The sequence below is a fragment of the Brassica napus genome, chromosome C9 (genome assembly GCF_020379485.1).
Source record: "Brassica napus cultivar Da-Ae chromosome C9, Da-Ae, whole genome shotgun sequence".
Lineage (NCBI taxonomy): Eukaryota > Viridiplantae > Streptophyta > Magnoliopsida > Brassicales > Brassicaceae > Brassica > Brassica napus.
In genome coordinates, this window is record NC_063452.1 from 52,496,747 (window position 1) to 52,567,810 (window position 71,064).

Genomic DNA, 71,064 nt, shown 5'->3' on the forward strand with positions numbered 1-71,064 from the left:
CGAATTCTTTTATTGGAATCTTTATGAATCAAGCCTAAATGGTTTTAGCCACCAAGTTCTGTTCAGATTCCTCCTAACTAAATCCTAAGTCTTAATTAAGTAATAAATTTCGGATTTTTTTTTTAGATAACTAACTAACTACTCTAGGGTCGAAATAGAGATGAAATGTGATAAATAAATCTACACAAGGTGTTACCTTCCAGACTTGTCTGAAAAATCTGATTCCATGTGTACCAAGCCCCAAGACAAGCGATTATGTCATATTTAGTATTGGAGGTCAGCTTTGGTTCCTTCAAACAATCAAGGCAATTGTGTATAGTTGACAGTTTGATCTACTTTAGCATCTTTAGTACTATCTGCAATCAGTAAATCTAGAATGGTGCTAAAGAGTGGTTAGACATTCAAGTATAAATCAATCATAAGATCATAGTCCCTTTCACATAACTAAGCATAATTTATTAAAAATCCTTTTATAAGAATTAGAATAAATTATATCAGTGAACCTCCCCTCAGAGTTAAATTACACTGTCCCAGTGTAACACAGTCAGAGTTATGGTGGAAACTAAATCATAAGTACTCAATGTAACAAGTTAGGAAGATAGACTTGACCGGAGTGGGAATCGATCGATGTGCATCGGTATGCATCGATCGTCGTATGTGATTGTAGGTCAATCGATGTCGACGTCTCGTCCACGGTCGATATGGTGATCATCCTACTTGGGTCTTGCAATAAATCTGAAAGAATGAAAACGAAAGTAAATACTAGTAACTAAGAAAACCAATTAAAATTACCTAATAGTGGGTTGCCTCCCACTCAGCGCTTTGTTATAGTCATTTAGCTTGACTGTGGAGGTGTGTGGCTAGTTGGTGGAAAGACAGCTACTTGTTAGGAAACAAGCATCCACCTCATCTCTGCACATTCTGGACCAAGCTGCAATGAAACTTCTTGTGTCCTCATCATTTCTGGTCCATCTCTCATCCATCTTATGTATTGCATTTGAGATGTTCTGTAGCCTTTCTTAGGTGTTTTCAATGCTGAACTGATGCCATCCTATCTTGTCGTAGGCGTATGCTGATAGCTCGTTCAGTTCCTCATGCATTGACTCCATTTTGTTTTGTATCAGCTGCTCGGCGTCTGGTGTAGACGTGGTATCGATCGATGCGACCAAGTGTTTATCGGTCGATGCTGGTGCCTTACTGTCGATCGATTTAGAGCATTCTCTGTCGATCGATGCTGATATCTGGTGTTGAGATGCGAATTGCCTCTGATTGGCTTTGACTTCCTTCTGTAACCACTTTGCATGGCTATCCAGTCCACTGAGTCTGACGTCGAAGGGAAAGTAGATGTCATCACACCGCTTCTCAAACCGGTCCTCCATGGTGTTTATATCTGTGTAAAGCTTTGATGTGATCTGATCAACTTCTGCTGCTGTGTAGGGAAGATGTTATGTAGGTTTCTTGACGTCGAGCGATGCCCTACAGTACCTATCGATCGATGTTGAACATTCTTCCTGAAAATCATGTTGATCATTAAGCGTGCCAATGTCCCTCTGGACATTCATCATCTGTGTAGACAAGGTGTCCAAGTATCACATGATAGGTGAGGTGAAATGGTCGTGCATATCCTCGTATGTTTGTAACCTATCTTCCATGGCTGCGAACTTGCTGTCGATCGATGTGATGGTGCAGATATCGATCGATGTGACTGGTTGTTGGTCCTTCTTGCGAATGGTGTCCAAATCTTGCTGTAGCAGATCAATTCTCGTGCTTAACCAGTCCACGTTGTTGTTGAGAGGGTTGTATACGTCGTTAATCTTCGTGTTGATGTATGCGATCTCCCATTCATCCTTCTTCTCTGCCAAAGTTTCCGGTTCTGCAGGAATCTGGGATGTCTGTGGCTTTACGTCGATCGATGTTGCTTTGTTGGCGTCGATCGATGGTGATGTCGTAGCTTATTTCTCAACAATGTGCTGCATACTCTCAATCTCTGCCGTCATCTCTGCCATACTTCTGAAAAGCTCATTGTAACCTCTGTCCAAAGGTTGATAAGTGTCATCTACCAATGTCTTGAGTTCATCTCCTAGTGTCTGAGCTCCACAAATACCAGTCACGATCTCATTAATGTCATCCTTGGTGTATATCTCTGGTGCCAGTTTTATGGGTGTGAAAGAAATGGCATGTTCTGGAAGACATATGTGACTCTCCTCAAATAGGGATGCTCTCTCCAGAATTTTTCTGATGTTGTCCTTGGTAACAGGGATCATCTCACCAGCTACGCTCCTTGCATATCCAGACTCATCTCTGTAGACACCATATTCGTCCTTCTGTTCCCATCTGAACTTTTTGGCTCCATAGATGTCATAAGCGCGACGTCCACATTCGTGAAGGTACCTCGTCAAACGATGTAAGAGCATCCTTGTCGATCGATGTTTGGCCTACTGGTTGGCACGATTGGTGTGAACCAATTTCTGTTGTGTCGGCCCTTGGATGTTCGTCTAGAACAGCTGGGATGTTGTCTGGAATGCTGCGTTGCTGCATAAACAAGTTGTCTGGTCCATTGGCCAACTGAAGAATATCTACTATGTCCTCTCTGGATACTTGTAGAATTCTCCCATCCATAGCTCTTGCATGGCCATCTGGGTCCCTAAAAATACCAAATTCACCAGGAGTTAGAAAACTGTAATCAATACTCATATTCTTCTTAGTAAATAAAGAAAGTTTAGGTTTAGAATGAGAATCGATCGATGTTGATACTGGAGTATCGATCGATGGTAGACGTTTGTCTGCTGAATTAGGGTTTTTGGATCAAATGCTCTTCCTTGATGTTCCTTCTGATTTGTTTTTGGGAGCAATCATCTTTTCTGCTATGGTGTCGTGAGAAGTAATCTGGGGTGCAAAACTCCTAATATAGGTATTGCTAAACCTACTTGGAATTGGAATATTCCCTTTTTCCTTTTCAAAGGCGGCGGCTTTAATATCGATCGATGTACCTGGTGTGGTATCGATTGATGCATAAGATCGTTTTGCTGGATGAGGGGGGGGGGGTATCGACCGATGCTGAATACAATCTGTCGATCAATGGTAGAGACGTGTTGTTGAAGGAATGACTTGAATATTTTTCATCCTGCATAACAATCTCTATAGCTCTTTCCTTCCAGTAATCCTCATCATACTCCTCAGTAGGATCCTCATTGGATGAAGGAATTACAGTCTCTACTGCAAAACTTTCATGAAATCCACTGTCTGCCCAACTGTCTATTGAATAGTCATCACATCCTCTTTTTTTGGGTTGTTGAAAGGCAAAATCTGTATAACACTGATCTGGTAATGTGAAGTGGTCTACCGGTTGATTCCCGTCGATCGACGTGGGATAGTATTCATCGGTCGTCGGTGACTCATTGGAATCGATCGATGATGCAATGTGAGTGTCGATCGATTCCGAGTACTCTGTTTCGTACTCTGCTCCATAATGGCATGCTGCAATGTAGACAATATCATTTCCAAGCTCCACGAGGTTGACCTGTTGTCTCACAACTCGAACTAGGTCATAGTGGACGTCTGGATTTATCAGTGTCAGACACAATCTGTTGGTGTTCATGTCACATACAGCTCCTAGTGTAGCCAGGAAAGCTCTTCCAAGCAGAAGTGAAGAGTTCCAGTTAAGCTTGATGTCCATGACATGAAAATCTACTGGGACAAGGGCATTACCAATCTGTACCTCAAGGTCTCTTATGATGCCTCCTGAGCTTCTTTCTGAAAGGTCCACGAAGGTGAAAGATTCTAATGAAGGCTCTATTTTCAGACCCAGCTGGTCTGCCATAACCTTAGGTAGTATGCTGACTGATGCTCCTGTGTCACAAAATGCATGGGGAAATTCAATACCCTTCACCACACATGGTATTGCGAACTTCCCGGATCACTCTTCTTCTTCTTCAATGTGATCCTTAGTTTCATCCTTTCCCTGACATGATGAAACATTCTCCTAATGTCCTCCTCAGTCTCCTTAGTCTCTCTGAAGAACATCCACAACCGGTGTGTGTAATAAACTTCATCAAAAGGTTTCTCCACTGGGATTCTGATGACTCTCTTAGTGAAACCATCCATCTCCTTCTCATTAGCTTCCCTCTTAAGGTTCTTAGGAATCTTCTCCTTTCTTTTCCTTAACCTTCTTCCTTCAGTTGCCTCATCAACTTTCATAGGCTCTGGTGTAGTGTCTGAAGGGTTGGTAATAGGTTCTGGTGGGTTTGCTAAAAGTTTAGGTGGTGGTCAGAGTGCGTTGATTCGGTCACTATCAATAGATGGTAATCGCACTCGGTAGGTGAGAGGTGCCCGTCGATCGATGGGTGGTGAGGGGGATCAATCAATATTAGTCTCTCTCTGTCGGTCGACTGCTGTCTCATGCCGTCGATCGATTTTGACGTAGAAAGGGGAGGGTGGGTGAGGATGTTTTTCTGCGAATTCCTCATGAGTCATGATCCGAACTGCACTACACTCCGCAGTCGATTTAGCAGATGACGTCGATCGATGGTTAGAGTAATCAGTCGATCGATCTTCGTCATGGTCAATCGAGCGATGTGCATCCATTGACATCGGTCGACACCAATGTGATCTGCCGAAACTCATGGAGCTTTCAACTTTGAAGTCTCCTTCTCCAAGCTTCTCATGCTTCACCACTTGCTAGAAATCATCATCTATGATGGCATTTACGTGGGTTTTTGCTTTCTCAACTCCTGTCTCTCTAGCCAAGGCTTCTTGCCTCTTTACAGTGTCTCCAGTCTGAACCACTAGCATTTCAAGCTTCCTCACCTGAGTCCCTAAGGTCTCAATTCTTGTGTTCAGACTGTTGTTGGCGGAATCTATCTTCCCATTGAAGTTCACAGTGAGTTGTTGTTGTCCTTCCAGAACTCTGTCAAGCATTGCTTCAATCTTGCTTTCCTGAGTCTGTGGTGGTGGATTCTGGTAAAATGAGTTTCCATAGCCTCTGCTGTTGTTGCTGAAAGGTTTCTGGAACTATGAACTCTGGTTACTCCTCTGACCATTGCCATAGAAGTTTCTGTTTCCACCCTGGTTTCCAGACCTCTGAAATCCAGTACCTCCAATGTAGTTTACATCTTCTTCTCCTTCCATCTCTACAGCTACTTCTCCTTCAGCTGAGCAGGCCTGCTTCTTAAGAAGCTCATGAACCACATCTAACTTTGCTCTAACTTCGTCCATCTGCTCTTTCCCTCGGGATGCAACATACTTCTTCCTCTTAAAGTCAGTGTTCTTGGTGCTGCTGCTGTTTGCTAGATTTTCTATCAGTCTCAAAGCTTCCACCGGATTCCTGCTGTTGAAGTTTCCCTTGCTAGCTGTATCAAGAGCCATCTGATACCTCAAGGCGATACCTCTGAAGAAAGTGCACAGTAGTTGCACTTCGTTGAATCCGTGGTGTGGACAGTCTCGCTGGAAGAACTTAAATTTGATCCACGCATCTTTGAAAGACTCTCCAGTCTTCTGCGCGAATGTAGCAATTTTGCTCCTCAAGTCTTCAGCGCGTGCCTCATCGGAGAAGTTCCGCAAGAAAGCATTCTTGATGTCGGCCCAGGATGTTGGAGATCCTGTGGGTAGCTGCTTAAGCCAGTGCATCGCTTCTCCAGTCAGAGAATACTTGAAGAGCTTGCACAATAGGTAGTCCTCGGGGACTCCATCCATACGAATATCAGCGATAAGATCCTCGAACCTCTCTAGATGGTCCATAGGATGCTCGTGCGGTTGAATAGTTGATCTGTTGGCGTAGTACTCATCTGGGCGATTGTAGTCAGCCAGTGGCCTTGGTCGAGCAGCCTCTTCTACAGGTTGAGCAGCTCCTGTAGCATCAGTATCAAGGATTACATTCCCCTGAGCGTCTAGTTTCTGACCTGTTGCATTATGCGGATGACCATCCTGGTCATACAAGTTTTCATTCTCGTTCTATCTGAGAATAACAATCGCAACCATGTTTCGCGACTGATGATCGATCGATGTACGCGGTGTAGTATCGATCGATGTCAAACGATGTAGATCGGTCGACGATGAAGGTAGGTTATCGGTCGACGGTTGGGTGTGAGAATCGGTCGACGCGAAAGCTGCTGCGTCGAGCGATGTGGAACGTTGGTCTTTGTGGATCGTTCGTTCCAAGTAAGCAGGATCTTCTGAGAATAGCAGGTGTTTGTCCTTGTTGCTTCTTGTACTGTTGGGCATGCACCTGAAAAGACAAGAAAAAAAATTTGTGTCAGAATGGGGGTAGAGAAAAGAATAAGAATTGCTGGATGTGCATCGAACGATTGCTTCTTCTTCGTATCGACTTCTAATGGTCAGCTCGGATGAAATCTCTTTCAAGCTCATAAATGCTCCATAATCATCACTTTACTCCAAGATACTCCTGAACCCGAAAACATACCTAATAGGATAGAATATATAATATATAGATAGTAAAACACTTATATACCACAGATGAAAATGAGTCAAATCCATGGTATATCAAAGTCGAAGGTTATGCAGGTTTAAAGAAGATCATGAAGGAACTTCAAGCTTGGCTCAAGGTGGAGCTGAGAGAAGTGAGAAGAGATAAGAGAAGACAAGTAGATGCAGAAGATGAGCAGACTTGCTCAAGCATCAAGAAGTGTCGGCACAAAGTAAAGGTTATGGACTTGGACCAAACATGTGGAGTTTTGTGAGGTTTGGTCAAAGTCCATCAGACATGTTCAATGTTGGGCCGGCTTGCACAAGTTACGCGCGGACAACATATGGGCCTAATCGTTGAAGCCCATTAGGTCAAGTGCTGATACAAAGAAAGAAAGATCACAACATGGATCTAAAAGCTCAAGCTGAGCCTCTAGGAGGCGGGGGCTTCCATGGCGTCTCTTGGAGAGATAGAGTAAGCTAGTGATAATTATGTAATCTTGGGCTTAGCTCTTAGCCATGTACTTCCCTTGTATTCTCTTTATACTCTCTAGGGTTTGTAGAGTAATAATCTTGTAAACCACATCGGAGGTGTTTTCCGATACTTCATAGTGGATATTGTGGATCCTGGATCCACCCCAGATGTAGCGCGCTGCGGCTGTGAACTGGGTGAACAATTCTTGAATCATGAACAAGGATGAATCGAATGAATAGTGGAAGGAACATGGGTATTATAGCTTGTATTATGTAACAAGTGGGTATCATAACCCCCACAAATATGCTCAGGGAATATGATGAGCAGCAAGTGTGGGTAAAGGATATTTAGTTCTTAAATACAACACCAAAATACACTTTTCTCACTTGGCTAGCAATGAAGAATAGACTCTTCACTGGTAATCGTATTTAAAGTTGGCAACAGGACAGAAAGTGGACTATGTACTCTGTGGACATCATCAGGCATACATCATTCTCTAATGTTTGTTTTCTTGGGCCGTAACTGCTAACTACACAAATATTATGGGATGAGCTTCTCCCGCTTCTGCATCTCAGGGTGTTTAATCCTTTGCAACTCTTTTTGCTTGGCTATACTTTCCAAGCGACTATATATCAACACTGCCGGGAACGCAACAACATGCGGCATGGAGATAAAGCAATGCCATGGGCTCGCCTAGCTCTTCTTGTAGATAAGACAATTAGAAGCAGATTAACTTTTCTGTGTGAGCAAGGGCAGGTGAAGTATGAAGGTGGTCTCAGGTTGTGGTTTGCCACTCGACGAGATTAAACAAGTTATATGACCAAGGTTCCATAAAATGATTAGCTTTATTTTGATCTTCCGATAGAGAAGTTTATGTTGTAAAAGAAGTATTCTGGTTTTGAATTAATTTAACATTTATTCAAAGAAAAAATAAGAAATTTTGTTAACATCCTAATCTAAGAAGTAAGAAGATAAACGTAAACACCTGAAGGCTCAAATTTACATGAAACCCATTAATCAACAAAGCCCAAAAAGAACATAAACTTGTTATCACTAGGAACACCGGAATATGCATTGCATCACTTTTGGGTTCTGCCAGTGGTTCACTTATTTTAGGATTCTTTCATGTTTTTTTAAAACTACGTACTTAACCTTTAGTCCAAAATACTTTCGAAGGTTCTTTAAGGAAGATATGGGCGAAAAATGGTCCGAAAAGAAGAAGAGAGAAAGTCTCAAGGTCAATATATCTAAGAACTGGTCCATTTTAGTGAAATAGATGTAATATCAAGAGATTACCTAGTACGGACTAGATTACTAGGTAAAACGGGAAGTGATCAGGTTGGGTATTGTTTGGGGTCGAAAACGGTTGCGACGAAGTTAACGTCCAAATCCCCGCAAAACACAAGTATGTCTTTTCGCAACAAATCATGCTCGGTCAAGAGAACGTCACAACGTATGTTCCCGTGATAAAGCTTCGTTCGAATTCTATTTAGATCAAACATAAGCCATCAGAAACATGTCCAGACCGGTTACAGATAGGTCCGAGTATGACGATCGGAATACGGACGAACCAAGCTCGGTCATTACGCTACTACCGCACATGCACGCTGTCCAATCTCTACGTAGCGACCGAGCTCGAGCTGAAGCTCGGTCGCTACGTAGCGACCTAGCGTCCGTTCCTCTCGGTCGCTACGTAGCGGCCGAGCGTTTGTTCCACTCGGTCGTAAACGCTCGGTCACTACGTAGCGACCGAGCCCAAGCCGAAGCTCGGTCGCTACGCAGCGATCGAGCAGAAGGTCGCTACGCAGCGACCGAGCGTCCGTTCTGCTCGATCGCTACGTAGCGACCGAGCTCTTTCGAAACGTCGGTACGACATTAGTCCATGCATTCTCGTCTACCCTTCGATGCTATCTCCCGAAGACCATAGCGAACCCATTTTGTGTTTCCCGCCATTTTAAGTCATCGATCAAACTTTACGGTAAAAACCGCGGAAAGTTCGTTCTTTATCGAAAGAAGCCGTAATAAAAGCTTCGAGTCAGAAGACGGTCCAAAGGGACCTAAGACATGACTCGAGGCCCAACTTACGATTTCATAACCAACAGCCCGTAAGCTGCATGACGGTTTACGCTTGGTTCGCAAGGAAAGATAAATGTCAAGTTTTCGCGGATAAATACGAAATTTTGAAGATAATTACGAAGATCGGAAAAAATGGAATATCTCCATTTTTATGCTATGGCGGCTTAAGGGCAGAAGAGTAAAAGCGTAAACCGACCTAGGAGCCAGTATATAAGGAGTCCTAGGCGAGAGGCATGGAGAGGACTTTTCTCAGAAGCATGGAGAGGACAGCTCTCGTAGCCCAGGCTCTTACCTTGTTGTAACGCTCAAACTCGAATTCAGAATAAGATCTATTTTGTTCACTTTTCGATTTCTTATACTTTATCATTGTTATTCTTGTGTTCTGATTGCTTGGTGTGTGGTATTAGCAGATATCCGGGACCTCTGAGAAATTAGGGCTTTCCTAGTTTTCTTATTTAAACGGAAATCGACAGTGCGAATTTCGGTTCCCACAGGTATGGACTATGGATCCTGCATGGTTATCATGTATATGATATATATTTTCTTTGTTCTACTCATCAGCTACGCAACAAATTTATCTCGAGACGCAGATGGACACATACTAGATTCACGGGGTTGCCAAAGCTCTTATCATACTTTTGTTTGCTTTTTTTTTTGAGCAACTCTTTTGTTTGCCTTATGCATAGTAAACAATCTTTTTATATATCAGATGTTCAAAATAATTTGTTTATTGGTTGGTCAGTCTTTTATATGTAAGTTTGAATAAATTTGAGAGATTTTTGAATGATATGTGATAGACCATAGATTTTACCCACTTTTAGCCATGGTCTATAAGTGTTTTAATATATATTTACTACTATATAGAGTATATTTAAAGTATTTTCAGGTTCAGGTACGTTCTGGAGAAATATGGTGATTTTGGAGTCTTTTGAGGTGCAGAACTACACAGACGTGTCAGATGTCTAGCTATGTATGGAGAACTTCCCACCGTTAGATTGAGCCCAGCTTCTGACACAAAATAGATATTTGAGTTAGCTTTCCAATTCCACCGGTTTGAGGTCAATCAGCATCCTGTAGCAGAAGTTATGCCCGTTTTACTGAAGAGTGGTCAGTCTGCCTCGCAAGAAGAAGCTGTCGAGAAGAGGAACGTATGTCGATCGATGCAGAAATCATGATATCGATCGATATGGATGCCAGAATGCGGGCCGAGAATATTTTATGACCGACTGAAGCCCAGAAGCAACCCCAAATTACCATAATACCCTTTGACGACCAGAAACCCTATTTATGTGTTTTCTATGCCATTGTTGACAGCTAAGCTTTCTTTAATTCTTGTTCTTAGTGAGGAGAGAAAGGAGGAAATCCTTTAGAGTCCTCCTGGAACTCCATTGGTTTTGGTTTTATATTATTTATGCTTTCATCTATTCATCTATGATTTCTGTGACAAACTTCATGTCTGAATAGATCCACCTGTTAGGTTTAGGATTCAGATAGGATGAGGGATTAGCCTAAAATATAGAACTGCTAAGTTGTGATATTCATCATAGGATTGTTCTTACTGCTTGTGTTCTAGAGTCGTGAACTAGAACCCTGATTTTAGAATCATTAGACACAATGCTATCGCTTGGTCTTTTCTCTGAACTGAATTCTATTGAGCTAGGATTGCTAGAAACATACGAAAGTTGATTTATGAACCCTAGTGAACACATAATCAACCCGCACATAAAGTTTGACTAGAGCGCGTCGATCGATATCACAGTTGAATAATCGATCGACGGTGCAAAAGGTGTATCGATTAATATGCCCATTGGAATATCGATCGACACTTTCTTGTGATCAACGAAACGAGAGTTGAGATCCAAGATCTAGATATTAGACAGTCTATACAACGAAAGTTGTTAGATTTGTACTCCTAGTTGAGTTCTATAATATCTTGCAAGCAACAATTAGCCTCTATATCATTATAATCCTAATTACCTGAATAGAAACCCTAGATCTAACAACCATCCTTCCATCAAACAAACTCCCTGCCAAGCTGAACAATTGTCTTCTTCAACTTGTTTACTGCTTTATTTACCGCTTTAAACCTTTTAGTCTAGCTTAATCATAAAACAACTTCCTATAAGTTTATCTTATAAAGAAAAGTCGAGCATCATATTAACTGTCATTAAATAATATTCAATCCGTTTCATTTCAATTGTCGTTTTAGGCTTGAACACACGAATTATTAAAACATTTAATTTTGTATATTTACTAAATAAAAATATTATTACCAATATAGATAATCATATTTCAGCCAATAAAATCAATAAATTTTGCATTGAAATTATAAAACGATAATTAAATTGAAACAGAGATAGTAGTACTAAAAGAAATATACTACTCCGTAGCGTTTAAAGTGACTGTGTGCCGTTTTAGTTTAGTTAATTTATTTCATAATCAAACAAGGCGATACGATGCTGTCTATGATTTAAAAAGAAAAAAATCTTATTCCTTCTTCATTTCACCTTCCCAAATGGGGCATCTTTTACAAGTAGTAGCATAAAGGCAGAGAGAAGAGAAGAGAAGGAAGAAAATTTTACAAAGATAATTTAAGAAAGGCAGATGTCTATATATGTTGTCTCAAAGTTGTGGCTATTTTCTTTCTTTCTAAAATTTGGTTAAACCAAGCCTGGCTTTTCGCAAAGACATGTGTTGTTTGGAAATACGATTGCTCCTATTATCCATTTGTTTAGTTAAAAGTGCGAGTCGGCCACCCAAAAAATGCCTAGGTTGATGTAAGATTGTGAGCCAGCAAGATTAGTACTGTTCTCTTCTTATTAGGAATAATGAGGATGCCAGAGAAATTAATTCATTTGATTGAAGCTGGAAGCACTAATCCAAAGTTAAGTATCTTGAATTTTGAAGTCCAACGACAGTTTTAATTGAAGGATCTTTGGAACTGGGAGAGTGTGGTAGAAGTCGTCGTCAAGATCATTAAGACATGTAAACTGCGTTCCAACCACTTGGTTTAATAATGTTAAGTCTTTTGAAAAATGTTATCTCAATAATTGTCAATGAAGTCGTGTTCACATGTATATTCACACTCACACACGTTTCACACACGTTCACAACATGAAATAATTAATGACTTCACCCATAGGCCATAGCTTTGCTTAACATGCAAAATTCACGACACCTGTATATCTCAGTTCTGTAATCACTATATAGAAATAGTAGAATAATAATAATAATAATAATAATAAAACAGTAGTAAATAAAGATCCAGTAGACAAATCGCTTATAACAAGCTTAAAACACATGTGAGCAATGAGTTTCACAGATCAGATCAAAGTCACAGGCGAACGAATCTAAATAATCATCTAATGGATAACTCAATTAAACATTATCCACCCGAATAAAAAGTTAAATCCTCGAATACATAGTTAAAGTTGAAAAAAAAGTACAAGATGCCTAAGACCATGCACAACGGGAGTACACGACGACTCCGTAGCACGAAACTTAGGTAAAACCGAATATAATAATATTACTTAGGTTAATCGACGTAAGGATTGGTCCGTAGCCAAGGGTTTTAAGAGTTTGATCCTTAGTCACGTGTCAACTCCTGAGTGGGATGAGGTCGGTTTGATTTTGGGTTTGGTTAAAAAAAATGGTCATTCTCGACGGAGACCGAAAAAAAAAGGAGAGCTCAAGGAAAGGCGATATTTTGCGTTTGAAATCGATCGTCTTCACGAAGGTAAATCGAAGCGTAAACCTGTATTTTTGTTCATTTTAGCTTAGTTTTCATGTAGATTCGTCTCATTTTAGTGTTTCGGGGATGAGTTTGAATCGATTTGGGTTTCGATTCAAATTAGGGTTTAAAAACAATTTGAGGTTAAATCGATTTGGGATTTAGATCCAGTATGGGGGTTTGTATAAAGGGTTTTGACAAGATTTCGGTTTCAATCTGAAGCGGATTTGTATCTTATTTCTTAAACGGTTTCGAAATGAAATATGTTTTCAACGGAAGAGGATTTTATCTTTTTCCTCAAGGGTTTCTCAACTTTTTAGGTTTGATATGTGTTCGTTAATCATTTGTCTCAGGTGAACCAAATGGGACAAGATTACAGCTACTCTCAGCCTTCTTCATCATCAAACTCTATAGACATGAGCTCCCTTCTTGAAGCTGAAGCTAAGATGTACGCGGATGAAGCTGAGAGTCCCTACTGCAATGCAGAGCCGGATCAGTTCCCACCTCAACCCGAGGCTGATGATGGAATCCCTACGGCTTGCTACTGTGGTGCTCAGCCTGTTGTCAAATGCTCTTACACACCTAAGGATCCATACCGAAGACACTTCTCGTGCCCCAATGTCGATGATGGGGGCTGCCACATATGGAAATGGTGGGATGTGGCTTTAACGGAGGAGCTCAGTGAGGTTCAGAGACGTGTCAGACAGCTCAAGGATCAAGCTTTTGAGTGTGACCAGAAGCTGCTTAAGCTACAGAAGACGGTGTGTGAGGTGAAGAAGAAATCAGAGAATACAAATGTGTTTGCATTGGCAGTTTGTGTAATGGTGTCTGCAATAGTATTCATAGGTTTGGCTGCTATGTACCTGAGTGGTAAGTATCTCTCTTGTGCTATTTGCTTGTTTCTTCATGACATTTTTTTAAAACTTTTGACTGTTTGATTTAATGTTTATGCAGGAAGAGCTTAGAAGAAGTAAACTAGATCAACTAGTAAAGCTGAAGAGTGTCTGTATAATTAAGGTACGATTCCTACTCTCTTTTGTATGAAATGCTTTGTATTGAAATGCTTTAGTATTGATTTGCTTTAGTAATGAATGCAAGTTCATTGCTTTAAAATATTACTGTTAGTATTGATTAAATGCAATTTGTTTCGTTTCTACCTTCCTACCGCCTCTGATATGATTGTTTTAAATGTTTTAGTACTTTGCAAATAGGTGTTACTTTGAATTGATTGTTTTAAATGTTTTACGCCTTTAGTTAGCTTTCTACCTTACTAACTGCTCGTTTTTATTGGCCTTAAATGCAACTAGTTTAGCTCAATGTTTAAACTCGTCTACTTAAGTCTCTGTGTTGCTATTAGAGTGACATATACCGATAATTCAAATGGAAAATAATACACCTTATATGAATCTACTGTTTAGTCAAACTCAGACTCCGGTGGACCTTGATTCAGCCGAACCTTTATGGTTCGGTAGCCAAGGTCCTAGGGAGTCTGTTGTCCCTCCTGTAGTCGAGCCTGTTGTCAAGTCTGGTGGTGAGTCTGGTCTCAGGAGGAAGTGGTCTCCGATGGAGGATAAGATCCTTATTGGTGCTTGGCTTAACACCAGTAAGGATCCTATCATCAGCAATGAGCAGAAAGCTGGTTCTTTATGGAGGCGGATTGTAGATTACTACAATGCAAGTCCGCAGCTGGTTGGGACCATACCGAGAGAGCTAGGTTCCTGCAAGCAGAGGTGGGGGAGGATCAACACAGATGTATCCAAGTTTACAGGATGCTATGATGCGGCTTTGAGGGAGCAGAGAAGTGGCCAAAATGACGATGATGTGATGAAGGCGGCGTTGGAAATTTTCTTCAAAACTACCGAGTCCAAGTTCACCATGGATCACTGCTGGAGGGAGCTGAGGCATGACCAAAAGTGGTGCTCTGTCTACGGGCCGAAGGAGGGTGGAAAGGAAAAGCGTAAACAAGTGATTGATGTTGATAGAGAAGAAGAGGAAGTCGGCGAACCAGAAGGTCGACCTCCCGGGGTTAAGGCTGCCAAAGCTGGTATCAAGAAGAAGAAAAGTGGTAGAGAGGAGGAGCTGGGTAAGCTTCAGGAGGTTTTAGAAGTCAAAGAAAAAGTGTCTAGAGCTAAGATTCTAGATCGTTTACTCGCGAAGAAGGAGCCTTTAACTGAGATGGAAACAAATCTAAAAATGAAACTAATGTCTGAAATGCTTTGATGTATTAATGTTGGTTAGAGGTAATGTCTAAAAATGAAACTATAATGCATTTGAACTTTACTAACCTTTGTCTTATTTGATGTGTCAGGTTTATCTAAGTAGGCATGTGAAGGAAGTCACGGGTTGAAGTCACGGGTGGAAGTCACGGGTTCTTGTCCCTCACCTAATGTATTATAAGTAGAACGCAATGTAGTCTTTAACTTTCTATCTCGGAGAGGTGTTTTCCTTTAGCCTCTCGGAGAGGTGTTTTCTCGGAAAGGTTGTAATATTTAGCCACGAATGAACTTGTATTCGGATCCTACTACAAGAACCACTTTTGTTTAGGTAATGAACTTTTTATAAATGAAATGCTTTGTGTCCTCTTGTTCTTACGTTTAACTCATTGATGTTGTGTTGAACTCACTGAAATTTAAGAGTTTAGCTCATGAACTTGTTTAATTGAACTCACTGATATGTTGAACTATACTTACTACTATATAACTATCCTTACTAACTTGAGTAGAATAGAACTTGAATTTGAATTAAGCGACTTGAGTAAAAACATGGCTTAATGTTTCAAGAAAGGCAGGGCTTCTCTGTTCTCTGTGACATCAAGACGGAGAAACATATCACAAGGTTAGCAAAAGACCAAACATATCACAAGGTTAGCAAAAACATGGCTTAATGGAATTTAAGATGAATACAAATGAGATTTTATGAAATAATACCATATATGTTTAAAATTTTAACATCTATAACCAAAAAAAAATTTGGAAATAAGATGATTTGAAAATGAGAAATAAGATGATTAGAAATTGGGATTTTATGAAATAATACCATATATGTTTAAAATTTGAACATCTATAACCAAAATAAAAAATGGAAATAAGATGATTGGAAAATGGGAAATAAGATGATTACAAATTGGGATTTTATGCTATAATACCAATTAGTTATTAATGTCAAAATAAATGATATAAAAAACTAAACTTAATATTTTATTTTTAAAAGGAGGGAAACCTAAAATGTCATCATCATCATCATCATCATCATCATCCAATGAAATCGATGAAAGATTGGACGAGGTTCTCGATGAAATAGTCGAAGATGCATATAATGACATAGTGGAGGCCCAACCGAATATGCAAAACACACGGGGTTATATTGAACGAGACCGTGAAGGGGGACACACCCGTTTAGTTAATGACTACTTCAGAGAGAATGCGACATACTCGGCACAATTCAGACGACGTTTCCGCATGAATAAGGGTTTATTCATGCGTATTGTCCTTGCCCTCCAGGAGAACTTCGTATTCTTTCAACAAAGACCAGATGCAACCGGGAGGTTAGGTCATTCTCCGCTACAAAAATGTACGGCGGCTATTCGACTGCTTGCTTATGGTACTGGGGCTGACACGGTTGATGAATATCTCCGACTAGCTGAGACCTCAACACTTTTGTGTTTACATAATTTCACTGACGGAATTATATAGTTATTCGGAGACGAGTATCTACGACGACCCACACCGGATGATCTTCAACGACTACTCGACATTGGAGAGAAACGAGGGTTTCCTGGGATGATCGGGAGCATTGACTGTATGCATGGGGAGTGGAAAAATTGCCCGACCGCTTGGAAATGACAGTACGCCCGTGGATCAGGAAAACCGACAATTGTCTTAGAGGCTGTAGCTTCCCAAGATCTTTGGATCTGGCACACGTTTTTGGACCTCCAGGTACCTTAAACGATATTAATGTCCTCGATCGATCTCCTCTTTTTGATGACATTTTAGAAGGTCGAGCTCCGCGGGTAAAGTACATGGTCAACGGAGACATGTATAAGTTGGCGTACTACCTCACAGACGGTATATATCCAAAATTGTCAACCTTTATCCAATCCATCTCACTCCCTCAATCACCAAAACAAGAGTTATTTGCTAAACATCAAGAAGCAACCCGAAAAGATGTGGAGCGGGCTTTTGAAGTATTACAAGCGCGATTTGCGATTGTGAGAAACCCGACTCTTACGTTGGACAAAGCAAAGATAGGGAAGATTATGAGAGCGTGTATCATACTACACAACATGATAGTCGAAGATGAACGGGATGGATACATTCGTTATGATATATCTGAATTTGAAGAAGGTGACGTCATGAGAAGTTCACAGGTGGAAACCGAGATTCCTACAATTCTCAATAATATTTTTCCCACTCGGAATGATGTTCGAGATAGGAGAATACATGACCATCTGAAAAATGATTTAATCGAGCATATTTGGAACAAATTTGGGGACGAGGATTAAAAATCCTTCTATCTTTATGTTTAATTATTGTATTTTTTTTTTAATTCCTTGATTATGTTAAATTATTGTATCTTTATGTTTAATTAATGTATCTTTATGTTTAATTAGTGTTTCTTGATTTCTTTATATTTATCATTGTATCTTTTTTTTTCATGCAATTAATAAAATAAAAATTACTATTAAATTGTTTTGTGGGAAATTGTTTCTTTTATTTCAGGACGAACAGGGGCAATGTCTTCTTTCTCATTTGACTACTGTTTTTTGGCTGAGGTCACTGCTTCTAATCTAAAAGAAGACAAACTTGTGAGTCAATTTAGTTAGTAAAATAAATAGTTTAATCTATTATGTGTCTGTACATTATTTGTTTGCAGTATCTTCCTGTGGGAGCTACGAGTTCTACTGCTTTGCACAAACAATGCAAAGAGACGATACTGGTGAACAAAGAGGGAAATTCATGGAATGTGAGTTTGCGATTTAGCGAATCAGCCGGCAAGTATTACATCACAAGAGGCTGGAGAAAGTTCTGTCTCGATAACAGATGCGAGATAGGAGACTTATTTGCATTCAATGTGGTTGGAGATGGGAAAACTACTCCATTGATGTGTGTATGTCCGGAAAGAAAAGAGTGCTCTGAAATACTGAGCAAATACTTGAGCAGAACGAGTGGTGAGTCTTCATTAGGTGGTCATTCATGATCATGTTGGATTTTAATATTCAATCATCTTATAAACTCTTATGTGTAATCTTTATATTTAATCATGTTTTTATTTAGGAATTTTTCTATCTTTATGTTTAATTATTGTTTTTATTTTTAATTGTTATATTTATATGTTTAATTATTATTTTTTAAGTTTATTTCTAGTATTTTATGTTAAGTTATTCTATTTAATCATTCAATATATAGAAATTATATTTCACTAAACAAAAAAAAAATAATATTTTTTTTTTCTAAAGATTCTAACTTCGGGTTCACCATTGCACACACATTTTTCACAAGAGTCTTTAACTATTCAAAAAAAAAAAAAAAAAAGATAATTTATTCTTAAGGATTTCACAATGGGTATCCCTATCGTGGATGCTCTAAACGTATAGAGTAAGAGCATGCCCATCGCAAAACGTATAGAGTAAGAGCATGCCCATCGCAAGTACGTTGCATCGTCTCTGCAGATTTAAAAAATGAAACTAATTGGAAAAGGGAGAGAGAAGAAGAGACAATTGGTCATAAAGAATCGATTCTTCCCCCTATTACTCTGGTTCTTCCACATCTTGCTATATTACTGGTTTGATTTATTTTTCTGATCTAAAATTTAGTGGTTAATTAAATTATACTCAAATTTGATATTTTATTTGTTAGGTACTCCTTCTGAGGTACCAAACACTAATGGTGCTCTATTGATGGAGCGTGAACTTCGATAATATAAAAATCTTATTTAATTTTTGAATAAAAATTAATGCCTTTTTAAATTTGATGAGAAATCAATATCTTAGCCAACGACCAGAAAAAAAAAAACCCAATGTCCTATACGAGATTAAGAGATTAAAAAAACAAAAACTTCTTGATTAATAAGATAACTAGATTTTTTTCTGCGCTCTAATTTTGATAAAACTTCACTGAATTTACAACTTATATTAGAAAACAAATAATTTAAAAATTGTTCTTTTAGTTTTTCATAAAAAAATGTTCTATTATAGTGTTTAATTTTCAAATAATGTTTTCATATTTTACCCAGACCGTGGTTGAACCGATAGATCTGTGGACCTGTTTATAATCCAGTTCAGATTTAATAAAATTTTGTTAATTAAAACTTAGATAAACCTTGTAAAAATCGATAACCCGCTATTAATCTAGATCCGATATCGGATGATCCGCCTAAAACAAAAAAAAATGGTAATATTTTTGAATGATTTTTATTAAATAACTCATACTTTTTAGTAATACATAAAATTGAAAAAACTTGTCATTTCTTAGAATCTGATGAAATTTTTATTATGTCGTTTGAAAAATGAAATAATGGTAATAGAAAAAAGCAAAATTTATTGATATGACAATATTAGTTTCTAAATTTTCTATATGTCATTTGAAAAAAACTTATGATAAGTTTGTATTTCTGTTTATTTTAGATCTAAAATTTAATTTTATGATAAGTTTTAAAATACTTTTGAACATTCAAAATTAGCATATCAATAATAGTATAAACTGTCATACTAGATAATATTTTTAAATTTTCATGCATATATTCATATTATATCGTTAAATAATACTATGCACAAAAAATGATATTCAAATTAAATGGAGAGTATAGTTTTCATAAAAATTAAAAATTAATATTATTTACAAAATATGAATAGTAACCATAAATATATTTTATCATTTCAACAACCAATATAATTTTAGTTAAAATATTTTTATTTAAATAATTATATATTAAATAAAGTATATTTTTGAGCGGGCCTTGTGGTCCAGTGGTAGTGGACGGCCTTGGATGCAAACACATTTCGGGTTCAATCTTCCTGCTACGGAAACTAAGTCACTTTGTTCTATTCACCACGGCTGCGGATACGTCCGTATGAAAACCCGGGAGTCGTGGGCTTCACCTCCTACCCGGGGATTAGGTATGTGTCTTTAATAAATCCGAATTTAACCATTTTTTTTCAAAAAAGTATATTATTTTCTTAATTTACCTGAAATATGTCAAAATTATATTTTTTGCGAAACATAAAGAGTATCATTCACATTTTGAACTTTTTATTATATTTTAATTTAAAGGAATTGCATTCGTTAAAACTAAAATATCAATCTTTGAAATACAAATACAAAATCTAAAACATCATTCTTTTGAATACGAAGGGATTATTTACCATAGAAGTCTCACCACCATTTTTTTTTCAAAAAAAAAAGTCTCACTACCGTTTTCTTTCTAAAAACGCAACTACAAGTCTACAAAGACTACAATTTTCTTTTTAACTACAAAACTATGAATCTATGATTAGTTCAAATATATTTTTTATTAGCTTTAAAAATATTCACTGATCTGCCAACCAATGAATCCCACATCACAGTTGACTAGTAGTTGTTCTTATTTCTGACGTCATCTTTCTGAAGTCAGCATCTTCGATGAAGACTACGTCATGTGTGATAACGTCGATATGGATCGGAATTAATGGCGTTTTCGTCAGTGCATTGGTCGCCAATTGCCAGCTACTTGGTAATTATTAGCTATTTTAATGTATAAAGAACTAAAGATAATAATTTAATGTGTGTTTTCTAGAAACCCTCAAGTTTATGATGTATATTTTTTTCGTTAAAAGATTTGAGGGAGTAGTATCCTACTTAACAATAAAAAATGATCATAATTATGTAAATGACACTTGGTGAAATTCGTTTATTAATTCTAAAAACAGTAAAATTAAAATTGATGATACTATGGATTCAGTCTATAGTCTTTTCCATCAGGAAACAACTTAACAGCTAACACAAGACTTTCGACTTTCTAAGCACGGTCTGTTCAGTAGCTGAGCTACTGATGTAAAGTTGTTTTTTGTTGAGAAAACTATACATGTAAAGTTGGATTCTCATTACCGGATGCAAGGGAATGATCTATCGATGGAATCCTATCTCAAAAGTTTTCAACCATGGCTCTATAGTTTCTCTCCTATAGGCTATAGTCTCTGTTTTAGGTTTGTAGCATCCCAATTGCTCCTTTTAACTTTTATCTTGTTCTCACAAACAATTCCCGCTGAACAGCTTTTTTTTTGGATTTTTAATATCAACCAGAATAGAAACTAGAAGATAAAGTTGGAACAGTATAGGATTTATATAATTTAATTTTGAACAAATAACTAAAGAAAAACCATCTAGGATAACACTAAAAATATTTTTTACCATAAATATAACACATAATGGTCAAAATAACCAATATGTATTATTAAAGAGGGAAAATAGGTTAATATTTTTATGATTAACTAAGCTAGATTTATGATTTAGATTTTAGTGATGAAATTTTGGTTGGGGAGATGTGGTTTTAAAAAAACAAATATTTAAAATTTTCAATAATAAGTTTTAAAATAGTTTCAAAAATAATTTTTGGATTTCAAAATAAAATATTGAAAAATAAATCAAAAAGTTCGAATTGAAAAATGTATTTTCGAAAATACAAATTTTTATGACCAAAATAAGTTTTATTAAAGGATAAAAATGTATTTTTACCATAGGATTAATTAATCTAGATTTAGAGTTTAGAGTTAAGAGATGGAATTTTGGGGATAGAATTTCAAATTTTAAAAAATAAATAATTAAAATTTCAAAACAAAAAGAGGATATTTTGGTCATTTTTCTTTTTTGAGGACTATTTTTGTGACAAAAACTTAAAAAGGATTATTTGAGAGAATTGCCGATTTTTTATTTGCTATTATTTATTTAAATAATTATTTATATTTATCTATTTATAAAATAAGAACAAAATTGTCTTTTATCTTGTTAGTGAAACCTTTTTAGTCACTTTTTTTTTAAAGTGTGCTCTTTTGGTAAAACACTATTTTAGTGTCTTTTATGAGAACTGTCCATAACTAAACAATGCTGGTATTCATAAATTTCGGGAAAATCATAACTCTGAGTCTCTCTAACCTATATCCAACCTTCTATTAAACACATATTTTTTGGCAGATTCCTTCTGTCCTTCACACATGACTAATTAACCATTAATTTTTCTCTTAACCTTAGCCAAAAACAATATTTTTGTAATGATAACTGAACCGCGTAGATTAGTATAATAAAATGGAAGACTATACAAAACGAAACGTTGGTTTTTATCACATGACAAATCATATGCTAAAGTCAACACCTAAATTTCCTTTCTATTTCCCCTATTCTAGTACTCCCACAATCGGTGTCTGCTAAAGACAAAAAAGCAACTACCTGGTGGAGCCGAGCACATGTCCGAAATCCTAATTTTTATTTTACTATTTTATACTAAAATACATCCTAGTGTATGTGTAATATATACGTAATATATACGGTTTATAATTATTGTGTATATACAAGGTTTAACTATACCATGTTGTACTTTCCTAACACTTTCTTATCAATTTTTTTATTCCTCATGCCCTCGTCTGCTAACGTGTTTGCACCACTTTGCACTTGCCCTATATATATGTGTATGATCTCCCTATCCATTCAGATATTATAGCATCGAAAAGAAACTTGAGAGAAAGAAAACGGCTAAGAAACTTGGGCACACACAAAGCACACTACTCTTTGAAAATGAATTCGCCCCACGAAAAGGTGGTGCAAGCTATCCTTTATGGACATAGCTGTGCCAAGCGTTTGAAGCTCTGGCTAGAGGATCCAATGGCTGATGACAGATCGGTTTCAAGCTATGATCTTGCTAAATCCATCGTCCATTGTTTTTCCAACGCCATCTCAATCTTATCTGATCAACCAAAATCGGAGGATGACCAGGTTTCTGATTTATCTTCAATGGATTCTTCTCCTCCTCTTCCCCACTCCAAAAGAAGGTATTGATGATTAACATTTAGCCCTTGAATGTTTCCTTGCTAAAAAAATATATAGTTCAAAGTAAACTAAACTTTTTATATATCTTGTTTTTTTAATTATACACATAATGTCAACACATATATAGATTAATGTGTGATTAGCTAATCAATGGAATATGTGAATGTATGTTAATATTTTGATTCCATCATATTTTTCAGAAAGATTAATAGTACAAATTCAACTAAGAACTGGAGGGACGATTCACCGGATCCCTACAACGACGGGTTTCTTTGGAGGAAATACGGGCAAAAGTCTATAAAAAACTCTAAATACGAAAGGTAATATTATAAATAGTCTAATCAAATTTGATCAACTGTAATCATATTTGATCACTGATACTAATAGGAGTATGTATTAATGTTAATACAGGAGCTACTATAGATGTTCTTACCACATAGATCATGACTGTGGAGCAAGAAAGCATGAACAGCAGATCAAAGAAAACCCTCCGGTGTACCGAACCACTTACTTTGGCCACCACACTTGCAAGATTAACCATAATCATGATGCTGTTTTCACTGCGGTTCAAGATCAGGTACATGATGCGGGAAGTTCCCGGATTATACGATTCGGGAAAGAACTTGATCAGGAGAAGGGAAGTCACTCTACCGGTTTTTCTTTATCGGTTAAGCATGAAGAATCTATCATCAAAGAGGAAACCTGCACGGACCAGTACCGTGAGATAACCGGTGACGATAAAGATTGTCAACATGTGATGGAAGAGAATCAGTCGTCATCACTATCAAGTTCTTATACTCCTCCGTTGTCATCTGTCAGTGAAACTGACATGTTTGATTCAGATCTGCTATTGAACAACTTGGACTCGTGGGATCGTTATGGTTTGTTTGACTTTGGAGTTCACTAAAAAAATTTCAGCGAAAGGATCTCCTTTACGAGAAATAATGAAAACTACGCGTATGTATGTTATTGAATAGTTTCTATCATTTTATCGAGCATGAGTAGAATATTTGAAGTGGGTTGTTGTAACAAAATCATTTGCTAGAGACAATGTGTAATACATATATCCACCAAACCAGGAAATAAAAATAAAACAAAGTTTAGCCAACTTTGGGGTGTAATATCGCCAAGTCAACGTTAGTTTTTGGCTGACTTGCTCGATGAAAAGTAGTGCTGGGTTCGCGGGTCAACCCGCCCCGACCCGCCCCGCCCCGCCGCGGGTCGAATCATTTTTTCGATTCAAAAACTCGACCCGCATAACCCGCAAACAAAAACTTTCATATCCGCACCCGCCCCGCCAAAACCCGCGGGTAACCCGCCAAACCCGCGGGTAATATTAATTATATTAAAAATAGTTATTTTAATTAAAAATAATTATTTTTTATTTATATAATAGTTATTTTTAAAAAATACTATTAAAAAAATATATTTATAATTAAAATTATACAAATATTTATTGTTTTTTATATATTTTACGAAAAAATGTTTTTTTTTCAAAAATGTTTTTTTTTTTTTTTAATTTGCGGGTTGGCGGTAGGGCTGGGTTCGCGGGTCAACCCGCCCCGCATGACCCGCCAACCCGCGGATCGACTCTATTTTTTAAACTCAAAATTCCGACCCGCATAACCCGCGAAAGAAAAATCGTAAACCCGCACCCGCCCCGCTAAGATTGCGGGTAACCCGCGGGGCCCGCATATAATATTAAATTTAATAAATAATTATTTTTTTTATCAATTAATTACTTTTTATAATAAAAATTATACATTTATAATTTAAATTATATAATTTTCATTAATTTATATATTTTTTACATATTTTTATTTTTATTTTTATTTATTTTAAAAAATTTTAGAAAAAAATAATTTTTTTTTATTTTGCGGGTCGGCGGATACCTGCGACTCAAATTTGGTTGACCCGCACCCGCCCCGCTAAAAATCGACTCAACCCGCACCCGCACCCGCATGCTGAAATTTGTAAATCGATCGACCCGCACCCGCCCCGCAGCGGGTCAAACGGGGCGGGACCCGCGGGTAATGACCCAAATTCCCAGCTCTAGTTGGCGGGTACCCGCGATTCAAATTCGGCTGACCCGCACCCGCCCCGCTCAAAATAATCTCGACCCGCACCCGCGAATTAAAATTTTCAAATGGTTCGACCCGCACCCGCCCCGCGGCGGGTCAAACGGAGCGGGGCCCGCGGGCAATGATTAAAATTTCCAGCTCTAATGAAAAGAAACTTCCTTCATGTCGTCATCCTATAATTTATCTTTTTTTTTTTCTTTTACTTCTGCAGCCAAATACGTAAATGAAAATTAGACTAGCTGCATGACCACGTAATACAATTTTGAAAATTAGATAAATAACAACTTGACTAAGCATTATAAACAAATTTATCCTAAGGGAAAAGGTTTGATGTAATATATATGAATTCTCCATTCCAACGTTAGCAAGTCTTATCAAATGTTATTTTTTTCAGTCCAAATTTTATCACTTTTAGATCTTCAACAGTCAGTTCTTAGCAAAATCCCCTTTCCTGCTGCGGTTTACAGTCCTAGGAAGGAACGTAATTCCAGACTTCATTGAGTCATTCCTCGACCGACAAGCCAGGCCTATATGACTATATCTACTGTATAATTTCAAACAACGCCCCGTTAGGTGAACAAGATTTTTTTTTTGGTAGGATGCAAGGGACAAAAGCCCCCTACTTTTTATTAAGCAAAAACTTCGCTCTTTATGTTGTATTTTCTTAGATTTGCGTCTAGCTATGTTTCTCTCGTTTTCTTAAAAAGGAGTCTACTGAGTACTGACAACGAACGGAAAGGAGACATATGGGGACATAAGTGGATATGGTGGAGATAGTCACGTCCACTTCTCTTTCCAACAACTCTTTCCCTACATTTGTTTGTCGGCACAAAGAAAGTAGCATTACAAATCGTAAATAATGCAGACCTGGACTAGAAATAGAATACTATATAGTTGTTAACCATGGTACGATCTGCGCAGAGATGTGGAGTTATACATAAATGAACTAGATAGAGCTATATGTAGACAAAAAAAGACTACTCTAAAAATTTAATATTTGTGAGTGAAGCCTTATATGGAATTTTATTTTGTATTTGCTTAATTTGGTTTTGCAGACGCATTAAATGTGCATAATTAAACTCTAATTAGTATTTAAAAATCTCTTAAGAATGGGAAATAATAATCTGAATCGGTGGATTTTATTTCTGAACGTCTACGTAGTTGTAGTTATTGTTGTAATTTTTTTTTTATAATATTATCTTTAGGTGTAGATTTTATTTATGAACGTTATCTAGAAATTTAGTCATAGTGCATGATATACGTACACTATAAATGCATTTTATGTTATAAATCATGGAGTGGATTGCCATTAACCAGGTCCGGACCGAGACCGGCCCAATACCTAGAAGATGGAGAGATGGCCGAAGCCTAGAGAGAGGAGAGAGAGAGCCGACTTCAGGAGAGAGAAAGGCGGCCATAAAGCTTGGAGAAAAGGAAACCCTTTCCTTTTCCTAGTAGATGTAATCTTTCCATTATTATGTATTAGTAGTTTTCCTAATCCTAGTGAGTTTAGGTTTTGGATATTTTCCATTTATCTTCATCTTGTAATCCTTATATAAAGGAACCCCCTTAATCATTAATAATAACACCGAAATATTCAGTCTCTAAACTCTCTAATTACAACACGTTATCAGCACGATAGACTCCAAAACCCTGAGACAAAACTTAACCTAAAATCCGTCACACATAAACCCTAAATCAGGCGCAACTTAAAATCGATCTATCTCTCAAAGCTTGAGGAACCAGACGACAAGCCAAATATCAAATTGAATCCATCAGCGCAAACCGTTCGTCGTTCCGATCTCAGACGCGCCCTCACTCGCAGAAACAGTACGCGGCGCCGCCTTGGTCTTTTGGAACCCTAATCCGAACCAAGAAGATTTTCTAGCCAAATTCAAATCCTGTGAAAGATAAGTTTATCATACCTTAGTTGTTTGATGATATATTGTTCAGATTATGGTGTTCATGTAATCTAATACTCCTTGTTTTTATTTCATGAGCTGAGAGGAGTTGGTGCAAAGATCTCAAACACAAAGCTGTTCGCGATCCATATACTGACCATGAACCGACGATCTCAATCTTGACCAGCTCACGGTTCTTCTCATATTGCTTCCTGTTCACAATAGAGCCAGCCCACGTTCGCATCACAGCCAGCTCGCAATTAGATCAGCCGCTTGCAAAGGCAGCAGCTCGCGAACTAGATAAGAAGAAGACGCGTCCCGATCGCGTCCAACTACCTCAGCACACATCCGTGACCAGACGCAAGACCGTTCCATACAGCTCGCGTTCCGTCCCATCTTGCGACCCGATAAGGAGCCAGCTCGCGTCCGTGTGCAACTAGAGGTTCATCTGACTTTGGTGGTCCGGTTCAACCCTACAAAATAAAGGTAATTCGAAATCTGAAAACAAGAATCGAAACTGGTTGTTTTGTAAAGATTGAAACCCTAAAAGATAATCTCTAAAACTAAAAGCCATAGGTTAAATAGATCAATCCTCTATGAGTAAATCGAAGCTCTATAAGTTCGATCTAAACCTAAAAACGAGATTGATCCATTGATCAATTAAAATCAGAACCTTAAAGGTTTTTGAATCTCAAATCAAATCCTCTTGATCAAAGATCAAAGTTTTCAAAATCCCCTAAAACCCTAATTTTGGAAAATTGGTTTTAATTTTGATTTGAAACTTGAGTGTTTGATTGATCGCCTAGAGCTATGATTAGGATTGTTTTAAAACTTGAATCTGAATCTTTTTTAAACTAAATCTCGAATTTTAAAATTCCTAAAGGTCTTGAACCTTAAATCTCTCATTACTTAAAGCTTGAAAGATTGATTTAAAGAATTTACATATTGAATGAGAGTTAGGTTGCTAGATTATTTAATTCTAAAACTTAATAGATATGCAACTAAGAAATAGGATTGAATGCATCTAGATCCCGTTTTGTATATGGCCGTGTAGCCTAATGCATTGCTCACACTTGCGGCCTTGTGCCCTTGATTGATTAAAAGCCGTGTGGCTTAGTGCATATCAAAGTGACCATGTGGCCTAGTATCCGGATGGTTATATAAACCGGATTGCATCATGATTTGATCCTTAAGATCGTTGTATCTTATAATGGCCGAGAGGTATAAGCATCACAATGCAAAGCCGTATGGCCTAAGCATCAAAGATAGACTTATGAAATCATGTGCACTGATTATTTAAATTGGTTGCAAGGATTCTGAATCATGAATTGATTGATGATTTCAGATGCCGAGATTTAAACCCATGGATTATGCCATTCTAAATCTCTCTGGAGATAATTATCAAGAATGAGAAATGAACACTTCAATTGCCCTGAAGTCTAGAGGACTCAGAAAATGTATCATTGAAGGAAATGATGAAATTGAAAGTGAAAAGTTAAGAGCCATTACAATAATGTGCCATCATCTCACTGAGAAACTGAGAAATCAGTATATACATATAAAGAATCCTCGTGACCTTTGGACATAATTAAAGTCCAGATACACTATTGTGTTATTACCAAAGGTCAGACATGATTGGATGAGTCTCAGATACCAAGACTTTAGGTCTGTGGCCGAGTACCATTTTGCTTTGACCAGAATTGTGTACCAACTGAGATTATGTGGAAAAGAGGTAACAGATAATGATTGTCTATTCAAGACATACTCCACATTCCATCCAGAAGATTTGTTGTCAAAACATATCTACAATAGAAAGAGGTTCTACCACTTACAATGACCTGATCTCTTGCCTAACAGTGATTGAGAATGACAAGGTACTAAAGAGGAGCAGTGAGATGAGATACCCTGATACAAATAAGACCGATATAGATCAGGATGAATCCAAGGGAGCGGTGTCCAATATAACTCAAGGAGTGGCCGACATGTCTATTGAATAAGAGGGATCTCGACATTTTATTTTAAAGTCCTTGATTTATGATTTGCTTTAACCTAATTGTCATTCATGATTTTATATATACAATGGAATTGGTTTTGAATTCATTATCTTGCCTGATCTTAGTTGAACATATGAATGATTCTATTTTTGCCTAAAGGGCATAATACCAAGTAAGAAATCATGAAAGGGGTATAGTAAGCCTAGTAAAGAAACTATGGCTAAGGCATTGCCTATAAGGCATTATACACACCCAATAATATGTGACCCATTGAGTAATGATAATATGGTTTCTAAATAGAAACAATGGGCAAACAAAAGGAAACAAGTTCCTTTAGATTTAAAGAAGAAAAACGCCTAAGATCTTGAAAGAAAGTGGTCGAGACTATACCTATGATCTCTACTGATCAAAACTATGCTACAGATCAGTATGATAAAGAGGCAAGAGATGTGGTAACCATATTGAGATAACACCACGAAATTATACACTATATGGCATGATAGGATTAGCCATCCTAGTCTAAACTTGATGCAAAGATTGAAAAGGCACAGAGTTATCTCGTAAGATCTCACGTTGTGAAACATGTACACAAAGGGAAACTCATTAGGCTTCAATTGTCCCAAGCACCACGACCTTATAGTATGGTCATGAGGGGGAGAGAGGATAAACTCATGATCAACACTACAAGTTCGTGTACCACTATGGTCTAAGACCATGTTATATGGCTCGGTCATTACTCGGCCATAAAGGACCATTCCTCGGCCGTAGAGGCCATGATACAAACGGCCAAACCAAAGAGGCCATTACCCGGCTGAAGAGACCATGAGAATGAACGGCTCGGCCGTGACTTGGTCGTGACTTGACCGCATAGTGCAGGCTTGGCCGCACACGTTCCATTACCTATAAAGGTTCGGCCAAGTAAACTATTACCTATAAGTTATCAGCCATGTAAGCCATTACCTATAAGGATAAGACTATAAAGTCTATAAGCTTGGGGACATTATGATTTACATGTATAGAATGATAATATGCATCAGGCCATATAAGTGAGCATAGATATTCCCATCTCAGATTGAATACGGGTCATAAAACCAGACATACACCATCTTAAGAGATTTTGAATAAACCACCACATACATACATGTGCCGTTTAAGATGGAACCTCAGAAGAGGATTGAGAATATATAAGAATAAGATCTTCTCCACGAAATCAAAAGGACCGAGAGCCAAAACATGGGTGATCAAAATAGTGGCCAGGTACGGATTGCATGAAACAAATGAATCCGGATATTCAATATTAAAGGAGAAAGATTATAAGCTGGACAAAGAAATATTTAAGAGTAAAAGAATGATAAGAATGGTTTTAACCATCATTGTCTTGACAAAGATCCTCGGACTATACATTATAATTTAAGACGTCCAAAGAAAGATTATATAAAGCTAGCTAATTGAGAAGCTAATCGAAATGCCAGAGACTGACCCGAGAAATGACTAACCAGCTTAGCACCAAATGAATGTCCTAGAAGAGACATAGTCAAGTTGCTATAGAGTCTATACAAGATAGACCAAATGTTCCATAAGATAAAGAAATTTCGGATAGAAAAGAATGGTGCATAGAATACAGATCCGAGATTATAAGAGAAACCATACCAGACATTGAGAAAAGGTTGCACAACTACACATCTAAGGTACCAAACCATGTGGCTTGGGACGCCAAGCTACTAGGTAACAAAGGTCCTGGATAATGAAATCTCAATGTGATCAGATCATGTCTGGAACATAATGGAACCACATGAAAGTGTCGACACACACACACGTTTGTATAAAGATACATAAAGTTATAGCACTTGAACATAAAGAGATAAGCGAGGATCATGAACCCACGAATGAGTACTCGTACAATCATAAAATATCATAGAGATTAGAAAAGATAAAACGTGGAGGTTCAAAGTATCTAAAAGAGAGATAGGCATATTGGCCATATACATATACAGAAACGCCATCTGATAAAACCAGTGAAATAGATGGATCTTGTGAGGTAAAGAAACCGTGAGAGATGTACATGATGTAAAGGTGTTCATGTTTTCCTACTTAACAACATTAGATTATAGCTTGTTACACAAGGTACTCACAGAGATCAAAGGAACATATTATAAGGAGATAAACTCTTATGTGGTGGATGTTGCTACAGATTTTCGAAATTGAAAATGGTGTGGTCATAAGAAAGATATTAGATACAAATGATGTAGTAAGCAGCATATGGATCACTGGATAAGATGAAAGAACAGCTTTGTTCCTAAGCTGATTCATGGACTGAAATATAAAGCAGCTGCATATAGTAAAAGAAATTGATCACGCATGATCATTGATCTTGGAGTTGTATAAAAGACAATCCAGTACAGTCCATATATTTGAAATTCCTTGTGATTATACTAAACCTAAAAGAGGTTAGTAGGCATAGAATAAATCTATGTGGGTGTCCGACCAAAAGTGTCCCGGCCCTTCAAACTAAAGACGTCCGACTCTGTCCGTCTAAGGGCATCCGGCTTTTCAGCAAAGAACGTCTGGCTCTTCTACTAGACGCGTCCGGCTTTTATGACTAAAAGGCGTCTGACCCTTCTTCTTGATCATGGGCTAGTAGAGACAACATATCAACTAGATACAAATGTATTATAGTCCATAAGCTTGTGAGAGCCAAGATCTATGACCTAATAATATATACTTAGCGTGTGATATAATCCACAGCAACAGAGGTCATGAGACACCATCAAGAGATGGATAAAGGACTACAATGTCCGAGATAGATATGGTACTGCCTAAGGCAAAGAAATCGATGTCCACATCCATGAGAGTGTTCGGCCGCAGAGCCATAATAAGAGATTATAAACTCACAGCAATGATCATTGATCTTGAACACTCATGAGACAAGTAGTGGACATGTATAGACGAGATCTATGACCCAGACATGGATCGGCCAGATCGAGACATAGGTTCATGATAACCATGTTTGGTAAATTGTCCATGAGTACTTGGTTTATCAGACCATAGTAAAGAGTTAACAGTAGACGATCACGTCTAGACTATGGACACATGCAAACACGATTTGCAAAGACCCAATAGTGATCCCCGAGAACAATATGGTTCACATTGTTTAGCACACATGCTTTACCGGGACACTCAATGTCAAAGGACATGAGAAACAACCTAAGAAGTCGAAGTGGTCTAATTACGGTTCAGTAATGAAACTGACCGATTACTCCCTTCCTACATATACAGGAAAGATCACGCACCAGATGCGTAGAATATAGAAACCTACAGTGAGGTTCACATCAGGGGGAGTAGTGCGTGTTGTACTCTTTTTCCTTCATCATGGTTTTGTCCCACTGGGTTTTCTTGATAAGGTTTTAATGAGGCAACATGAAGCGTACTACAAATCATGTATGGTTATGGCATTCAAGGGGGAGTGTTATAAATCATCGAGTGGATTGCCATTAACCAGGCCCGGACCGAGACCGGCCCAATACCTAGAAGATGGAGAGATGGCCGAAGCCTAGAGAGAGGAGAGAGAGAGCCGACTTCAGGAGAGAGAAAGGTGGCCATAAAGCTTGGAGAAAATGAAACCCTTTTCTTTTCCTAGTAGATGTAATCTTTCCATTATTATGTATTAGTAGTTTTCCTAATTCTAGTGAGTTTAGGTTTTGGATACTTTCCATTTATCTTCACATTGTAATCCTTACATAAAGGAACCCCTTTAATCATTAATAATAACACCGAAATATTCAGTCTCTTATCTCTCTAATTACAACATTTTATTATAAATCTTTCTTTTAGTAATCCTGGCTCAGAGTCATCCGACTAATCTCATGAGTGAATCAATCCGATAGAGAAAGTTTAGCGTACCACGCTTTCAACTACACCAAAAACTGGGCTTGACTAGACTAGACTAGACTGGAACCATCTTTTTTTTTTTGCCATCTATAATATTATTTATCAAAAAATTTACAAATATAAGGCCCAACAAACTAAAGGGCACCCAGGCCGAAACATACAAGCCCAACTTTAAAACTAAAAGAGGCCCAAACAATGGCCCATCCAACCCAAACCGAAACAAGACTCGAAAATTCTGCTACGTGTCGAAACCGCAGTGACACCGAGGACACGTGTCGGAACCACCCATCGCCTTCACCGCTTGGGACAACCCACCGGAACCCACCGGACGTCCACCAGAACCGACACATCTGAACCACGATCAATGAAACCACACCGGTTTCAACCAAACTCCATCATCTTTCTCGCTTGATTCAACGTCTTGGGAGAGCATCATCGGATAATCGAGATCTCATCTCAAGACTGCAAGCCACCAAACCACCCACAAATCGACTCATCTCCTCGACCGAACTTGCGGACCGTATAACGCCATGCAAACCCGATCCAAGGCAGAACCACACAGATCTACGAAATCACCAGAGATTAAAACGTCTACCATCAATCCTCTATGACCGACATACAACCTGCGACATCAATATCAGATCGAGAGACAGAGTATCAGATGAAGCACAAATTCGTAGATCGACGAAATCGGGATTAACCCGAGGACAAAGCCGACGATAGGTGCTGAAAAATCCACCGCCTTACGGAAACGTAAGCCGGCGAAGTAGAAGCTGGAAACCTCCCCTTTCCAGAGACAAAGCGGACGAACACCACCGTAGATTAGGTATCTCCGAGACCAAAACAAAAACGATACCCTATGTTCGGAAGGGAACCACCGTGACCTCTATCTCTCAGAGAGTCTACCATGGAACGATCTTATTAGACTTGCTCGCAAGAACCAAACAATACAATTAATTACAACCAACTGGATAGAGCTGGGCCTTTAAAGAACCGCTAACCGCTAACCAATAAACTAATTAATTTTAATTAAATAGATTTAATAAACATAACTAAATACGAACAAAAATATAATTAAATATGAGTTCGTTATTTAGCTTTGTCTTGTGTCTTCCACTTTAACAATCATATTCATTATGTTTCTTAATTTTTGATTTTTTTGCCTAATTTAGTATTAATTTTTGGACCTGAACTTATATTTAATAGTATGCATAATGCATACACTAATATCTATATATAATAGCAAACCAATTTTTGTTCTACTATGACATCATCTTTTTTTATAGGAAAAAAAATTAATCCAATGGTCAAAAATTACTGTTTTCTTTGATCTAAAGGATATAAAATACTTTTGATGATGTCATCGAAAAATCTATATTTGACACCTTTTTATTGAATAGTTATGTAATCTAAAGAACACATCCTTTGAAACACATAACTGCTCATGTCACAACTCTATAGGAAGAATTTCAATTGATGTACCCTTTCATGATCTATATATAGAATCTTTTACAGCGGGGAAGTTTTATAAAACCTTTTGGTTGAACTGGATAATCCTAAATTGAATAGAAAAAGAATCTAATATAAAAAAAAAAGATCTAGCTTCTGGAGAAATAAAAGGGTACTTGATAAGTAGACGTTTTATTTTCTCCTACACAACTCAAATTAAAGGTTCGTAAATATCTGTTTTTATACATGTTCGTTCTTTTGTTTACTAGATCCTGTTTCAAAACCTAGCGGTATAAGTTTTGATAAGTAGAAGAGAGTACTTATCAAGAGTGAAGTTGTCTTCTCCGGTTTCTAGAGTGAGCCTTTGGCAACGACGGAGGTTGGATCTGGGATGGTGGTTCTCTCTCCTCACTTCCTAGCCGTATTCTTCAGTCATTGCTTCGATTGAGGAGGGATATGTGGCTTCTCGGACCTGTGAGGAGCAAGAGACTCATGCAACTTGCGGCGTCTAGGATTTGGTGACTGACGAATCGATGTTGGGCATGGACACCCCCGCCGTGAAGTCCCGGAAACCAGATTACTTATAAACTGCCGGTTTTTAGAGTGAGCCTTTGGCGACGGCGGAGGTTGGATTTCGGATAGCGGTTCCCTCTCCTCTCTTCTTAGCCGGATTCTTCAGTCAGGGCTTCGATTGAGGAAGGATACGTGGATGCTCGGACCTGTCAGGAGCCTAGAGACTCAAGCAACTTGCGGCCGCTAGGGTTTTGAGCCGGAAGTAAGATGCCAGCGGTTTGTGCTGCGTGGACCCTTCCGAGAATGGCATACTGACGGTGACTGGTGACGAATCGATGCTGGGCTTGGACACCCCCGCCGTGAAGTCCCGGAAACCGTATTACTTGCAAACTGCCGGTTTCTAGAATGAGCCTTTGGCGACGGCGCAGGTTGGATCTGGGAAAGCAAAAAAATTCTTTTAGATTTTAACTCTGCAAAATGGAATAAACAAACCACGGCCAATCAAATTTGTTTAATCTGTTGTTCATGGAAATATATATACAACACACGTTGAACAAAAAAAATATATATATACAACACACAAAAATAATTTACAAAAATATATATAGATATAGGTCTATTTGTTTTTTTCCTTTGCAATTGTAATGTTAAGGTTTTTTGTATATACTCATTTTAATATTTGTCAGTTTAATTTCAGAATATGTCCGGCCTCCAAAAAACTTATTCTAACAGTTTTGTTACACTCTTCCCACTTTTTTCAGCTGTTTCCATATCCATAACCATATCAACAAATTCATTATTTTGAATGAATGATGAAATATGACTAACATTTCATTTACAAATTTGAATGATAAATTTAAAACAATATAAATATATATTTAAAAAATAGAAAACTCTTACAATCTTCAAAAAAAAAAAAAAAACAGTTTTGTTACACATGATGGAACGGATCGATATTTTTCCATGTATGGTGGACAAGAAGATGAGAAATTTATGTTACCCAAATTCTATAATGAGCAAGGTGATAAAAATCTCAATGTATTTATAATTATAAATTATTCTGTTTATTAAATAAAACAAACTCTAATCATTTCAAAATTTGTAGGTCAACCTTTAAAAATAAATGATACAAGTAAGAATTTTCTATTTTAAAATATATATTTATATTGTTTTAAATTTATCATTCAAATTTGTAAATGAAATGTTAATCATATTTCATCATTCATTCAGAATGTGTTGATATGGTTATGGATATGGAAACATCTGAAAAAAGTGGGAAGCAATCTTATCAGTCAAAATTGCCGAAATGTTAGTGTTAACTTATTTTTAAACATAGAAAATATTTGTATCAAACTAAACATTTAAGTTAAATTTAAGTCAATAATTAAATCATTATTTTTACTAGATTCAAGGAAGCGAAAATATGATGAATATAAACATTCTAACAAAGGTAATAATTAATCGATTGTTGGTATTTTTAAAAGATGAGGAAGAAAATAAAATGGTTATTTTTTTATTTAAATAGATAAGAAGACAATGGTCAAAAGTAATAATTTGGAAAAAACACTAATGCTTGTGGTGATTGTAATGCTTTAGTATGGCTTGCTGAAAGTACAGAAAAATGCCGATTAACCAAACATCCACTATTTACTATATGTTGTAAACAATGTCCCATTAAATTACCCATAATTCGTGATCCGCCGATAGAGCTGGAAAATCTATTAAATGAACCATCATTTAGGAGCAATATTAGAGTATTTAATTCTTTATTGTCTATGTGCTCTATGGGTGCTGAAATAGATTATTCAATAATAAACTCTGGTGGTCCGTTTTGCTTTAAAGTTCATGGTGAAAATTATCATAGTATTGGATCACTTTTACCAGTTGATGGTGAAAGACCAAATTTTTTACAAATGTATATATTTGATACATCTAATGAAATAAAAAATAGTCTTTCAATCATGAATCGAGAAGGAAACGAAACATTAGATACACAAATATTAGCATCCCTGATAAAAATGCTTGATGAAAACAATGTACTAGCAAAAATATTTAGAAAAGCTAGAGATAAATATGAAAGTGGTGATAGCGCGAAAATGAAAATTCATATGGTAGGATATGATATACGGAAAAGACAATATGAATTGCCATCAGCTAATGAAATAGCAGGTTTAATAGTTGGTGATTTTTCTACTACTGTTGGTGAACGAGATGTTTTAGTTCAACACAAAACTGGAAACTTGCAGAGAATTTTAGCTACTCATCCCTTATATATGTCATTGCAGTATCACTTATTATTTCCATACGGAGAAATTGGATTTTATGATGGAATACCTTAGGTCCAAAAATCACAATCAAATCAAAATAATGGTTTTGTTAAAATGACTGAATACTATATGTATCGTATTCATAATAGAAACACTGAAGCATCTACTATTACCCGTAGCGGTAGATTATTTCATCAATATGTAGTAGATGCTTTTACTTTTATTGAAGCAAGCCGTCTTACATTTATTAAACTTAATCAGAAATCAATTAGAGCTGATGTATATAATAATGTAAAAGATGCTCTATGTAGAGGAGACCATGACTCCAAAAGTCTGGGGAAAATAATTGTATTGCCATCATCAATTACGGGTAGTCCAAGATATATGGCTGAAAAATATCAAGATGCAATGGCACTTTGTCGTTGTTATGGAAATCCTGATTTGTTTATTACAATGATTGCCAATCCGAAATGGGCTGAAATAGATGAATATTTAAGAATATCTGGTGATAGTTCAGCTAATGATAGGCCTGATATAGAATCACGAGTGTTTCATTTAAAACTGGATCAATTAATGGTTTTAATTAAAAAAAAAAAAAAATCTTTGGACCAATCAGTGGAGGTATGTATATAATTAACTATTGTCATTATCATTCTAATAGTTTTAAAGTATGTTTTGCAGACTATTACTTGTACTAATGTTTTTTATTTATGCAGTTGTTTATACAATAGGATTTCAAAAACGAGGACTTCCTCATGCACATATTCTAATTTGGTTGAAGGCTGGGCGTGAGAATGTAAGTTCCAATGAAATTGATAAATTTGTCTCGGTTGAATTTCTAGATAGAATAATTGATCCTGAAGGTTATAAATTAGTGGAGCAACATATGATACATGGTCCATGTGGACTAGATAAACCAAACAATTCTTGTATGAAAAATGGTATTTGCACAAAAAAATGTCCTCGGCCGTTTTGCATTTCTTCATGCCTTGATGATAAAAGATACATTATTTATAAACGTAGGGATTTATTGTCCAGCTATGTTATGAAAGGTGATATCAAATTAGATAATCAGTACGTTGTTCCTCACAATTTAGATCTACTAAAACAATTTCAAGCTCATATAAATGTAGAGTTTTGCAATAAAACAAGCGCTATCAAATATCTTTTCAAATATATTACAAAGGGGGTTGACAAAGTGACAATTGTCTTGGAAAATAAATCCAATGATGAAAATGAGATTGAAAATTATCTTGATTGCCGATATGTCTCCGCCTGCGAATCAATGTGGCGAATTTTTAAATTTGAGATACATCACCAACATCCTGCAGTCCAAAGATTAAGTATTCATCTTCCAGGCCAAAAACCAGCTCTTTTTAATGATTCATCAGATCTAGAACAAGTTGTTTCCATTTGTGAGTTTCGACCAAGTATGTTTATGGCTTATTTAGAAACAAATAAGATTGACCCTGATGCAAGGAAGTTAACCTATGTTCAATTTCCTACTAAATATGTTTGGAATAAAACAGAGCATACTTGGACAAAAAGAAAAATAGGTCAATCTATTGGAAGACTTTATAATGTTCATCCTTCTTCAGGTAAACTATATTATTTGAGGCTTTTAATCAACCATTTGAAAGGACCTACAAGTTTTGAAGATATTTTAACTGTAAATGGTATAGAATACAAAAAGTTTCATGAATCATGTGTTGCACGTGGATTACTTGACGGAGATGAAGAATGGCATGAAGCTATGACAGAGGCTGCCACATGGGCCACCCCTTAGCAATTACGGGAATTATTTGTCATGTTGTTAGTCCATTGTGAGGTTTCAAGTCCTTTGAAATTATGGAATGCATTCTGGAAATATATGAGTGAAGATATAGTTTACCAACAAAGAAGACTTTTAAATTTCACCGATTATGACTTAAGTGACGTAGAATTACAAACTTATACCCTTATTGAAGTTGAGTTGTTGCTATTTCAGTATGATCAATCTCTATCAAATTATACGGATTTGCCAAAACTTGATAAAAGTTCTATTGGACGCTTATCTAACACTGTACTTTCTGATGAACAATATTTACATGTACAATGTCTAAAAGATTCATCTAAAGAACAAATTTCCTTACTTAATGAAGAGCAAAAGAAAGTTTATGAAGTTGTATTAGATTCAGTACACAATAATAGTGGGAAGTTGTTCTTTTTATATGGCCTTGGAGGCACGGGAAAGACATTTGTATATAACACAATAATTAACAAGCTACATTCCGAAAAAATATAGTAATACCAGTAGCATCTTCCGGTATTGCTGCATTACTTTTACCAGGTGGTAGAACAGCTCATTCACGATTTAAAATTCCTTTGAACTTATTTGATGACTCTGTATGTGACATTACATGTGGAACTATGTTGGCTGATTTATTGATTCAAGCAAAATTAATTATATGGGATGAAGCTCCAATGACACATAAATATGCTTTCGAAGCACTTGACAGATCACTAAGAGATATTATGTCATAAACAGATAAAGATGCACATTTAAAACCTTTTGGTGGGAAGACCATTTTACTAGGAGGTGATTTTCGACAAACCTTACCTATTATTTCCCAAGGGACAAGGCAAGACTGTGTAGCTGCTTCAATAAACCGTTCATATTTGTGGGAATTTTTTCAAATGTTTGTGCTTTCACAAAATATGAGAATAAATAAAACAGAAGTTGAATTTGCAAAATGGATTCTCTCTGTAGGTGATGGAACTGCCCCGAAAGACAATAGTAAGGGTATAAATTACTCATATGAAGATCATATTTATGTGGATGATAGTCTAATGTTAATAACGGATAAAGAACTTATATCATCATTAGCAAAACATGTAGACACTTCTTTTTAAGAAAATTATACGAACATAGACCATTTAAGGGAGAGAGCAATACTAAGCCCACATAACGATACGGTGGATGTAATCAATTCAGAAATATTGAAATGGCTTCTTGGAAAATCACAAATTTATTCCAGTGTGGATTCAGTTAGTAATAACGAATATGATGAGGGAGACTACAGTTTTCAGTATCCAATAGAGTATTTAGATACATTGAACTTTCCGAACTTCCCACTGCATAAATTACATCTTAAAGTTAATTCAGTTGTAATGCTAATTCGCAATCTTTGTCAAAGAGATGGTTTGTGTAACGGTACCAGACTTGTAATCACACGTTTAGGGTATAAAGTTATTGATGTAAAAATTATTACAGGTCATAGGGCTGGTAAATCAATTTTATTGCCAAGGATTACACTTTTTCAAACAGAAGGGAAAATACCAGTGACTATACGAAGAAAACAGTTTCACATTAGCTTAAAAATTTCATCTGCTTACTTTATTCCCTTCACAATAATCTACAGAAACGTCGAAGGGTACTTGTCCTTACTGGACGAAGCTGCTGCTAGGTTTAAGGGTCTTCTAAATTCAGGGGAGACCACAAACTCTGTCATGGTGATCACAAGTCTAAACCCACAAAAAAGGAGGTAACTTAATAATATATTTTTGTAACTTAGATTCCATTAGTGAAGACACTATAATTATCCTTTCATCAGATCACCTGTACCTCCACTCCACCGCTGCCACCAAGTTTTATTTCGGAAACAATCTCACTGCAATCACAGAGTTCACGATGAGGTACAAGTATTTTAATATAACCAAATTATATAAAATTACGCTGTCTGCCCAATAAATTAATCACAGCATTGACTCCAGTCTTAGTGATGCAGTAGGCGAGGACTTACCAAGTCTCAACGCATAAACATTGATCACTACCAAAGAACTTAGCCCAACGGGAGATCTCAGCAAGTTCCTCTCCAACTCTTCTAGCCAGGTTTGTAATACACTGTCACCAACGTCTTAAACCTCTGAACCTTTTCATATTTTAATAAATGGAGCTCCATATTCACAGTCTCTTATTACACAGGAAGCTTATTTTACTTGCATAGCTCAGACTGTTGAGGGTGTCGCACAAAAGGGCTGGTACTATGTCACTTGCACTCACTGCGGTAAAGAAGTTGGAAACTCAGCCACATCTCACCCCTGCGACCAGTGTCATGATACCAATGCCACCACTGTTGTGAGGTTAGAAACTAACAATGCATTTCCATAAAATAGACAGTCTTTTCTAGATTCTGATCATACATATGATCGTCTAATACATGTACAAGGTTGAATTATTGGTCGATGATGGTGAAAATTATGCCACTTTCTTGGTGCTCGACAAGGAGATCATGAAGCTCACTAAACAAGATGCAGCAACTTTACTTGATGATGAGGTTTGCATTTCTTACAATCCACTTTTTCTGCAAACTCTAATACTCACTAAAACCTATACCGTATTTCAGGTGAATCGTCTTCTACGCAATAGACTCCCAAAATGTATTGCAGAACTTGAAGGCCAAAAATTTATTTATCATGTAAATGTGACGACAGACAATTTAACAGACAACGGCCCTACCTTCACCTTCTCTGAAATGAGCGCCATTCCTAACAAGGAGGTATTATAGTATTAACTAATCTAAACGTTTACATATGTCTCATATTTTTTACACTAACTTATACACCACTCTACATATTTTAACCATCAATGCAACAAAAAAAAAGAAAAATGGAATATGGGGAATCATCAACTTCCGCTGCTGCCACTTATACGTCAACAAATGAAGCGGACAAAGATGGTCCCAAATACTCAATTGAGTAATGTTTCCAAATGAAAACAATGTGAACCGAACCCTGCTTCCGTTTCTTTATATTTCTCATTTGCTATGCATTGCTTCTTCAAGACATTTCAAAATTTTCTCTATTTCATGTTTTTTAAAACCGCATTACTCCAATGTACTCCATCCGCTTATAACTGTTTCTCATGTTTAATAGTTACAAAAAGTTCACCTAATGTCAATGCTACGTTTTCTTCTAAATCAATAATTTTTCCCCATCGAATATTACACACTTTCCATATGTGCACTAAGCATAATAATAGAAAATACACCAATCCTCTTCTCTTAAAACAACTCCTAACACTTCTACAACCTTTACATCTATACTCAAACTCTACAAACCATCACCATCAACACTTTGTAATTCCACAATCTCGGTTATGCTAACGTCCCCGCGCTTGCGCGGAGCTCCACCCCTAGTTTAATACAACTCGTCCGTATTAAGAAAAAAATATACAGGCCGTACGTCCAATCATTTCCACAGTATTATAAAATAGATTTATTAAAAAAGAAGGGTTACGATAACAAAAGCAACGCAACTTTCCATATCTAACAGATACAATGGTTCGATGCATTCTCCCTCTATAAAAGAAAAGGAAGACCACTAATTTACTAACAAAAAAAATTTAGAAATGGAAGAACCTGAAGTCCCTTCGTACAAGTTTCTTGAAAACATTATGATGAAACGTGGAGAACAAAAAATTATAGGAAGAGTAATTAGATTATGGGAAGTTAACAATCCTAAGAATGGTAATGAAATTATAAGCCTTAATTTCTTACTACCGGATGAAAAGGTAGTGTTTTAATATTTTCCCTCAAAATACATTTATATATATATATATATATATATATATATATATATTTATAATTAAATTTTTTTCCTAATATAGGAATCAACCATTATGGGATCAATCTACACACGTCATATTCATCAATTTTCTATGGAGCTTTTGGAAGGCAAAATATATATATTCAATAATTTTGAAGTATGGCGGGTTGGTGAACGTTATAAAATTTCAGACCATTTTTTTCTTATACGTTTGAATGGAAACTCAACAATAACTCCTGTATCAGAGGAGAGTATATTAATAAATTGTGGGAAATTTACGTTCCGTGATTATGATCAACTTATAGAAATTGCAGACAAAAACTTATCTTATGATGGTAATTACCTAGTCCATAAGCAAAAAACTTTAAACTTGTGAAAACATACTTATAGAAATAATGTTAATTGCAGATATTATAGGTGTTGTGGTTGAAGAAAAGATAAATACGGAAAATACTAATACTGGACAAAAAAGAATAAACCTAGACCTACAATTAGAGGGGTAAGTTAGACATTACATCGATGAGTTATAAAAATAATCGATATATTTAATAGTATATGTAACCAAAATAAATTTACTTATCACGAGTTACTTCATTTTTTTTTTTAACAAAACCACTTTTACATCACAAACTGTTCGAAATCCCATTAGACTTTTAAACCACCGATATCCGGCTCTCATGTTTTCAAAACAAGACCATTTCCTTCTTAAAAGAATTTAAAAATGACGTCCGGATGAGGTAGTCCAAGTGGCAGGATGGGCCTGTGGTGGTAACCACCATCCGGGTTCGATTTCCCTCCATGCGGAAACTACCCTACCTCTTCTGGACACCAAAAGCGGTACTGGGTTCGATCCAGCCCAGGTAAAGTCCTCCCGGGTGAAGTGGAACGCTGCCTGACCGGACCCAGGAGAATGACCCGCGAAGCGGGGAACCCCTGGATTATAAAAAAAAAAAAAAAATTTAAAAATGACCAACCGTTCATTCACATGATAAAATGAAACAATATTAAACAACATGTGTAGTCAAAGTTGTGCTGTGTCAAAAGAACTGGAACGTGTGTGGTGTATGCTGTCAATCACAACGTCCACACTTTACAATTGTTTGATATATTAAATTTATTACAACATTCAAAATTCTGATTTATATTAATTGTCACATCTGTTTACTTAATTAATGTTATATAATATCACGTAATAACTATATTACAGGGGAAGCAAAGTGCGTGTTACTATATGGGGCAATAAAGTAGATATGTATCAAAAACTGATGAAAAATAAAGAAGCATTGGGTGCCACTTTGATAATAACAAGTGTAAATCCCAAAACATATTCAGGTTTTCTAATTAAAAAATCATATTTATATTATTAATAACTAAGCTTTAACATTAAATGACATCTTACTTACATGAATAATAGGATATCTTTACTTAAACACAACATCAGCTTCCAAAATATATCAAGATGATCCACTAAGTATTATTCAATCTTTCAAAACAAGGTAACTTTTAAATGTACAATATAAATATAAATAAACTAGATTAAGATCCGCGCCTTGCGCGGGATAAACATTATATATATAAATTATTTTATGTATTATATGTTCTTACATATTATAAAATAAAAAATATATATTAAATAATTAAAAGTCAGTAACTATTACATATATAATTAAATTGGTGCAAACCTATAAATCAATTTTATTAATCCAAACATTTTTTTTAAAAAATTTGATAGGATATGTAATTAAATTTAAATAATATTAACATACATAGTATATTTTTAATATTAATGTCTATTTTATTTTTTATTTTTTTAAATGATGCTTTCCACTCATATTTTTTTTATCATGTGTATTTTTAATAGCAAAAACTTTAAATTACAGATAACAAAATTTTTATTGTGGGATTAATAATTTTAATAATTGATAATTTAAAAAAAAATTATCAATGTTAGTTCAAAACTTTTATCAAAAAAAATTATTCAGAGTAAATTTTGAAACTAAAATATTTATTTATTCAATATGGTTTATAGTTTAATTTAGAATGATATATATACATATATATTTTAAATCTTAATGATTAATTAAATTAGAATTTTACTTATATGATTTTGTAATCATTTGTATTTTGTCATAACAAAAATTTTAAACCATGGATCGCAAAATTTGAATGTGAGACTTTTAACAGTTTTAGTAATTTATAGTCATTTTTTAAAATTCAAAATATAAAATATACAGAAAAATGTAAATTTTTATAATATGGTTATTGTGTTTTTTAAAAAATTATTTTAATAGTTTTAAATTAAACAAATTTGATAGAAGATACATTTTTTTATCAGATTTTTATTATTCAAAATCATTAATTGTCATATATACTTTACCCACATTAGGCAATTCCGTAATCTTTATTTAAGGAAATAATAAATTACATTAATAATGAATTTATGGTTAGTTTAATAAAAAGCTTATTATATAATTAGATGGACCAACTCATTTCTCTAATAATTCTAAGAATCATCCTAGTGATGACATGTGGCTACAAAAAGAAGTTGTAATGTTTCACAAATAATATATAGGGGATTATACATAGTCCGTAAAAAAATTATTTTTCGTCAATACAGAACACATCCACTACAAGTGAAAGGCGAAAGCAGTTTAAAGAAAACAAATGCCAACATTGTCAAAATATCAGAAATAATAGATTTCATTGCCAAAGATTTGTTTGAAGTACCTAAATAATTAATTCTTTTAATACTAACATTCGACATTAAGATAATATAAAATACATACTTATATAAAAATAATAATTTCTTGGCGGAATATATATTGACAGAAGAAAGAGTTTACCATCGAAGGAAAAATTATTAAAATTAGTTCAAGGAATGGTTGGAATTACATATCTTGTAATCATTGTGCTAAAATACTTCAGAAAATGGATGGGAAACTTATTTGCAAAAAATGCACAAAACCGGATATTGTTGGCATATTAAGGTAACATAGGACAAACATTTTTTAATAACTTTTGATAGCTAAATAATTATTAATAATAAACCTAATATACATGTATAAACTTGAAATTATTGTTGAAGATAATTCAGAAACTGCATTATTAACCACATTCAACAAAGCCATGACCAGAATTATGGGTAAATTAGCAACATACTTGATTAAATATCATGTAAGTTTAATACTAATTATTATAATTAATAAACTTTATTGTATAAAGTTAAACTGATATTTAAAACTACTATATGCAGGAAGAATCATACAATGACTCAAGTGATAACGCGATTATCTACTTCTTATCTCAAAAACTTATTGGGAAAGTTTTCAAATTCAATGTTAAAGTCACATCCTTTAATTATAATTCAAGTTCAGCTGGATTAACTATTACAGGAATCACACGCACCCCAATTAAATTTGAAGAGGTACAATAAATTTACAATAGATTTAAGGTTTAAATAAAAGGTTGCTATAATCAATATATAAGGAAATTAACATATATAGATGAGATAAAGAAACTTACATTTAATGTTTTGATATAGCTTATTAAAATAAACGAAACGAGGGACAAGAACAACGAAAAAGAAGAAATTACTACTCCCAAAGAAAATAAAACAAAATAATGGAGATTGACAACGAAAAATTTAAAACAAAGTGAAGACGACAACTTAGATGTAACAAAAGGAGCAACTCAAGAAGTTAGACAACGGCCACAAAGAAAAAGGAAAAAAATCATTGAAGATGATTACGTTACTTAGAATTGCAATGCTACCCAAAAATTATTTTATTTGTTTACACACAAGAATATATTTGCACATTATAACACCCATTTTATTTTTACAACTTTTTATAAGTCTATATATATATATCTTTTTAAAACAGTTATATTAATTTTTTTATAAATAGTACAAAAATTATACAAATAACAAGGAAATACATGAAAATATAATAATTAAACGTCCTTATTCCCACGCGTGGACGCACAGAGTTGTTTCCTAGTAAATATAACAACAAATTATTGCAATTAGTTAATACTGCGAACTAATATGAACAAAATATGCAAAATTCAAAATACTATTATTTATAAAATAGATGGAATATTATAAGATGTTTTACTCAGGGTTAGCAAAATGTCAAGGCCCATGTAAGATTCCACGATGAGGAGGATGCACGTCGATGTTTGAACCAACCCAATGCCGTTATCCATGCCGTTAATAAAATCAAAATAGCTGCAATAAACAGATTTGATGAAGATTCTTTATTAAAAAAAAGAAACAGATTAGAAAAAGAAATATTTTTTTAAGAAGAAGAAATATTAAATCTGAGGATTGTTATCTATCTAATAAATAAAGTGGTATGATCCTCTCGAGTCTTATATGTTGAAGTCTAAAATCTATAATTGAGTTTAGAGATTAATCAAAAAATAATAACCAAAAGTAAATTCAAAAATTCTGTTTAATGAAATGAATACATCGATTCGGAAAAGATGATACAAGTTTGAAATCTCGAGAACAAAGAACAACTTGTCAGTAATCTAAAAGTTGGTAGTCATTCTTTCTACATCATTCTCTTGTTTTGCAATTTCCCTTTTATAAGCCGTTTTCTCTCTTTTTTTTATTCCAACTTCTCCATGTAGATATTATTATAGCAACTGATATGAACAGTGGTCGGCAAGGCAGTTAACAGCTATGTTCGGCGCCGAAGCCAAGTCTTGCATCCTGTTGTGGTGAGCCGTCCCATCGCATGTGTCAGATCCCTCTCTAAACATGCATGTAGGAGAGTGATCATCGGATACAGGCTTGAAAGTTCTTCTCTTATTTGGGTTTCATTTCTCTTTAGAACCGGGTCAGTCGGAAGTCCGTATGGATAGGCTAGGCACGGATCAAATATCCGAATTTTTGAAGATATTTGTGATTTGCTTTGTATGTCACGAATATCTAATTTTTCGATTTGATTTGCTTCGGAAAAATACGGATAATCGGAAAAACGGATATCCGAAAAATAAATAGATATTTGCGGATATTTACGAATACTTACGGATATCTCATATGTTTTGGTTAATACAAATAATTTTAAAAATTTGATACAAATTTGTTTTGTAAAATATTTTTTTGCATGATATATATGATAAAAATTAAAAGAAGTAGTGAATATACATATTTTGTAAATTTTTTGAACTTAGTTAACAATTATAATAACACAAAACTTAAGAAAAAAATTATAATTGTCATAAATATGCTCTCTTCCTTTTATGTAATATTTTTATATAAGTAATAATGTGAATAGAATTTATCAAATCATATGTTAGAATAATAATTATATAATTTTATACATTAAAAAGTTTAAATATAATCAAGATATACATGTATTTATATATTGCCGGATCAGATCTGATATCCGCTTCCCAAAATTTTAATATTTGTGATTTTCTTCGATTTTAACGGATATTTATTTTTAGTATTTGCTTTGCTTCAAAGTTTACGAATATCCAGAATTTTTGGATCGAATCGAAACGAATAGCGAATCGAATCAAATTTAACGGATAAAATGTCCAACCCTACGTATGGATATAATGGATATACGGACCCCCACCTCCAATATTACATTTTACCATCTTATTAGGGTTTAGTTTCTGACAGATTTATGGAAATGGTCATCTTATGAAGTTAATTTGAAACTGATTTTTAGCTCTCTTTTGTATTATGTCTCTCACTTTACTCCAATGAAGTTATACTTCTCTATTGGTTTCTATCTCTTTCTTTTGGACTTTTGTCTTCAAAGAAGTTTAGGATGAGTATCCTACCATATATTTTCACTAGGAATCTTCTGAAGGAATGTTAATTAGTTATGACATAGGTGCATATATAATTCGTTTCAAATTTATGATAATTTAAAATTTTGATCATAAGGAATGTTTAGACTTTGTTGCCTTTTTTTAATTTGAACGTCCGTTTGCATGCTGTATTGTTGGATTATATATTTAAGTCGATGTCAAAAAAAAAGTAGGTATAAAGTCATAGTATTACGATAAAGTTATATTTTCCTCTGGCGACAAAAAGAAGGTTATATTTTGAAATGGATTTTTTTGAAGGGTCCAATAATCAAATCATCGTAGTAACTGAGATCTCAATCTATTTCTACGAGTTTTGAATCAAAGAGAATTCAGGTTTTCAATTAAACTAAATGCAATCAATAAGATGAGATGATTCAATCAAACTAACAAGTTTCAAGAACAACTAACAAGTAACTTTCAATCAAATAGATAAAAGAGGAATCATGGGCATAGAATTTTGATTTTAGATGAGTAAGATTTAATCAAAAATGGCAAGGTTTCAATCAACACATTCCCCTAAATAGATATCAATTCTCAGCAAATTCTCTTCCAAGATAAAAGCTCATTTACTCTCGTGATCAAACATCAAATTCCTTTGGTTTGTGTCAATTAAGCAATCATTAAGAATGGATCATTCAACTTTCCTAACTCCCCTAACATTAAATCCCTTTGGCAGAGTAAGATAAGAGCATGTTGAGTTGACTCAGACATTTCATCGAACACCTTCCGGGCAATGAAATGTCTAGAGTTCTAAATTAGAATGGCCAACTCTAGCTTAACATTAAGATCACTCAATCAAGCAAGAAAACATATTAATCCACTCTAAACATTCTTGATCATCACTTAATCATCCTAATCATCCTAACCCATGAATCCAAAGATGACTACTCACTCATTATCATGATAAACACTAGATCATTGGTTGATCTAAGTCTAAACATGATTAATGATCAAAGCAATCAAGTAAACACAAAAGAAATTGATCAAGATTAGATCTTTCACCTAAGGTGGCTTTTTGATTTGATAGAAAACAAGATAAGTCCTAATTTTAGGTTTAGAGAGTATTTATAGGACTCCTAAAAACCTAGTGGGCCTCAAAAACAAGTCGGAGAAGGTCCAACAAAACATGAAAAATCGACCAAATATAAATCTTGTGCGCGGGTTCGTGACCTCGCTCCAGTGGGTCGCTCCAGCTTCACAACGGGTTCGCCACCTCTCTCCGAGATGTCGCTTTGGCTTCCTTCGCACTTCATGGATTTGACGCGCGATGTACCCACCTCGCTCCGTCTTGGTCGCTCCGGTTCTCGAAAGTTGTCAACGGGATGTTGGGCCCAGAGCGGGTACGCTACCTCGCTGCGAGAGGTCGCTCTGGTACAGAGCGGGTGTCATACCTCGCTCCAGTGGGTCGCTCTACACTCCAATCGTCTAGAGCGGGTGCATTAGGTCGCTTCAGAACCTCGCTCCAAATCCCATTTCGCTAAGATGATTATTTTCTACTCCTTAAAAGCCCAAATGTCTCCAAATACCTCCAAAAACTCTAAATGATGCTCCAACACCTAATAAGGACTTATGTATGCAATATGGAACATAAAGATGCCTAAATATTAATCTAAATGATTCAACATGTGCAAGAATGAATGACTAAAACAATGCAAATATGCAAGATATCAACTCCTCCAAACTTGTCCTTTACTTGTCCACAAGTGAACTTTCAAGAGCTCATAGGAGAAGAAGTTTGAAGGTGGGAGCTCATAGCCACAAGAAACACTTCCTAGCACTAAATTTAACATCCTAAAGAAATATAGCAAATAGCATGAGCAAACTCTCTTATTATACTCTAGCTTCTCTAGGCCTATCAATACTCTTATGCCTCTACACAAGTTGCAATACTCATCAACCAACAAGTTCCTTCAACAAGCCCTCATATTAATTCACACACACAAGGTGAATTCTCACAAATGGGCACATGATCTCAATCATTTCGCTAGGTGAGCAAATGGTCTAATGTGAATGAAGAGGGGGTTTGAATACAACAATTTAAGGTGGCAATCACTCAAAGACAAGAAGCTTGATCATTATGCAAAATTTATCTAAGACTAGGAGCAATTCATACATACATAGATCCATTCTCATCATTCTACCCTTTTCCTAAGTGATTTCAAGTTCTACCCTTTACATCTTCATTCCAATAACCTAAAATAACATCCTCTCACATCACTCACCCAATGAATAATTCTTTTTTCCTTTGACTCAACCAACTAGGGACTTCCTTTTTTTTTTTTTTACACATTTTATAGCACTTAGCTATAACTCTTTCTCTTACCTTCCCCCATTACCTTATTGATTTTTTTTTTATGGGGGATCTACTTGACACATCTAGAGCATTCTTTTCTTACTTTCTTTGGTCCCTAGGGTTTTTGTTTTCTTTTTACACTCTTTTGTTCATCAATCTCATCTTTCTCACTTCCCAAACCCAAGATATCAGCCTTTAGAATACACAACCCATTCTCTATCCTAGAAGCTAAGTCAAATGAGGTCCCTATGTTAGCAAACGATGAGAACAAACCTATGTCGTTCCCAATACTCTCAAGATTTTGCACATGACAAGCTATCAAGAAGATGTCTCACTCAAGCAAATCAATGTTTAGTCTCAAAGAATGGCTAGGGTTCAAGGGTATGAAGTGCCATTTGGGTTAACAAAGAGCTGTAGAATGGAATAAGATAACCCAAATGTGTATGAGATCTATGATCAAGTATGAAAGTGTCCATATGCAAGAGAGATTAAGTTCATTCAAGCCAAGTTCAGTTTGGAGCTGGTTTTAAGAACAATGCCAATATCAAGCAAGCAAACAAATTTCAAGAAGAGTTTTCAAGGCTCGAAACATGCAAGGTTTTCAAGAGATGCTTAAGCTACTTGATATGTTTAGCTAGGGTGTCAATTTCAGTGCAAGACAAGTGTTCTTTACAAGGGATTTTCATCTGCTACTCCATATGCAAGTGAATGCAACCTATATGCTCTAGACTCAATACTAAGAATGCAAGAGATGCAACTACATGCTTCTTTTTGTGTTTTTCAAAATTTTCAATTTTTTTGGTTTTTCTATGCAAATATTTATGTACAATGCAAGACTCATTGTAATGTCATCAAAGCAAACATGATCAAATACTTGGTACCTCCCCCAAACTTAGTTCACACAGTTTCTGTGTTAGTAAGTTGAAAGAGATACCCAAAAGAAAGAATATATGCAAAGAAAAACTGGTATATACAATGGAAAGATTGGAGTGGTACCTCAAGTGGAGAATGGAGAAGGAGGATCCTTCCCCCCTTCAAAAGTGATGGTGAGGACCTGAGAGAGGAGCTCCTGAAGCTTGAGTGGATCATCTTGGAGCTGAGGAGTTATGATGGCTCTTGCACCTGAGAATGACTTAGACCTTCCCTTGCACTTGATCTTGTACTCAATCACTCCATCTTTGAACTTTATTGGGTGAAGAGTGAGAATGTGTGAAGATTTTTCAACAGAAGTAGGGTGAGGTTCTTTCATCATCTTCTTCTTGTCATAAGTAGCCTCTATGGCTCTACTCACCCCCTCATTTGTAGCACTTTCCAAGTGCTCATCACACATCTCTTTAGAGGACTCTCCATCAAAACCTTCTTTCTCACTAAAATCACTTCATCCTTGATCTTCTCAATGGAAGGTTCTCCATAAGTAATGGTTTCACAATACTCAACATTCATCATTAGAGACTTGATTGGGTAGGAGACAACTTTGTTCACATTGAGGAGTGTCACCTTCTTGTTGGTAAAGTCAATGCAAGCTCCTACTGTTGTGAGAAATGGTGTGCCAAGGATCAATGGGACTCTCTTCTCAGTTGCCATCTTCAAAACAGTGAGGTCAATAGGAATGGTGCAAGCTCCAATCTTCAAAGGAAAATCCTTGATGAGACCAATTAGAGTTGTAGAAGAGGAGTCCCCAAACATCAGTAAGGATGTGTTTGACTCCATGTTTTCAATCCCAAGACTCTTCACCATCTCCATTAAGATCACATTCACACTTGCACCAGAATCAACAAGAGCATCATCAAGTGTGAACTTACCAAAGGAGCAAGACAAGGTGAATTTTCCTTTGGTTTCTAGTTTTGGAATAGACTTTGGTTTGACTGGTGGATCAAGCTGCAAAGTAGAGATGTCAAGAATCTCTGCTACTTCTTCTTTGTGAGCTAGAATGTCATGAGCATCATTTGGACATGAGCATCACACATATGTGAGATCTCTGGAAGCCTGACTCCTACAACACTCATGTCCTTTCTGAACTTGGATATCACCTTCATTTGAGCTTTGGTGAGGACCCTTTGTGGAAATGGGAGCTTATCATAAGGTGACTGCTCAACCTCAGTGGTTCCTTCCAACTTAACTTCCTTTAGCTTTTGCACAGCCTCTCTTTCAACTTGTTTCTCAGCCTTGTGCTCATCTCTCTTCAGAATCTCTGCTGCAACCTTCAGTTTAGCTTGTGCCTTAACCCTCTCCATAGCTTTGTGTTCATTTTTATCCACAATTTGTGTTGCAGCTTGGGAAACAAATTATGTTCTATACGAGAGGCTTTCAATCTGATCCACCTCTTTCTCATGATCACGCAAGTCAATCTCAAAAGAAGTAGTAGAGAGGATAACATGGCAATACTCTTTGGGATTCTTCTCTGATTTTCCTGGTAGAGATCCCATTGGGCGCTTGAAGGTTGAAGGCATAGAGGCAAACTGATTCTCCAAAGACTTGAAGTGAGAGGAGAATTGTAGGAACTTGTTGTTGAGGTCATTGTAGTTCCCATCAATCTTGGTGTGGAGAATCTTCAATTCATCTCCAATGTTCTTTGCAGTGTTATTCTGAGACTCCAAGATTTGCTTCAACATAGTATTGGTGCTACTTTCTTGAGGGGCAGAAGTGGAAGATCCAGCTAGGCCTTGTGTAGACTGGTAACCACCTTGTTGGTTGTTGTAGAAGGGCTTTTGGTGGTAGTTGTTGTGGTACTAAAAGTTAGGCTCCTTCTTGTACCATGTCCCATTAGCATTCACAAAGCACAACTCTTCTTGACCTTCTAGACCATCAGCTTCATTAACCACAATAATCTCTTCTTGTTTCTGCTCACCAACAAAGTTCACCTTCTCTTGTTTAGCTCTATCCAAGAGAAGCATATCCAGCTTGTCTTGTAGAGCCTTTAACTCTCTCTTGGTGTTTGTATCATCACCTCCACTGCCTCTGTTGCTTCTATCATGCTCATCACTGTAGACTAAATCACTCTTAGCCATATTCTCTACAAGCTCCAAAGCATCTGCTTCACTTCTCCCCAAGAAGAAACCATTGCTAGCAGTCTCAAGCTGGCTTCTAAACTTGGGAAAAGCACCTCAGTAGAAAGTACTAAGCAAACTCTCCATATTGAAGCCATGATGAGGACATTGAGAGATGTAGTTGTTGAACTTTTCCCATGCTTCCCCAAAGCCTTCAAGATTCCTTTGATGAAATCTAGAGATTTCATTCCTTAGCTTAGCAGTTTTTGAAGTAGAGAAGAACTTGGTGAGGAAAGCTTTCTTGCACTCATCCCATGTAGTGATTGAATCTCTTGAAAGGTTTTTCTCCCATGTGTGAGCTTTGTCGCCCAAAGAGAATGGAAACAACCTTAGCTTGAATGCATCTTCAGAGACACACCATTGATCTTTGTAGTTCCACACAGCTTATCAAAGTTATCCAAGTGGTCTAGTGGATCCTCCAAGGCAAGACCATGATACTTGTTGCTCTGGATCATGTTTATCAAGCTTGACTTGATCTCAAAGTTGTTGTTTTCCACAGCTGGTGCTCTGATGCCAGCTCTATGCCCATGGATATTTGGTTCATCATGGGTGCCAATAGCTCTAGCTTGGCGATGTTGGTGTTATGGCCTAAGGTTGTCAGCTCCTTGGCCAATGCCCACTCCATCTTGAGGCTGATTCTGATGTTGATCCATCACAAACCCCAATCTGTCTAGGTGAGCATGTTGCTCTTCTTCTCTTCTTCTCCTTGCAATCTCCCTTTCAAGTGCTCTAATGTCTTCAACTCTTGGAACTAGGTCTGTTGGGCCTCTGCTCCGCAAGTTCATGCACCTGAGATACAAAAGGCTAGAAAAGAGAATCAGTAACTATATATAAGAAAATAAGATTTAGTCTCAAGCAAGAACCAAATCTCAATGTCAAAATCAACTTAGAATTGGCAACGGCGCTAAACTTGAAATGGACTTTTCAAGGGTCCAATAATCAAATCATCATAGTAATTGAGATGTCAATCCATTTCTAAGAGTTTTGAATCAAAGAGAATTCAGGTTTTCAATTAAGCTAAATGCAATCAATAAGATGAGATGATTCAATCAAAGTAACAAGTTTCAAGAACAACTAACAAGCAACTTTCAATCAAATAGATAAAGGAGGAATCATGGGCATAGGATTTTGATTTTAGATGACTAAGATTTAATCAAAAATGGCAAAGTTTCAATCAACACATTCCCCTAAGTCTAGATATCAATTCTAAGCAAGTTCTCTTCCAAGATAAAAACTCATTTACTCTCATGATCAAACATCAAATTCCTTTGGTTTGTGTCAATTAAGCAATCATTAAGAATGTATCATTCAACTTTCCTAACTCCCCTAACATCAAATCCCTTTGGTAGGGTAAGCTAAGAGCATGTTGAGTTGGCTCAGACATTTCATCGAACACCTTCCGGGCAATGAAATGTCTAGAGTTCTAAACTAGAATGGCCAACTCTAGCTTAGCATTAAGATCACTCAATCAAGCAAGGAAACATATTAATCTACTCTAAACATTCTAGATCATCACTTAATCATCCTAATCATCCTAACCCATGAATCCAAAGATGACTACTCACTCATTATCATGATAAACACTAGATCATTTGTTGATCTAAGTCTAAACATGATTAATGATCAAAGCAATCAAGTAAACACAAGAGAAATTGATCAAGATTAGATATTTCACCTAAGGTGGCTTTTTGATTAGATAGAAAACAAGATAAGTCCTAATTTTAGGTTTAGAGAGTATTTATAGGACTCCTAAAAACCTAGTGGACCTCAAAAACAAGTCTGAGAAGGTCCAGCAAAACATGAAAAATCGACCAAATATAAATCTTGCGCGCGGGTTCGTGACCTCGCTCCAGCTTCACAGCGGGTTCGCCACCTCGCTCCGAGACGTCGCTTTGGCTTCCTTCGCACTTCATGGAATTGACGCGCGATGTACCCACCTCGCTCCGTGTTGGTCGCTCCGGTTCTCGAAAGTTGTCGACGGGATGTTGGGTCCAGAGCGGGTACGCTACCTCGCTGCGAGAGGTCGCTTTGGTACAAAGCGGGTGTCATACCTCGCTCCAGTGGGTCGCTCTACACTCCAATCGTCTAGGGCTGGTGCATTAGGTCACTTCAGAACCTCGCTCCAAATCCCATTTTGCTAAGATGATCATTTCCTTAAGAACCCAAATGTCTCTAAATACCTCCAAAAACTCCAAAGGATGCTCCAACACCTAATAAAGACTTATGTATGCAATATAGAACCTAAAGATGCCTAAATATTAATCTAAATGATTCAACATATGCAAGAATAAATGACTAAAACAATGCAAATATACAAGATATCATATTTTCGTCTTAAATGTACAGCACAACTATATACCATACCATATAACATTTTCTAGTCAAGGAAAACAAATCAAAAACTAGATATACATGAATTCTTCTAGCCAAACCCCTGGAAGAGGCACAACAATCTTCGGGACAGAAGACGATTCCTCTTGCTGCATCATTCAAATTGAAAACCCTATATATTCTCCTAAACGTCTTAAGAAATCAGCCGGTGGTCAGTCTTGTTGCATTTTCAGAATCCCTCACACTCTCTTCCAAGTCAATGAAACAGCCTACAAACCGAAGATTGTCTCAATCGGTCCTTACCACCATTGTGATGGTGAAGTTGATAAAGATCATCTTCAGATGATCCAGGAGCACAAACAAAGATATCTTGCTTTCTTTTTGTCCAAGACAAATCAAAAGGATGTGCATATGACGCATTTACGCGAAGCAGTATCGGTGATGGAAAAGAGGATCAGAGGTTCATACTCCGAGGATCTAAAGTTTGATCGAGAAAAGCTGATTGATATGATGGTTCTTGACGGTTGCTTCATCCTCACGTTGCTCATTGTAGTTTCAAAGAAGAGTACTTGGCGAATAAATTACGCTGATGACCCTATTTTCACGTTGAGGTGGATTCTACCAACTCTTAGAAGTGATCTACTCCTTGAAAATCAGGTTCCATTTTTTGTTCTTCAAGATCTCCTTAAGACGTCAAGGTTATTTCCTTCATCTAACCTAAACGAGATGATCTTTGCATTCTTTAGCTACTCAATAAGAAGACCAAAAGAATTTTGGGAAGAAAGAAAGAATCTTGATGCAAGTCATCTTCTAGATCTCATCCGCAAAACTTTTATACCTAATCAAATGCAGCAAACAGAAGAAAAAATATACAACAATATATTTTGTTGTTCAAGTGAAAACACATGTTTCAGTAGATTGAGTCATACCAAAAAGAATGTTCAAGCGGAGACACCAAGTTTGATTGGCTCAGCTAAAAAACTTCAGCTCCGAGGAATACAATTTAACCAAAAAGGAAAATTTGAGACACCTCTTGACATAACTTTAAAGAGCGGTGTGCTTGAAATACCAAAACTAACATTTGATGACTTTTTCAGCTCTCTTTTGATCAACTGTGTGGCTTTTGAGCAGTTTAGTATGAGATGCTCCACAGAAATGACAAGCTATGTTACTTTCATGGGCTGCCTCATAAACACTGAAGAGGATGCAACGTTCTTAAGCGAGAAAGGGATCATAGATAACTACTTTGGGACTGGAGAACAAGTATCTTTGTTCTTCAAGAACACTGGCAAAAACGTTGCGTTTTCCATATCAAAGAGTTTTTTGTCAAATGTGTTCGAGGGGGTGAACGAGCACACTTCACAAGGATGCCACGTACAATGGGCAGGATTCAAGTACACATACTTTAAAAGTCCGTGGGCATGTTGTGCTGCTTTGATACTTCTTGTGCTTACCATGTTCCAAGCTTTCTTCACGGCCTATCCTTATTTTCGTCCTCCCAAGTAAAAAGAGGAGTTAAGGGGTTATGGGGCTAGCTCTGGCTTCATAAATGTACTATTGGTTTGGCTCTCGGCGCGCTCTCGCTAGTGTCGCAGCTTTGGCTTCTTGTCCAATTGCACGAAGCTTTCATACCTTTACATTTTTCTTGTCGCTGTTTTCTATTACCAACTATGTAATATAATGCAAACTTGATTTCACTTCTTAACTTAACTTACCAACTCCTCTGTGGGATCGCAATATCATACCCAAAAACTTAACATATTTTTGTTCGCAACGCCATTCCTCATATGTTTTTTGTTAAATGTATAAATTGGGGTTGAATCCTATCAACAGCCCGTTTGTCTAGAAATTCTTTAGTGTAACTTCACCATATTCGGTAAGAACCCACTTATTATAAGTTTATAAACTATACTCCTGTTTCATAAGTGGTAGTTAAGATTTTTGTTCTGTTTCAGTTTAATTGATTTTTTTTTTGAAATTTCTATGTAAATAGTTAATATAATTTGATGTTTATAACTCTTTATATTTTGCTGTATGATTTTTTATTAATTGAATTAGCTGTAATTAGTGTTGTGTTTATAATTGAATGTATTCATGATGGCCTTTCCTGATATTTTTTGCAGATTGTGATTGAGCCACCTGCTGCTCAGACTCAAGTTTCGCAGAAAGAAACACTGGAAATGAATGAGACACCTTCTTCTCCAATATCTCCAAAGAGTATTGAGGCTCAAGTTTTTACTCCAATTCAGAAACAGCAGGTAAATGCTCAAAAAATCTTGGAGATTTCAAGTAATGTTTGGAAGCTTTTGTACGTGTTTTTGATCCCCTTCCTGACTTTTTTTGTTTTTTTTTGCAGACGGTAACAGAGGGAACGTATGAGGCTACACAGCCATTGACTGAGATCATTTCAGCAAACAATAAAAAGGTAAGCATAGAAATGTCTTTCATAAGTACAACTTGAATTTTAAATTGTAGAAACTTCTTCATAACTACCTCTTTTATTTTATTGTTATTACAGGAGGATACACATGCTGTGCATCACACACCTTCCTCTCCATTGTCTTCACTAATTGCACTAGTTATTGAAGAAAATAAGAATGCTTTGGTAAGAAGAAATATTTAAAATGTTTATGTAATATTTTTATATTCAACTAACTCTTACCATTTACTTTTGTCTTATAGAGTGAGATAGAAACTGCGACCCAATATTTTTCTCTAAGTGAGGGAGAGGAGACACAATCAAGCAGAAAGAATCAAGCAGAAGAAAATCTCAAGGATACTACAAAACATACAACTGAGCTAGTTTCCACAGATGTTTCGAAGACACAGCCTCTTACACAGCCTCTTACACAGCCTCTTACTCAGCAAACACAGCACCTTCAGACAAGTGAGGGAGAGCAATCCGATGAGACACCATCAGAGCAGAATCAAGCAGAAGAAAATCTCAAGGATACTACAGAACCTACTACTGAGCTAGTTTCCACAGAGCCTACTACTGAACCTACTACTAAGCATGTTTCGAAGATACCGCCTATTACTCAGAAAACAGAGCATCTTCAGACAAGTGCTATAGATTTTTCAGAAACAAACGAGGTATGCATCGAGTATATTTGATCTTTAATTATTATTCTAACAATTTGAAACCGCTGATGTTACTGAATCTTCATTTTTCATAGGTTGAAGTAAGCATGCTTCTAGCTCACTTTCAAATAGGCGCAGAGGTTGAGATTTTGTCTACTGATGACGAAATATGGTATCCAGGAAAGGTTGTTGATCTTAAACTGTGTGAAGGACTAGAGGAGCTGACAGTTGAGTACACGACACTCTTCGCAGACCAACATAGACTTCAGAAACTTCAGGATACTATCACGGCTGACAAAATACGTCCTGCAACACCAACTAGTGACCAAAAATCCTTTGAGATGATGGATAAGGTAGAAGTCTTTTACAACAATGGCTGGAGCAGCGGACAAATTAGCATGGTACTTGGTGATAACACATACTCGGTGTGTCTCTATACTTCTATGGAAACTATTCTATTCAAACATTCAGATTTGCGAATTCATAGAGAATGGAAAGATGGAGTCTGGAAGATGGCAGATAAGGTAAATCATAACTTGAATTATACTTCACGTGAATTGTTTGATATACATACATTTTAGTTTCAGGAATGGTTTCCAGAAATTCCGATTGCAACAAATTTGATAATATTTTGCTTGGTGTCTATTGTTTGATTAAAGGTGAAGCCTGATAAGAAAAGGAAAGCTGCTGCCTCATCACAAAATTCAGGAATGGATAATGTTTTCCTAAGAAGGAGCGAGAGGGTGCCTAAACGATCTAGAGACACAAAAACTCCATTCAAGTCTGACAGAAATCCGGCTTTAACTGTAATACCTGAGATTATACCTGCAGTTGATCCGTTTTCAACTCCTGCGGAACATAAGCTTTCAAGGCTTCAAAATTGGATGACATTAAAGTCCGGCATGCATGAAACGTAAGCATGTTTCTGTCCTTGTCTATATATTCTTATATTTATGTATAAAAGGTTTAGTAATTCCTTTGAATCTTTAATCGACTGCAGGTCCCTATCAATCAATGATAATAAGATAAGGAAATCTTTCTTTCAAAGCATGGAAAATGCAAAAAAGGACCTTAAGAAAGAGGTAATTTCTTTACATATGTTCTTGCCTTGAGATTTTTTTAAAAAAAAAATTCAGGAAGGATTTGTTTAGTTTCAGGAATTAGATAGTAACAAAATAGATAATGTTTGCATTTTTTTTTGCAGCACATTGATGGAGCCTTTGCAATGCTAAATTGCAGAAGAAATGAGAATGTTGCTTGGTTCCACAACTACAAGATTCCAAAGGTGTGCTTCCTACCTATGGAGTTCTTGCATTGCTTGCTCTCTCATGATTTGGCTTACAAGAAAGAAAAGGTCAAAGGTAAAAAGATTTTCAACGATTTATTTAAAGATATTGTAAGAGGGAAGGTATATCCAGAGAAGACATGGGGAGAAGATGTTGATGTTGTGTATGGGATTACTCTTGGAAAAAAAAACAATGTCTGGATTGGGATGGAAATTCATTTGAAGAAGAAAAGAATCACAGTATATGATTGTTTTCAAAAGGAAAGCAACATCATTGATATTCCTCAAGTGAAAAAGTTGGCAGGTATATATAAAAAATTTGTATTTGATGTATTCAACTGTTTCTTGGTTTGAAATATTCAACTGATTCTATCTTGATATTGATTTTTAAATATGACAGTGTTGATTTCTGATCTGCTGGTGGAATCTTCTGGTGATGAGGTAGATAAAGTGAAGATGATTCCATTTGAGGTTGAGCAGGCACAAGGTTTACCCAAGACAAAACATCCTTTCAACTGTGGGATATTTCTTGTCAAGATTCTAGAGTGCCAGTCATTGAAGATAGGAGACATGACAAAGATTAATGATGACAATGCATTGGAGCTAAGGAGAACCTTGTCTTGTGAGATCTTCAACCAATTTGTGGATGAGAGCTTTGGGAAATGAGAATGATGCATCAAAACATTTTTTGTTTTAGTTAAGACTCGGTTTTAGTTATGACTGTTTATTTTGTTATGTTGTTGGCGTCTGGTTACATAAGAAAGATTGGAAGGATATCAAGTATTTTTTTTGGGTATCATATATCTTGGAAGGTTAAATAATGTTTCTGGATGGGTTTCCAGAAAAAATTGTAAGCTTAAAATTGTGATGTTTACAGACAAAAAAAAAAAAAAAAATTTAGATCCAAAAAGGGTCGAACCCAGAGGGAGAGAGTTTGCGTATTTGGATAGTGTGGGATTTTAGCCACTAGGAAAAGAAGAATCATCTGCTAATGGATTACATTTAATTGTATTTAACTCCAAACTATAACAAAAAAAAAAATTAAAATTGATTTTGAATCCACCACTTATCGAACCCGGGGATAGAGAGACTTTTGTGTTATGAAATGCCTCGGTTTAACCGCTGGTCTGAAGTGAATCATCTGTTAAAGAATATTACATAAGCATACTTAAACCAATTAATATAGGATAGGTTTCCAAAACCAATACATTTCGATTGGAAAAAGACAAAACTCTTGCCGTCTCAACACTCTCGCCGTTTCAAACTTCTCGAATCTCACTCGTCTCCGCCTCTCGAATCTCTCTCTCATCTCCATATCTCTCGATCTCCGACGAAAACCCATCTCCAGAACTCTCTCTCTCTCGATCTTTTACGCGAGCTCTCTCTATTCTCCGAGAAAAACCATTTCTAGAGCTCTATCTCTTTAAGGTATGTTGCAGATTCAACCTTATGTGTGTTTTCTTTCTGAGAGATTGGTCTCCTGGTTTTTGCTTGTGTATAGACTTGCTCGTTTTAACCTAATGTGATTAGTAGAATTCTAGTTCATGTGAAAGCATGTGTATAGACTTCAGGAAGGATTTGTATTGTTTCAGGAAACCCTTCCTGCAGATTCAACCTTATGTGTGTTTTCTCCATATATCTCGATCTCCGACGAAAACCCATCTCCAGAACTCTCTCTCTCTCGATCTTTTACGCGAGCTCTCTCTATTCTCCGAGAAAAACCATTTCTAGAGCTCTATCTCTTTAAGGTATGTTGCAGATTCAACCTTATGTGTGTTTTCTTTCTGAGAGATTGGTCTCCTGGTTTTTGTTTGTGTATAGACTTGCTCGTTTTAACCTAATATGATTGGTAGAATTCTAGTTCATGTGAAAGCATGTGTATAGACTTCAGGAAGGATTTGTATTGTTTCAGGAAACCCTTCTTGCAGATTCAACCTTATGTGTGTTTTCTTTCTGAGAGGTTGGTCTCCTGGTTTTTGCTTGTGTATAGACTTGCTCGTTTTAACCTAATATGATTGGTAGAATTCTAGTTCATGTGAAAGCATGTGTATAGACTTCAGGAAGGATTTGTATTGTTTCAGGAAACCCTTCCTGTAGATTCAACCTTATGTGTGTTTTCTTTCTGAGAGATTGGTCTCCTGGTTTTTGCTTGTGTATTGACTTGCTCGTTTTAACCTAATATGATTGGTAGAATTCTAGTTCATGTGAAAGCATGTGTACAGACTTCAGGAAGGATTTGTATTGTTTCAGGAAACCCTTCCTGAAACAAGATGGGAGATCCATTACCATTAAGACTAGCACTGCCTGAGCTGAGATATCCGATTGGATCAGAGCCAGAGAAGACAATATCGATAAACCAACACTCGATAGTTGCTTATATCAAAACTGTTAAGGAAATTCTAGGAAATGATGAGTTCAACAGAATAAGAGGGACGTTTTTGGGACCGGTGATCAAGCTTGGAGAGAGGTCTTTGAAATTATCAGCTAAGATAGTGCACGCAGTTCTCACCAAAAGCATCAAGACAGTGAAGAGACACGAATCCTGGTTCCATTTTGGTGCTCAGCCAATGAGGTTCTCTATAAGAGAATTCCACATGGTGACTGGTTTGAAATGTAGTGGTGAAGCAAGAGAACCACGAGAGGAAACCGAGAGATTTAAGTGGGACTTCCTAAAAGGGCGTACTCATACAGTAAAGGACGTGGAGAAGCAGCTCAGAAACACAAGAGAAGATGCTTCTGATGAGAGATTCTGCCTTGCAATGCTCCTCCTGATTGAGAGCATACTACTACAGAAGAGCCTTCTCGACGGTGGCACAACTTTTACTTTGGATTATGTGAAAATAGCGCAGGATATGGATGTCTTGATGACATACCCATGGGGGAGAACAACTTATAATTTGCTGTTAAAATCACTTCAGAGAGCTGTCGACAAAAGCCTCGACAAAAACAATTATGATTTGCAAGGATTCCCTATGGCATTTCTTATATGGATACTTGAGTCAGTACCTTTGCTACAGTATGCATTCAGTCAAGTGGTTCCTATTCTGAGCGTTCAACCGTCTACCCCAATATTTTTGTGTGAGAAGTACCTTCAAATAGCTTCTCCACAGCTGATAGATGTTCTCCTAATTGAAATCAAAGATCATGTAAGTTTTTACATTATTTTTTTCTTGTTTCTGTTTTGCCTTATGATTCTCCATTTAAAAGCTAATTATTTTTATGGTTTCAGCTTAAGGTCATATGCATCCTACCTCCTATTCCTAATGATCCAGAAGCTGATGTTTGCATGGAAGACGAAGCTAATAAAGATCTGGATGACATGGCCGATTTATCCAAGAGAGGTTATAAGTTTAAAATTAGAGATTGGCGAAACATGTCAGTAGACCTATACGGTGCTAATGAACAAATAAGAAGAGCATCTTTACTGTTTGGGAATGGAGGGATGAGTCAAGCTTCTTCTTCGTATCAGGAGGAGTCTTTGGAATCAAAGATCAACAGAATCAGCGAGATGGTGGGAGATAATTTAAGGATCATGAACGATCGTTTGTGTTTGATTGAAAAAGACAGGAAACAGATTAAAGAACGTGTGACAAAACTAGAGAAACTACAAAGAGTTACTTCATATGAAACTCCAAACAATGAGGTAACTTTTTTTCGGAAATTAAAATTAATGTTTATCTAGTTCTTGATTCAGTTTTTTTTTTGAGTTGTCAAGTAATTTTGGAAGATGTTATACATATTTAGGATTGCCTTCCTAATTTTTGTTCTACTTGCACAGACTGACACAACTCCATTTCATGAGACGGCTTCCAGACAAGGTGAAGCCAATACAGATCAAGCAGATGAACAACTTAACAATGAGGCAAGTATAATTTTGAAAACTGTTGGTATTTATAAAATTATGAATTTGGTTGTACTTCAATTAATTTTTGGAAGTTCTTGTACGTGTTCATAATCCCATTCCTGACTTCAGGATACACGAGAGCCTATGAATGAGATCACGAAAGAGACACCTGGTTCTCCAATAGCTCAACAGAATATTGAGACTCCAGTCCTTACTCCAATTCAGACGCAACAGGTACATTCTTTTAAAAATGGACTTTTCAAGTAATTTTTGGAAGCCCTTGTACGTGTTCATGAAACCATTCCTGAATTCAGGAGACTCACGAGCTTATGAATGAGAACATTTCACCAAACATTCAGGAGACTCACGAGCAAAATAAGGTATTACTTTTATTTTAAAACCTTTAATAAATATAAAGCAACTATCAAAATGACTGGATATCCTTGAATCTAAACCATCACAGGATGTAGAAAGCAGAGTTCAAAATACCTTTGAGATCGGAGCAAATGTGGAGATTTCATCACAAGATGACAATACTTGTCATAAATGGTATCCAGGAAATGTGTTGGCAACATATTTGGTTGATGGGGTTGAGATGGTGAAAGTTGAGTACTCCGCACCGTCTCTGGACGAAAAGAAGAGGAAAAGGAGTGTTGAGACACGTGTATCAATTGACAGAATACGTCCTCAACCACCACCTGAGAGACCTGGAGCGAAGAAAAGTTATGAGCTAATGGATGACGTAGAGGTGTTCGACAATGGTGCCTGGTGCGCTGGAAAAGTTAAAGTCATTTTGTTTGATGGCACGTGTTTTGTCTCTTTGAACAATTCTACTGAACAAATTCACTTCAACCATTCTGAGATGCGAAAACCAAGAAAATGGGTAGATGGTGTTTGGAAGATGACAGAAAAGGTAAAACAAATGCCTTGGATAACTTGAATTGAAAAATAATGTCATTTGTTTAATATCTCGGTATTGTTTTTCAGATAGAAGAAGAGCAGACGCAGAGTGTGAATCCAAGTGAAGGAGATGGTGATAAAAAGGTATGAAATATTTATACATCATACTAGGAATTAAGATATAAATGTATCTGAATTTTTGTCATTCAAAAAGGGGAAGGCGAAGGTTGTCGCTTGTAAGAAGAAGAAGAAAGCAAATGCTCAGCCAGTAGATTTGCTTCCTTTTCTACAGCGAGAAGAGAAGAGGCCAATACGACCTAGAAACCCTCCTATGCCTGTAACACCTGAGGTAATCCTTCCAATTGATCCATTTGTGACACCTGAATTTCCTCGGTTTTCAAGGCTTGCACACTGGATGGATCTACGGGGCATATATCGTGTGTAAGCAACTTTTTGTCCTTGCATAAATATTCCTAATTTATTTTGTAAAAGTTTCGATTGATACTAGTTAATTTTATCAACTACAGACCGTTTTATATCAATGGAAGAGAAATTGAAAAAGAGTTCTTTCAAAAAATGGACGATGCAGAAAAGAATCTCAACAAAGAGGTAATCAACACTCTGTTCTGTCTTCTATTTATTTAATGTTAATAATTAATGTGGTTCTGGATGATGCAATGTGATTAGGAAAAGGATATGATTGAGTTTTGTATTTACAAACTCTGTTTCGATTCTTATTGAGTGGTAATAATGCTTTGTGGATATTTGATTGTGTCATATGTTTAGGAAGAGGTTGAGTTGAGCTATGTTAGATGTCCATGTTATAGCAGTTCTATATGAAGTTTCTAACTATATTGTTACATTGGCAGCACATAAATGTTGCATTTGAAATGCTAAATTGTAAGAGGGTTGAGCAAGGTGCTTGGTTCCGCAACAACAATCTTCCAGCAGCATGCTTTGTACCAGTCAGATTCTTAGAAGTGGTTGGGTACGCTTATGAATCTGTCAGGAAGCCACATAAGAAAAAACAAACGTTATTGGAGGGCTGTGTAGGCGAACTTGTGAAAGGTTTAATACATCCAAAGAAGGTATGGCTGGAAGATGTTGATGTTATATATGGTGTCATTGAAGATAAGTTGAGCTATCACTATATTGGGGTGGAGATACAATTGATTGATAACACAATCACACTCTTCCATTGTGGTCTTCCAAAAGCAAATATCAAACGTGCTCTTAATCAAATCCAAGAACTGGCAGGTAAAAACTCTTTGTGATTTATTAATTTTATCATTCAGTGTAGAAAAATCAGTTTTATTTATATTGTTACATTGATTATGGATAGGATTGTGAAAGTATGCGTATCCTGAAAAAAGAATTTTAGCTAATTTAGAAAATAAAAGTTTGTCTCTTGCTGCTTGTGCTTGTGATGCATTTTTACATATTCATTTTGTTGTCTGTTGGTGATTAATTTATTGTATAATTTTGGGTATTTATGACAGTGTTGATTAGTGCCATAAAGATGGAACTTCTTGGTGAAGAGGTTAATTTCGAAGATATCAGTCCATTTCAAGTTAAGTTTGCAGAAGGGCTTCCAAAGACAAAATTTCCATACAACTGTGGTATTTTTGTTGTGAAGATGCTGGAATGCAGGTCACTGGGATTGAAGAGCATGGCTAATATAAATGATGAAACTGCGATGGACTTACGAAGCAAGCTATGTTGTGAGATCTTCGACCAGTTTATGGATAAAGATTTCCAGGAAGGTCAAAGGAAGTGAAAATGTCATATTTGTTCTGTTTTTTACTCTGTTTTTCTACTTTGACGTTAATTATCCCTAACGTTTAAGTTTAAGTTTGTAATGAATTATCCCTAACGTTTTTTTCATTTAGATTGTTATTGAAAATTTTTTAGGATGTCTTGATGAATTGTCAAATGCTTATGGTACTTTTAGGATGGGTTTCCAGAAAAAAAGTGAGAAAGCAAATGCACCATAGCCTAGCAAATTCCTTTAAAGTTTACAAAAAAAATGAAAAAGAATGTGATCCGATGTCAATTGAACTCGTTAACTTTTGAATATTTAATTAAAAACAGAAAAAAAATGTGAGTATACACAACAGGGATCGAACACGGCTTATTGTGTGATAAGGGTACACTAAGAGTAGAAGGGCTTGCCACTAGGCTATGGTGGATATTCGATAACAGTGTAAATGTGAATTTATTTAATCACCGACGATAGATTTATATAATCTGGATATCATTTTAGGTATTCAGGATAGCTTTCCAAAAACAAATTCCTTTAATGTTTACAAAAAAAATGAAAAAGAATGTGATCCGATTTGGATTGAACTCGTGAACTCTCGAAAGATGAATAAAAGTGTGCTAGGCTTAGGTGAATCATCTGATATATGTGTCCACATAAATGAATTTAACCGCATTTTATGTCAAATTCAGGATGGCTTTCCAGAAACGAATATGAAACCGAGATTAGCCAGATATAAGACCACTAATCCTCTACATTTTAATCAGTGTTTTTGTTTTGTTTTGACTGAAACACAACACAAAAGAAGATGATAACATGAGATTACTCATAATGTGGTTTCTTAAAATAAATCATAATGTGGTTTCTTAAAACAAATCATAATGTGGTTTCTTAAAACATAAGCTTTAAAACATAAAAAAAGAGAAGATCATAACATGAGATTACTCATCCAACAGCCACTTTTCCTCAAGCTTACACCAATCAGGAACTTTGACCTTCACATCAGCAAGCATTCCATCCGCTTCCATGAGTTCTTCTTTGAGTTTTTCCAACTCAGCAGTGAAGTCAAATTTTCCTTTAGCCTTAATAATCTCTTCAAGCAACTCGATTTGGGAAGCAATGGAATTTGCTTTGCTGGCTGCCTGATGCCATTCAATTTCAGATAGCCTGTGTTCGTTGGACAAACGAAGAAGAGCCCTGTAACGTTCCACAGTTTCCGCCTTTGCTTTGTTGAAACCATCGGAAGCATCAGATCCGTAAACCTCCTTTATGGGACGCTTCATCATCTTCTTTGACCCTTCCATTGAAACTTGATGAATGAGAAAAGAAAAAACACAGAAGAAATGAAAGTCAGTAAAAGAGAGATCTGATATCTTCCCTTGTATATATAGAACGAAAAGTAACCCTTCGATTACTATAAAATGGTTTAGAAAGCAACCTTTCGATTATTGAACGGTTACTGAGATAAATGATGTCGGTTTTAGAAAGGAACCGTTAAAAAAAACAATCTGATTCCAAGGGGATTCGAACCCAGGTCGAGACAAGTGTATAAGTTTCGAAAGATAGGTGGTTTAGCCGCTAGGCCAAGGAGAATCATCTGGTAGATTTTCCTACATAAACATATTTAACCGTACAAATTGTGATTAGCAAAATTTGGAGAAAAAAAAATAAAAATATACACATCTCCCAGGATTCGAACCTGAAATGTCTGGGAGGAAAGGCGGAATAAGGTATACCACTAGACCAAGTGTGTTTCAATCGTTAGGTGAAGTAAGTAACAGAATATATTTCTTTTATCTGTAATAATTTTTTAAAAAAATCTGATTCCAAGGGGTATCGAAACTAGGTCGGGACAAGTGTTTCAGATTTGGAAAGATAGGTGGTGTAGCCGCTAGGCTGAGGTGAATCATCTGATATAAGTGTCCACATAGATGAATTTAACCGCAAACGTTATATTATAAACTTTGGAAAGAAACTCTGAGTTTCAGGATGGGATTCCAGAATAGTTGAATATTACTGTGTTTTTTTCTACCAAAGAAGTTTAAACTAAGAATTGAAATGAGATCAAAAGATAATGTTGTATATTACAAAATTTGGAAGAAATCATACTTATTCGGGATAGGGTTCCAAAAGAAAAAATGTATATGGTCTGGTGCATATCATGTAACCATCAAATAGCCAACATCCAAATAATAATCAATAAAAATGTAGAACTTCATCCTATAGGCCTCTCGCATGTGCTCTTGTTGTGCCCTCCTGTGCCACATCTGCTGCACTTGTGGGACTGAGATTTAGATCCAGGAACCCCAAACTCGCCAACGGATCTCTTTCTCTTTGTAGGAGGGCGTCCACTTTTCTTTTTGGTAGCTGGAGGTGGGCAAGACAGTTCATCAATATTCTCTGGATAGGTGGACGTTGACAACTCTCCACCAGGATGTATGCTTTCAGCATAAGCTTTAGCCCAGGTTTCTGTCAAGTGAGAAGCATCAACAAAAAGGTTTTCATCTCTCTTGATATGCTTAGCAGCAGCGATGGCATGGATGCAGGGGATCTTGTCAATGTCGAAAACATTACATGTGCAATGCCGCTTCTCCAAGTCAACAACAAACTTCATTGTTTCATTCAAAACCTCAAACTCGCTTCGATCAACTTGATACACATTCAACAACATTGCGGCCCTTAACCTAGATACCAATTTCTGCACAACTTTTGGAGTAACCAGGTGCTTATGTTTCGCAGCCGCTTCGCGTCGCTCAAAAAAACAAGTGGTCATCGTCAATCTGATAGTTTCAAGGAGAGAGATAATGGGCAACTCACGAGGCATCCTCAACATAGAATTGAGAGACTCTGCAATGTTGGTAGTCATGATATTATACATGTTCGCAGGCGCATAGCTTCGTGCCCACTTCCTAAAATCAGAATCTTCCAGATACTTAGCCAATTCAGGACATTTATCCTTTATGTCCTTGAAGATTAACCAGAACTCGTGACACGTATAGGCATCAGCAGCGCTTTCCACCAGAGGTAGCAACCCAGTCTTCGCATATAGGAGTGATGTTGCGGAGCAGATGGATCCTGCAAATTCCATGGCGAGATAAGGGATATACATCCTCCAACGCTGAAGAAATGGAGTTAGCCCTGTCTGATACAAAAACAAGATCCGAAGCGTCCGGGATCTTCTGGCTCAAACCTCTAAAGAACCATTTCCAAGAGGCGCCATTTTCTGCGTCAACCACTGCAAAGGCGAGAGGATATAGATGATAATTCCTATCTTGAGCACAAGCTGCCAATAAAGTCCCATTGAATTTTCCCTTCAGAAATGTACCATCTACTGCAATAACTCTCCTCATCAATGAGAATCCCCTTATCGAAGGACCAAAAGCCACAAATGCATACTTGAACTTTCCTGCAGCATCCACATGTTGATAAGTCAAGGAACCAGGGTTTGTTTCTGTGATTTTATACAACCACCTAGACAAATTGTAATAGATGTCTTCAGGAGTCCCTCTAACCAAAATCTGAGCTTCTTCTCTCACTCTCCAAGCTTGTTTGTAATTGATGTGAACACCATGCAGCATCCTGACCTGTTCAATGATCTGTTTTGGTTTGAGACCTTCCTTTTTTCTCCATAATTGCTGCAAATCAAAGAACCCAACAACTTTGCAGATGCTTGTCTGTGGTTGGCTTTCATGTGTGTTGTATCGCATGTATGCTCATGAACATACTTTTTAACAACGAAAAAATCTGAAAGAGGTAGCTTGGTAGCACGCATCCTCCACGTGCAATTTTCATCAACACAACTCAAAAGCACTCTTGACTTGTTAGAAGAGACAGTCTTGTACTCAAACTTCCACTCTAAAGCCCATTTCTTCATCCTCAACATCAACTCTCTCTTTGTCTTAAAATAGCTATTCACCTTAATATCGCCAGCTCCTCTCGTGGTTGGTGAAAGTCCAATATGGACAGGGCTAAAATCCGGAAGAGCATTCAGAGGAACTGTAGAAACACCTTCATATAGAAGACTCTGCAAAAGTCGAGTAGTTCTGTAAGGCATAATACTTGATTATGAAGCATATCATGCAAACACAAACAGAAAAAGGGAATTAGGGACAATGTACCTGTTTTTCTCTCTGCACAGTAGAAAGAATCATTGGATTGGCATTCAATGGAACAGGAGAAGCAAATGTATCAGAAGCTTGAGTGTTACAGCTAGCTGGATCAGTACTAACCTGCAAAAATCCAATATGGACAGGAGTAAAATCCGGAAGAGCATTCAGAGGAACTGTAGAAACACCTTCA

At 36.4% G+C, this 71,064-nt stretch overlaps 10 protein-coding genes, 1 long non-coding RNA gene and 1 other non-coding gene across 13 annotated transcripts in view; 9 read left to right on the forward strand and 3 right to left on the reverse strand.

The window, feature by feature from the left end:
- Positions 1–12,377: 12,377 nt before the first annotated feature.
- LOC106427829 (uncharacterized protein At4g04775-like) lies at positions 12,378–14,194 on the forward strand. Its single transcript, XM_048767347.1, has one exon. It carries the CDS (start codon positions 13,064–13,066, stop codon positions 13,637–13,639), a length of 576 nt encoding a protein of 191 aa, XP_048623304.1. The 5' UTR covers positions 12,378–13,063; the 3' UTR covers positions 13,640–14,194.
- LOC111209549 (glutathione S-transferase T3-like) lies at positions 14,103–14,921 on the forward strand. Its single transcript, XM_022709508.1, has one exon. It carries the CDS (start codon positions 14,103–14,105, stop codon positions 14,919–14,921), a length of 819 nt encoding a protein of 272 aa, XP_022565229.1.
- Positions 14,922–16,910: 1,989 nt separating this feature from the next.
- On the forward strand, positions 16,911–17,977 carry LOC125592353 (B3 domain-containing protein REM12-like). Its single transcript, XM_048767348.1, has 2 exons — positions 16,911–17,505; positions 17,574–17,977. Exons 1-2 carry the CDS (start codon positions 17,434–17,436, stop codon positions 17,895–17,897), a joined length of 396 nt encoding a protein of 131 aa, XP_048623305.1. The 5' UTR covers positions 16,911–17,433; the 3' UTR covers positions 17,898–17,977.
- Positions 17,978–22,241: 4,264 nt separating this feature from the next.
- On the forward strand, positions 22,242–24,557 carry LOC106427826 (probable WRKY transcription factor 38). The gene is given in 5 exon segments (XM_013868548.3): positions 22,242–22,286; positions 22,288–22,343; positions 22,345–22,716; positions 22,915–23,034; positions 23,126–24,557. Coding segments are annotated over 5 exon segments (1,074 nt in total). The 5' UTR covers positions 22,242–22,256; the 3' UTR covers positions 23,622–24,557.
- A 212-nt stretch (positions 24,558–24,769) lies between these two features.
- On the reverse strand, positions 24,770–35,691 carry LOC125592354. The gene is made up of 2 exons (XR_007328250.1): positions 34,348–35,691; positions 24,770–27,169 (listed from the first exon to the last, which is right to left on the reverse strand). It is a non-coding gene; the product is annotated as an uncharacterized LOC125592354 (long non-coding RNA).
- Positions 35,692–51,805: 16,114 nt separating this feature from the next.
- On the reverse strand, positions 51,806–52,261 carry LOC106427818. Its single transcript, XM_013868542.1, has one exon. The coding sequence runs from the start codon at positions 52,259–52,261 to the stop codon at positions 51,806–51,808; it is 456 nt and encodes a 151-aa protein (XP_013723996.1).
- A 1,395-nt stretch (positions 52,262–53,656) lies between these two features.
- Positions 53,657–53,763, forward strand: LOC125593590. The gene has a single exon (XR_007329492.1). It is a non-coding gene; the product is annotated as a small nucleolar RNA R71 (small nucleolar RNA).
- Positions 53,764–55,531: 1,768 nt separating this feature from the next.
- LOC106427817 (UPF0481 protein At3g47200-like) lies at positions 55,532–57,402 on the forward strand. 2 transcript variants are annotated; one of them, XM_048767349.1, is made up of 2 exons: positions 55,532–56,303; positions 56,463–57,402. In XM_048767349.1, the coding sequence occupies exons 1-2, from the start codon at positions 55,978–55,980 to the stop codon at positions 57,400–57,402; spliced, it is 1,266 nt and encodes a 421-aa protein (XP_048623306.1). In that variant the 5' UTR covers positions 55,532–55,977. The 2 variants fall into 2 exon arrangements, with proteins under 2 accessions (XP_048623306.1, XP_013723995.1); XM_013868541.2 differs by having other exon boundaries at positions 55,532–57,402.
- Positions 57,403–58,595: 1,193 nt separating this feature from the next.
- LOC106427834 lies at positions 58,596–61,061 on the forward strand. Its single transcript, XM_048767350.1, has 5 exons — positions 58,596–59,501; positions 59,637–59,890; positions 59,978–60,059; positions 60,182–60,566; positions 60,663–61,061. Exons 1-5 carry the CDS (start codon positions 59,085–59,087, stop codon positions 60,926–60,928), a joined length of 1,404 nt encoding a protein of 467 aa, XP_048623307.1. The 5' UTR covers positions 58,596–59,084; the 3' UTR covers positions 60,929–61,061.
- A 1,471-nt stretch (positions 61,062–62,532) lies between these two features.
- Positions 62,533–65,327, forward strand: LOC125592726. Its single transcript, XM_048768107.1, has 9 exons — positions 62,533–63,408; positions 63,492–63,905; positions 64,041–64,124; positions 64,236–64,340; positions 64,421–64,486; positions 64,570–65,019; positions 65,094–65,150; positions 65,221–65,242; positions 65,299–65,327. Exons 1-9 carry the CDS (start codon positions 62,533–62,535, stop codon positions 65,325–65,327), a joined length of 2,103 nt encoding a protein of 700 aa, XP_048624064.1.
- LOC125592355 lies at positions 64,361–66,919 on the forward strand. Its single transcript, XM_048767351.1, has 3 exons — positions 64,361–65,447; positions 65,534–65,615; positions 65,876–66,919. Exons 1-3 carry the CDS (start codon positions 65,338–65,340, stop codon positions 66,278–66,280), a joined length of 597 nt encoding a protein of 198 aa, XP_048623308.1. The 5' UTR covers positions 64,361–65,337; the 3' UTR covers positions 66,281–66,919.
- Positions 66,920–68,980: 2,061 nt separating this feature from the next.
- LOC106427815 overlaps positions 68,981–71,064 on the reverse strand; it is a 2,700-nt gene continuing 616 nt past the window's right edge. Inside the window, exons 2-5 of the mRNA XM_048768108.1 lie at positions 70,995–71,059; positions 70,491–70,789; positions 69,956–70,449; positions 68,981–69,840 (exon numbers count right to left, since the gene is read on the reverse strand). Of these exons, the coding sequence (XP_048624065.1) occupies positions 68,981–69,840; positions 69,956–70,449; positions 70,491–70,789; positions 70,995–71,059 (1,718 nt within the window). The remainder of the gene's footprint in view (positions 69,841–69,955; positions 70,450–70,490; positions 70,790–70,994; positions 71,060–71,064) is intronic.

Bases quoted from the DNA above. Each gene is read 5' to 3' on its own strand.
- LOC106427829 (XM_048767347.1), top strand. From the start codon at position 13,064: ATGGGACAAGATTACAGCTACTCTCAGCCTTCTTCATCATCAAACTCT.
- LOC111209549 (XM_022709508.1), top strand. From the start codon at position 14,103: ATGAATCTACTGTTTAGTCAAACTCAGACTCCGGTGGACCTTGATTCA.
- LOC125592353 (XM_048767348.1), top strand. From the start codon at position 17,434: ATGTCTTCTTTCTCATTTGACTACTGTTTTTTGGCTGAGGTCACTGCT. The intron at 17,506-17,573 runs GTGAGTCAATTT...ATTTGTTTGCAG, and splicing joins ATCTAAAAGAAGACAAACTT to TATCTTCCTGTGGGAGCTAC.
- LOC106427818 (XM_013868542.1), bottom strand. From the start codon at position 52,261: ATGGAGATGGTGAAGAGTCTTGGGATTGAAAACATGGAGTCAAACACA.
- LOC106427817 (XM_013868541.2), top strand. From the start codon at position 55,978: ATGAATTCTTCTAGCCAAACCCCTGGAAGAGGCACAACAATCTTCGGG.
- LOC106427834 (XM_048767350.1), top strand. From the start codon at position 59,085: ATGCTTCTAGCTCACTTTCAAATAGGCGCAGAGGTTGAGATTTTGTCT. The intron at 60,060-60,181 runs GTAATTTCTTTA...TTTTTTTTGCAG, and splicing joins AAAAGGACCTTAAGAAAGAG to CACATTGATGGAGCCTTTGC. The intron at 60,567-60,662 runs GTATATATAAAA...TAAATATGACAG, and splicing joins TCAAGTGAAAAAGTTGGCAG to TGTTGATTTCTGATCTGCTG.
- LOC125592726 (XM_048768107.1), top strand. From the start codon at position 62,533: ATGGGAGATCCATTACCATTAAGACTAGCACTGCCTGAGCTGAGATAT. The intron at 64,487-64,569 runs GTATTACTTTTA...AAACCATCACAG, and splicing joins AGACTCACGAGCAAAATAAG to GATGTAGAAAGCAGAGTTCA. The intron at 65,243-65,298 runs GTAAGAAGAAGA...CCTTTTCTACAG, and splicing joins GAAGGCGAAGGTTGTCGCTT to CGAGAAGAGAAGAGGCCAAT.
- LOC125592355 (XM_048767351.1), top strand. From the start codon at position 65,338: ATGCCTGTAACACCTGAGGTAATCCTTCCAATTGATCCATTTGTGACA. The intron at 65,448-65,533 runs GTAAGCAACTTT...TATCAACTACAG, and splicing joins CTACGGGGCATATATCGTGT to ACCGTTTTATATCAATGGAA. The intron at 65,616-65,875 runs GTAATCAACACT...TTACATTGGCAG, and splicing joins AAAAGAATCTCAACAAAGAG to CACATAAATGTTGCATTTGA.